This window comes from Manis javanica, chromosome 8 (assembly GCF_040802235.1).
Source record: "Manis javanica isolate MJ-LG chromosome 8, MJ_LKY, whole genome shotgun sequence".
NCBI classification, from domain to species: domain Eukaryota; kingdom Metazoa; phylum Chordata; class Mammalia; order Pholidota; family Manidae; genus Manis; species Manis javanica.
Window position 1 is genome coordinate 107,190,949 of NC_133163.1, and position 72,089 is coordinate 107,263,037.

General features: G+C 37.2%; 1 protein-coding gene and 1 long non-coding RNA gene across 2 annotated transcripts; both read left to right on the forward strand.

Moving 5' to 3' along the window:
* Positions 1 to 6,387: 6,387 nt before the first annotated feature.
* Positions 6,388 to 58,482, forward strand: LOC118972905 (E3 ubiquitin-protein ligase Arkadia-like). Its single transcript, XM_073241711.1, is given in 11 exon segments — positions 6,388 to 6,590; positions 6,593 to 6,634; positions 6,637 to 7,392; positions 28,556 to 28,691; positions 31,369 to 31,532; positions 38,755 to 38,988; positions 42,917 to 43,236; positions 46,604 to 46,859; positions 55,074 to 55,419; positions 57,200 to 57,325; positions 58,347 to 58,482. Coding segments are annotated over 11 exon segments (2,619 nt in total). The 5' UTR covers positions 6,388 to 6,487.
* A 1,640-nt stretch (positions 58,483 to 60,122) lies between these two features.
* On the forward strand, positions 60,123 to 63,216 carry LOC140843293 (uncharacterized). The gene is made up of 3 exons (XR_012120919.1): positions 60,123 to 60,214; positions 61,237 to 61,340; positions 62,992 to 63,216. It is a non-coding gene; the product is annotated as an uncharacterized lncRNA (long non-coding RNA).
* Positions 63,217 to 72,089: the final 8,873 nt, after the last annotated feature.

Here is a 72,089-nt window from a genome sequence, read left to right on the forward strand (position 1 = left end):
TGCTTGGCTTTCTGGCTTCAAGTGGCCTTTAACAGTCCAATCTGAAATTCCTTATAAAAAGTTCCAGCAAAGCACATTTAAAAGAGCCTATGTAATCAATTGCTTTTCTTGCTGCACTTATGCAAATAATCAAGCCAAGTGTTAATAATTTTCTTAATCTGGTTACTTCTAATAAAAATGAGGGTGATTTTAGAGAAAAGTATTGTTACAGTAATGCATCCTTATCTATACTGAGTCCTAATACTAGTCATTGGGACATAGACCAGATCCAGAATTCTAGTTTCCCCAAGATATCTAGCTATGATTCTCAATTAGAGTTATACTATTTCAAATCCTCATATTCAGCCATGCATTCTTTAATCTCCTTGTCAAGTCTGTTCTTCCAGAATGGAAAATCCAACTCCAGATGTTGCTACTTAACCTACACAATTTGTTCTATCTTGCCTAGAAGTAGTAAAACTGCAAATAGTAATAGAAATAGAGCCTGGAATAGAAACGCCAATCTTTTGAGGCCCTCTCAACGGACTACTGATGGAGACCTAGTTGCACCCCTCACTGCGCTCCCTCTCAGCATGAAGCAGCCAGAGTGGTCATCACCCCTTTCCCTCGCAGCAGCTAGGGTCTCTTCCAGGGAATGAGACAGGGACCATGAGTGTAGTCAGAGTAGGGTGAGGGCCTCTGGAAAAAAGCAAGGCAGGATATTTTCAGTCAGAGCAATGTAACTACATGCAAGGAAACCCCCTACTAAAACTCTGTGTTAAACATTCAGCTCTAGAGTGATTCTTCAGTGAGAGCAGTTGGTATACTCCAGACAAAGAAGAGCAGCACATGTTTATTTTATGCTAATCATTTATAATAATGTGTAAAATTCACTTTAACATGCTAAAAGGCCCAGGCCTATGTGCTGTCTTTCCTCCTTCAGATCTGATGCAGTGATTTTGCAAACTGGGCAAACTAATTTAGCCTGCAAGCCCAGCCATAACACAGGGGAAGGCAGGAAGGATTTCACCCTAAAGATAAGATTGCGCTTGATTTACTCTTCAGCAAACAATGTCTCAGCCCGCCTTGGGGGTGGAGCAGGTGGCCTTGTTTCATATGCCCCCAGACTAAGATGCTGGTATCTCAGGGAGAAATCAACAGAGCAGGAGGTTACTTGTATCAAGTTAGTTGTAAATATCCTGGGACCACTTAATAAGTCCACACCCCTAAGCTTTCTTTCATGTTCTTGAAAAATCTTTAATTGCCTATAAAACCCCCTAGAAAAGGCACCACTACAGACTCTCTTGTCTCCTCCTGGTGTAATCCAGGAGCTCTGTCCTTTCAACTAAGAATGAGCTTCTTGAAGGATAGGACCCTACCTGTATTTTATTTTTATCTCTGTCCACAGATCCAGCTTACAAAGTATTTATTCTTTAAATATTTGAGCAATTGGATGTATATCGTATCAGTCAAAAATTTTCATCCTATTTTAGCACACTGTAATTTGGTAACACCCTATTTCCAATACTGTTCCCTGCTCCTCACAAGGATGTGCTCACTGCTGCTTTGAACTTATTCCCTTGAAAGAGTCTTGTGTAAATAATTTTTATTTTTTATTTTCATTTCTCCTAATACCTTTTTTAGGATCAGATTTATTCATTAAGAAAGGGATCAAGTCATTTTAAATATTGACAAAAAAGTTAGTTCAAAATGTTCAATGTACACCTGTAAAGATTTCAGTTCTTATTTAGCAGTATGGTTTAATTCTACATATAGCTCTTATAGATTGTTAAATTTTAATAGGATATTTGGCATGTGAAAGCAGATATCTTTACACATATAAAAATGTTAATCATCTTTAAGTTGGCCTGTATCTCTTTAAAAAAAAAAGAATTCTCAATTCACTGAGTTCCAATCTCCAAGGAAACCTGGAGGCCAGTTCAGTTGAAATTCAGTTTTAAAAACTGGACATTTCAATAACTAATGTCTGAGAATAGTTTGGAAATTTGAAGCTTTGAAAGTTGGCAAATTGATTACTTGAAGAAGTATCAAGAATGAAAGATTGTGGAGGTTTGTTTTCCTTGTACATTGTTTTGTTACTTTGTATTAACACTTCTCAGTTAACCCAGCAACACTAATTACTGTATTTTAATGAAGAAAGATTTTGTGAAACGGTTGAAGAAATTTAAGTTCAGAAACAACATGCCTTCAACTCTCAAATTTGAAAAGTCCATTCAAATTTGACAACAGTCAGATGCCATTTGTCGGTTTCTTCCCTCTTCTTTCATTAAGCTGTGCAAGGCTGGTGGTCACTTTTAGTTACCAAGGAAGAATTTCATGCCTCACCAAGATGCCTGTAAAAGTCATACTAGCATACCTTTGATTTGTATAGTAATCTGTTATTAACAAAGTTGGGTCCTAGTGGAAAGATAAAGGATATTCTTTCCTCAGTTTTTATACCTTTCAGAAATTTTGTTCTTTGATTTCAAAAGTGAGTGGCAAATGATTGATTTCTAAAAAGTCAAACCATACAGAAACTTGTAACACAAAAGATGAAAGCTCTCAAACCAGTGCTGTCAGTTTCTACCCTATAATTTCAATCCCAAACTAAGGGTATGTTTTGTTTGTCCCCATCATATATGAACATAAGTTGTTTTACAAAAAAGAATCATATTATAACAGATTTATTTGCATTCTTCTTTAAAAAAATTATCTGTACTTTCTATCAGTTTGTACAGAATCTACCTCATTTTACAAGCCTGTTTAGCAGTTTTAGAATATATGGTAATTTTATCTTTGTTGTAAAAATTAAAGATTGATTACAAAAAGGAAAAAACACCTGAGTTCAAATTTTCCCTTTCACTTCTATCCTGCTCAGTTTTACATAAAACTTAGTTATTATTATTTCAAATTAAATATTCCTTATTTTGAAAGCTCCAGTGAACTAAATGATGAGAAAATAAAAGCAAACAATATGAATTTGAATTAATGTTTAGGTTTATGTATTTAGACTATCTGAAAAAATAACAGTGTTTTAAAATTTTTTTAAAGGCCTGACGTGTCCATGGTGGTGGTTTTTTTAATGTTTTATATATTTTTAATAATTACGCCTTTTAATGTGTAACAGAGCTGGTTTGGAATCTTTGCTCATCCAGGAATGAGGTGTCTTTCCACTTAGGAGGATTTTCTTTTACATCCTGTTGTACATTTTGTAGTTTGTTGCACACAGGTCTTTTTTGGTTGATTCTTTTAGGTTTTTTTGATAGTATATATTTTATGCAATTGATCATTAACAATGTCTTTATATTTTATATTTCATGTTGGGACAAATTCCACAGTGCAGGCTTCCATAGGAGAAATGTTAGACCTTTGCGTGGTGTGCCCTGTGATTTGCAGTACTGCCTTCCTAAGCAGTTGAAACTGACTGCCACGTACTCCTCAGGCTTGCCAGGGTAGACACACCCTTCATGTTGCTACTGGCCATTATGATGCCATAATCATGGTCACAGCAGCAGACTCTGTAGCGTAGTGAACTCCACCCAGTTTGTACTGATAGGAGACTTAAATAGATGTCAGTTAGATGTGTTTTTCTTTGATGACTAATACTTAGGGATTTTAGAATACTTCAAACAAGACAAACAGAATAATTAACTTCATTGAGTAATAGATGCCTATTATTTGAGAAAGATTAATTTTTTCCAAAAGTAGAATGTCTAGTACTAGAAATTAGGGAGCTGAAATATCCAGCTCCCCAAACTCCAGTCCTTCATATTAGAGAAGATTCTATAGAGTTATTTGCTTTATTTTTTTTAATGTTTTTAATACTTCCTCAACTAGCAGTCGAAGAAATGGAAATTAAGGTAACTGGATAATATTTTAATGTATTAAATTGCAATTTTTTTGAAGCATTGTTGATACACATGGCCTACATTAATTTCAAATGTGTTACCCACATTATTAAATCCTCACCCAGAAGATGTTACAGAATCATTACCTATATTCTCCATGTTGTAATACCATCCCTGTGACCAACTTACATTTTGATTGTAAATTTTTATAGAGTTATTTGCTTTCATTGTCTTTGTGCCAAAGAAAATTAGTCCTTTATTTCTGTACTTTAAGGTTCTGTAAGAACAGTTGATTTTTATGTCTTTCTTTGACTCTAAGGTAATTTCATTCATTTCTAGGCATGAGAAGGTCTTAAATATTATATGCCTAATGTATGTAACTGCTCTAGAAAAGGAAAATTCATTTATTGTTAATTCATTATGATATGTACTCTGCTATGTACTCTCATTTAATTCTTAAAGCAGTTTTACGAGGTAGGTACTACTGTTATCCCAATTTCATAGAAGAGAAACAGTCTTAAGGAGTTTAAGTATTAAGTGACTTGCTCAGGGTTATACAACTAGTCAAGGGTAGACTTTAAGACTGAGCCAAGATCTTTTTAGTACAAATGAATGACACTTAATTTTGCTTGGCTATTTACTCCTTTTTGTCAGTAATCCACTTACAAGTGGGAAATCACTTTTCCTGTTTATCACTCAATATCCTTGAATGTTTCATTTTCCATAATGTTTTCCCATAGGTGTTAGGTTTGCTCTAGTTTTTTTGGCTGTCATTGTAACTTTTTCTCGCTTTCTGGAGTATTTGAAAATATTTAAAAAGATTTCTTAGTCTTGAAATCTTCCTCTTGGTGTTTAGTCCTATGAGCCCCTATAACTGAAAATTGGGCTATGGTAGATGTTCATGAATCTTAGATATTATTATTAGATAATTTTTATGTTACTGTTACTCTTTTTCCTATCTTAGTGATTGACATCACAGTATTCTTGGTCATCCAAGCCAGAAATACAGCAGTCATTTTTTACTTTTATCCATTCATTCATTTTACTGGTTAATGCAGTGTAAAAAAAAGTACTCATTGAGTGCCATTCAACAGTTTTAGTTGCGGGAGGTCAGGCAGTGAATATGGCAGAGAAGGTTACTGCTTTTTTGGTACTTGAATTCTAGTAAAGGGACTTTATTGTCTATTGTACAATAGACAATAAATAGGCTAATGAAGTAATTTCACTTACTGGCAACTCAAGTATTTTACAAAAATAAGTGATTTGAGAGATGGTGAAAAGTTGGTCCTATAAATGGAGTGTGTGTTAGTCCAGGTCCTCTGAGAAACATGTCACAACAGTATTAAATGTGCCAAGGTTTGGTAAAATACACATAATCTGAAATACACTATTTTAACCATTCTTAAGTGTAGAGTTTGGCATTAAGTACATTCACATTGTTGTGCAACCATACCATACCATACAACTCTGCCTTTCTAAGTGTACTATTCAGAACAACCATCACGGCAGTCAGTTTTAAAACACTATCAGTTCACCAAAAATAAACTCTACACTTTTTGGCTAACACAGCTCAATCCTCCTATTAGCCCCAGTCCAAGGCAGTCACTAATCTGACATTGGCTTTAAAGGGACGTTTACAATATGTGATCTTTGTGACTGATTTCATTTACTTAGTATACTGTTTTTGAGGTTGGCATCATGTTGTAGTTTGAATCAGTACTTCATTTCTCTTAGTAAGTAATATCCTATTGGGTTTTATTTATTCATCAGTTGACAGATACTTCTTTACACTTTTTGGCTATTATGACTAAAGGTTTTATGAATATTTATGGCTACACCATTCTACATTCTCACCAGCAGTGTGTGAGGGTTCCAGTTTCTTTACATCCTTGCTAACACTTGTTATTATCTATATTTTTTATTATACACATCCTAGTGGGTCTCTCTTGAATCTTAAGTCCCATGTACCTGTGCCTTATCATTGTGACTTGTTTTCTTGGGTTTAACTGTGGTGATTCTTGTCTGCCTGGCTGGCTGCCTCTTGTCATTTGCTTATGTCAGCGCCCACATGTTCACCCAGCTTTGTGGTCCTCCTTTACTGCTGACCTTACTGAACGCCAGGCAGGCTGCAATGGCTGATCTTAGATACAGCACTGAATTCATGCTATTTCATTATTTATAGTAATCCATCTAGCATAGTAATCATCTAAATGTTCAGAAAATATTTAATATAATTACCACTTTAAAATATGATACCAGGAGAAAAACACTGTTGATGAGTAAAAGTCTTTCACATTCTAATCCTTTTATCTATTTTTACCATAGTAGGTTTTGAAGAAATTATTCGATTTTGATCAAATATGTTGCTGAAGGTAGGAAGATAATAAATAAAATAATACAGATAAAAAAAACCAGTTATTGGTTCATAGAAGTTTTCAAGTAGGCTTATGTTCTGTGATCTTTACTGTATTTGTAAAAATCGGGTATATGGGTAGAGAAAAACGTTTATAAGAACAGTAAAATGACTCATTACAGCAATTTTATATCCTGATGAGGAAAAGGTCCTTATGCCCTATTATAGGAATGTTCTCAGTGGAATCTGAGAACTCTTCAGTGAAGTAGTGTGATAAAAACACTGACAATCTTGTAAATATCCAATTATGTCTTCTAGGCCTTCCTTAAAGCTTCCCACGTCTCAACGGACTCCTGAATATAACAAACTCTATACCTTAACAGTCGATGTGAAGAGGGAGATTCCTCCTGATGCCCAAAGACACAGGAGAGCCTGAAAGGGACCCTCGTGCATCCAGGCCCACCGGGGCAGCCAGAAGGGTTCCTGCAGGAGTTGAGATGATAAATAGTAAAGTGGGGAGTGAATCCTCTCATTTGTGTGATGATTCTCAGAAACAAGAGAAGGACATGAATGGTAACCACCAAGAGCAAGAAAAAAGTGTTGCTGTGAGGAAAAAACGCAAAAGCCAGCAGGCTGGCCCTTCATACATGCAGAATTGTGTTAAAGAGAACCAGGGAATATCGGGATTCAGGCAACACGTAGAAACACCAAGTGACGAAGATAATGATTCCTCTTTCAGTGATTGTCTTTCTTCTCCTTCATCTAGTCTGCATTTTGGGGATTCTGATACTGTGACTTCAGATGAGGATAAAGAAGTCACTGTAAGACATTCCCAGGGAATACTGAATGCTCAAAGTAGAACTCACAGTGCGCCATCACAAAAGTGGCCTTGCACCGAGACCAAATCAGTTTCAGGATTGTTAATGAAAAGACCCTGTTTTCATGGCAGTTCGTTAAGGAAACTTCCCTGCAGAAAGAGGTTTGTAAAAAAGAATTCCTCACAGAGGACACGGAAACAAAAAGAGAGGATATTAATGCAGAGGAAGAAACGAGAAGTGCTAGCTCGAAGAAAATATGCATTGCTCCCTAGTTCTAGTAGTTCCAGTGAGAGTGAGCTCAGCAGGGAGTCCTCTCCCCGCCCACCACCTGCAGGAGAACATGTGTTTGTTTCTGTCGCTGAAAACCACCAGAACAATCCACCTTTTCCTTCAGGTAAAAATGTTTCTCGAATTGAGTAAAACGTGGGGGCTATTGCAGCGTGCCTGTGCTTATTTCCTTTACTTTTTAGTGATTTCATTGCATTTAGAAGGAATGACGACTTGTTACCTTTTATTTTTTAGTCATATAAATATCAACAGTAGTCCTGAACCATGACTAACCATAATTCTCAGACACAGATTTTTTAAAACTTTTAACAAGATTTAAAATTCTCTGACGAAAAAGCCAGAGTAGTTTTCTCAAGAAAAATCATTTTACCATTGTATACATACAGGATGTTTCATGAGTTTGTGATTTATGGTATTTTTTTTTCCTATAGAGCTTCTTTAGTTTGGTTATCTTTTATGAATACATTTTCAGATTGCTGTGTGATGGATTTCTTTCATATTCAACCACAGTAAGAACAATTCCAGTCTCTAAAAAAGACTGCTTAATATAATTTTTTATTTAAGTACTCGATTTTTAATGTTCTGATCTTTATAACTGAAAAATAATTCCAAGTATTTGAGCAGTAACTTTTGTTGTTTTCAAACCAGAACACAAGTTTTTAGGCCAACACTGCTCAGTAGAACATGTAATTAATCAGTTAATTTAAATTGGTAAGAGGATTAGCTTGATTGCATTACCCCCCAACAGTAGTTATATTTAACTAGAAAAAATGTATGTGCAGGCAGTCTCTGAAGTATAAGTATGTTACTTACCATTTTTACAGTTTGTTGTAATTGAAAGGACGTTGATGAAGTGAACATTGAGGAGTGAAGTCTGGACTGAGGGGAAAGATTCATTTCTTGTGGAAGTCTAAGGAAATGGGGGACAGGGAGAGCTGCTTAAAGGGCTAGTATCACGGCTTCTAACACAGACCCAGAGGTTTCCCGGTCTCTGCCTGATCGCCCGCATGTGATGGGCAGAGCCTGTTAGTCTGCTATGTCAATAGGCCATTTCTCCCTCTTTCCTCTCTCCTTTTATTCAGACCCCTTCCTTTTCCAAGACTCCCTTTTCTCTATTTCTTTTTCTATCCTAGCTGGAATCCTAAAACCAGTAACATTGTTCTTAATTTTAGTCTTGGCCATGTCAGTTCATACCTTTTAACCTACCCAAATATTTGTTTTAAAAAGAGCTCATTGAGATCCCCTACAGCTGGGGGGAAGTTAGAGCAACCTTTCCCTGAGGTCTCTTGAGAAGGAAGGAGATGAGAATAGGAATTGTCACACTTCACCCTTTTCTGAGGTGCTTAACATGTGAAGACTTTAGTTTTGGGAGAGGAATCAGCAGAGCCCACTTTGTGCTTGAAATTAGTGAGGCAGGATGCTTGGTGATGTGCAGCAGACGTTCCAAGGAGCTGATATGTGTAGGAGGCATGAGAATAGAGTAAATGCAGGTGAGTATCAGTGTCTGTTTCCAAGAACAAAAGAATTCATATTTTTAGAAGTATTCAAGATAAATTCCAAGTCTATAATATCTTTTAAAATTTTGTTTAATACTTACTGTAGCATGTTTTTTACTCTCTCTCTTTGAAGAATTACTTTATTTCCACTACATTATTTTCAGACACTCTTAAATGCTTGTCTCTTTTTTAAAATAAAAAAAGAGATAAAATAAAAAATAAAAGTTTAACTCTTTTTCTTAGGTCCCAGTGTTATTACCCAGAAATAATCAGTGAACAATTTCATATCTCCTTCAAAAAATGTGAAAATATATGTAAGGGTAAATAGATGTGGGTTAAAAAAAATATCAACATGTATAGTTTTCCCATTTGTTTTTAAACACCTGCATAGCATTCCCTTTGTATGGCTGTATAATGTATTTTGTTGGTGAATATTTGATGAATATTTTGTAGGTGAAAATCAGCTTCTCTTGATGAATATTTGCTGCATTGAGCAGCCTTGTACACACATTTTTGCACACCTCTGCAAGCATAGCTTAAGGAATAATTTCTAAAAGTATATCAAAGGATAATGCACTTAAAACTTTTGTAGCTAACACTGATGGACATTGACTGCTGGAGCATGAGGGAGGGGGTCTCAATAATATGTTTGAATGTAGTAACAATATTGCTCATGTGAAACCTTCCTAAGATTGTATATCAGTCGTACCTGAATAAAAAATTAAAATAAAAAAAAAACTGCTGGCTATTGTTACCAAAATGCCCTCAAAGGAATTTGCATCATGTTCCTTTATCACCTAAAGTGGGTGATGTCATGATGATAAAAAAAATACCTAGCATTTTTTGGGTATTTACTCTGTGCTGGTAATGTTCTAAATGTTTTATATATATTCTCATTTAATCCTTCCAACATTCTTATGAGTGTTCTGTTACCACCACCTTCATATTACAGATGAAGCATTTGGAAAACCTTTTAAGAATGATTTATATTCAGAATACTTAAACTGAAATATTGATGGGACTTAGCTCTATTATCAAGAAATCTTAGCTCTCAGAAAATAGAGTTCCTTAGATTCTTAAGAGGTTAGGTTTTCTTCTAGATATGTTTTTAATGCTGGCTGAATTATACTGAGTATGGTTTATGTTTTACTGTATGTTATGGATTAGGAGATGGTTGGAATATCTCAAATTTTAATTACATTTATATATTAATTTTAATAATATGATTTAGATGTATGGGTATTAGTTACTCTAGAGCTGTTAGGGCAACTTTTTCATACACTAATCATCAACACTTGGTAGGTGTTGCTATAGTTAACTGATGGAAAGAATGTTTTACATGTTAAATGCTTTGTTGTATCTGCAAAGCCTAAGGTACAATAGTTGGCCATAATTAACTGGTTTTACCAAATTAACTAACATTGAGTTATTTAAGTCAGTACTTTACAATGTATAACAAACATAAGTTCATCTGTGTAATGACTAGCCTTCTGGGAAATCCCTGTTTGCCTCTTGCATCATCATTATTAATCACCTGTGAAATTTATCAGGCTCCGTATTCACACCTAGAAAACCACCATGATCTGTGACCTGGGTTGTCAGACATGGACTGATTCCCAGCTGCTCAGGAGGCTGAGAATTTATACATCCTTTTTTTTCATGATAATGTTTTCTAAGAACTTCAAATATTTAAATATGTCCCAGTAGAAGCTCAGTTTGAGAGCAGATGTTTAATTTCAGTAAATAGAAGCTAAGTTTGAGAGATGTTAATTTTAGTGACATATGTCTGTGAGCTTTATGTGAACTGCTGTTAACATTTTTATTTTATAGTGCAATAGCCTTGGGTTTCCCAATTATTTGTGGATATGAGGACCTCTTCATTAACTTTAATTAGTTTAGCATTTATAGATTATTTCTCTTCCAGACTTGAAGGGAATGTAAATACCGCATATGCCACAATTAAGAGAGCCTGACGGTATCAGTCCCATTCTCCTATTGAGTAGAAAAATACATTCCGGCTACCTTGAATTATACAATTTTAGGGCTGTGAAAACAGATATATGTCTTGTAATGAAATTACTAATTTACTTACATATAAAAAGTATTGAATAAATGCTAGTTTAGGAATATTACTTATTCAGTACCCACATTTCCTGATGATAATTTTGTTCACACAGTGAGACGTCAGTGACTCAGTAATTGCTAGAACCATTTTTAAGTCAGCAAACACAGTTTTCAGGAGCATATCATCCTCATCTGCTTTGTGTGAGACATAGCACTTGCTGACTCCAAGAGTGATGCTGTCATTGGAAATTTTATCCCAAACTACAAATACCAGTTAACCTTACGTAAGACTGGGAAGTCCCAATTTCCCAGGGTTTTAAAAAAATCCAATAGCTGTATATTTTTATTTATATCTTTTAAGAAAAAGTATCCAACAGCTGTATATTCATATTTTTCAAGTGTACTGTATATTGTACAGTTTTAAGTGTTTTAAAAGTTTGCATAAGATATTCAATTCTTGGAGTTGTAAGTCTTAATAGTAGGAATTGTGTCTGAATCTGTGAATATTTCTTTTTCTCCTTTTCCAAAAATATCATTTGTAGAGTTATTTTTTAATATCTTTATGTGAAAAATTTCACAAAGAATACAGAAGTATACAATCAAATCGACATTTCATAATCGAACTTCATTTTCTGACATTTTGACATTCTTATTTCACCTCTGACTCCCCCTCTTTCTTTTCTGGAAAATTTCAGAACAGTTTCCAGGCATCATACCCTTTAGTTTGTTTTTTATACTGCATGTTTCCTGCAAACTAGTAGTTAGATGGAAAAGCTTGATTTAATTCAGCTTCAGTTTAACACTTTCTTGGTGGAGCTGTGTACTTTGTGCTGCATCACATGTTAAAATTACTAGAGGGCTCAGATGGTGACATCCTGATCCATCCATTATAAAGTTTCCCATCAGCCATTTCATGTCATATTTTTAACAGCTTTGATGATTTGCCTAGATCCATTATTTCATTAGAGTTGTAAAATGTTGAGTTTCTAATGCTATCATTCTGCTTAAATTTCTTAATTGAGGAAGAGTTCTTTCATAAACTAATTGGTTACTCTGAAATTCAGTCTGTGTGAGAAATGCAGGATGAATAGTTAATTCTTTACCTTCACTTACCATTTTTGACAATGAATTGGTACTCTAGAACTATCTAAAGAGGTTTTTCACTTTCAAGTATCATTATGAACTCACAGGTTTTAGCCTAGCTGGTATGTCGCAATCTTTTCATTCTTTCTGATGCTCAGGTAGTTTCATCTTTGGCCAATGGGATCATGTCAAGTTGTGTCCGTGTCCTTCTCCCACCCCAGTAGTTTCTGATCACTTCCTCACTCTCTGATCAACAAGACAGTCCAGATTCATCCTTTACATTTCCTGCCCCAAACCTGCAAACAACCATCTCTTTAAGTACTCCTGATTTCTTTTTATTGAGAAATGATATTTAGATGCTGTTGACTGAGAATTAAATGAATGTAAATGAAATGTTTGCAGTTTTTATTAACAGTAATTTTAGTGAATATAACACAGGATTTTTGTGTGGTTCCTTTTGCCCTTGGCCAGTTTTCTGTGTGGTTACACCACCAATTAAATAAAGGTTCGTTTGTTTTTGTGTTTGTTTCAAGGTTGGGTTTTTTTTAAGGGATCTGTTAAAATTTTTAATTTTGCTTTTTAATTAGGTAAAACATTTACCTGGTTCCAAAGTAAAAGCTCTTAAACAAGATATATTCAGTGAGGTCTAGTTTCCAACTCTACCCCCTCTTCCTATCTTTATTTTCCCCATAGAGAACCATTGTCATTTTTTAAGAATTTTGGTTTGTTTTCCATTTATTTCTCTTCAAAAATAAAAGCATATTTGGATATATATACTCTCATTCTCCCCTATTCAAAAAGTGTCTCTTGCTCTTTCTCATTTAACAATATATAGAAGGATATTATAGGGGACTAAATGTAGACATGAGGTACAAAGGCTATATTATATATGGTTAGTTCCTCTAGTCTTTCCTTTTCGTCCCTCTTGTTTAACAGCTTTGTAGTACTCCATAGTGTAGTTACATCATAGTTTGTTCAGCCAGTCTCCTATTGATGAACAGTTCGCAGACTTTCGCTATTATGAATAGCACTGCAGTAAATAGCTTTTTGTATGTGTCATTTAATATTTTTGCCACTGTGTCTTTAGGATAGAATTTTAAGAGTGGATTGTTGAGTCAAAGATAAATCCATATTTTAAAAAATAAGAAAAGATAAATTCATATGTTACTTTTGAAATTTGGGCACATTTCTATCAGGATTGTAACCATGTGGATGCCCACCAGCAGTGTGTGGAGTGCCTGTTTTCCCAGAGCCTTTCCAACAGAATTTGTTGTCAAATTTTAGTTTCCTTGATCCATCTGATAAGTAGGGGATAGTGTATTTTTAAATTGTATTTCTTTTTTATGAGTAATGTTGCATGTCTTTTCATGCTTAAAGGTCATTTGCATTTCTTGCAACTAACCTGTTGATCTCTTTTGCCTGTTTTCCTACCAAGACACTGGTCTTCATTCTTCCATCCATTTTTAGAAGCTGTTTATATATTACAGAAGTAAATTATATATACTGACACATTTCCCTCAAATTCTTTATTGTCTTTTGACTTTGTTAGACTTTTTTTTTTTTTTACTGTGCCAGAATTTTTTTTGGTTAGTCATTTTTATCAAACTTGATCATTACTATTTCCGGGTGTTAAATCATAATTAGGGATGTTTTCTCACTCCAGACTTATAAAGGAACTAACCCATTTCCCCCTACCCCTTGTACTGTTAATTTTTTTATATTTAAAGCACTGATCTACTTGGTGTTTATTCTAATGTACATTATGAAGACGGATGGATCCATTTTTTTTTCATGTGGCTATCCAGTTGTCCCAAAACAGATCATTCCCTTTTCCTGTTAACTTGAGATGCCACTTTTGTCATATGTTAAATTTCCATAGACATTTGGGTCTGTTTATGGAGCTTTCATTCTTTCCTATTGGTCTCTATATCTGTGTACTAGAAGCACACAACTTTTATTTTAGACTCTTTAAACTTCATTGGTTATTCTTGCCTGCTTATTTTTCCAGGTGAATGTAAGGTAATTGTGTTTATCTGAGGGTGCTGGTAGTGCAGAAACACGATGGTATTTTTACTAGGATTGTATTTGTAGGCTAAATTAGGGTGAACTGACATCTTTGGGATTTTGAATATTTCTTTTCCAGAATATGGCATGTCTTTTAATTTGTTAAAGTCTAGCTTTGTATCTTAAAGGGGATGTTTTATTTTTTTTTTAAGTTTTATTGAGATAAAATTCATCCATTTTAAGTATACAATTCAGTGATATTTAGTAAATGCAGAATTGTGCAACCATCACTACAATACAGTTTTAGAATATTTCCGTTAATCCCCAAATATCCATCCTGTTTCTTTGCAGTTCATCCCTGTCTTACCCTCAGTCTCACACAACCTGTAATCGATTGCTGTCTCTATATTGAACTTGCTTTTTCTGAACATTTCGTATAAATGGAATCAGAAAATATGTCATCTTTTGTGTCTGGCTTCTTTCACATAGCATAATGTCAGAATAAAGTTAGAGGTTCATCCATGTTGTAGCAGATTGTAATTGTCTCAGTAAATTGTTTCCATATATTGTATTATTTGGTTCCTTTATAGTATTCTGTTATATGTGTAGACCATATTTTGTTTACCCATATATCAGACGTTGGACATTGGATTGTGTCCAGTATTTGGCTATTGTGAATAATGAACATTGGGTACAGATCTTTGTGTATGTACATTTTCATTCCTGTTGAATAAATACCAAACAGAGGAGACTGAAAGAAGAGTCAAAGCTGCTAGAACTTCAAACAGCAGCTGTAGCAAAAAGAACATGATTTTGATAACTAGCGCTGACGCGTTTAGTTATGGTACTGATGGAGCTTAGTAAAGAGCTATGAGCTTTGGAAATAGGTCTAAGTTTCAGTTTCTTGATAGAGCTACACCTGCAGAATATTACACGTGGCAGAAAGTATGTGCTTACAAATTGGAAGCTATTCTGACTATTAAAATCTGCCAGACTTAAGGCACAGAGGGACCAGGGTAATCAGTGATGACAATGACTAACACTGCTGCAAAGAGAATCTGTGATTCCTTATCAGGGAATAGAAATGGACATTGGTTCATAAAGGCATCTGTAAGAGAAGCCATAGCCATTATTTTTGTTACCATTCTCATACTACCCACATTTCTTTCCAGGCTATTATATGTACTTTTCTCATGGTGTTTTAAAAGGTACAAACAACATGTAAAATATGAAAAGAAATAGTTAAAAGAAAATCATCTATGGTCACTCATTCTAATGTCTTAGATGTACTCAAGTTCCTTATCTTTTAATGTTTCTAATGTAAAAGGCAACATGAAAATAAAATCAGCCCAATAAGAAGGGACCTATTCTCCTGATTTTTTTAAAGCTGTATTAAGATTAACTTAATGATTTCAGGAATGCTTACTTTAATTTTTGTTTTGCATAAGTGTTATTCTAAATAAAACTAGATGGTAGATAGTAGAATCTTTATTTTGAATTATTATCTAGTTATATAATTTTCATGTATTATGCTCAAGTTATGCTTGTCCTTTTAAAGAGCCTAGTGCAATAGAGTTGTTTAATCAATAGAACAAGAGAGCCTGAGTGACTGATTTAACCTTTAGTTATACAATCTCTGTGTTCATAAAGTTAAATCAGTTTAATTCTAATCTATTAGCAAAGCAAGCTTTATATGATTTATCATTGGAACTTTAAGATGTTACATGAGATGAAAAGAAAATATGTATTATAATGGTGTCAGGGCTTTATTAGTGTTGCTTAATGCCAACCCAGTCTAAATCTCAAGAATTTTCCTATCCTCTTGATTTTATAATCCTGAGGAATAATTAGGTAAACCTGAATCTACTAGGTATCAAAATAGAATTATTCACAATGGCAGTGAGACAATTAATTGTAGATCCATGTACAAAAGAGACGAATTTCGACCTTTCATGTTATGTCAGACACAAAAATTAAGAAAATACATCATAGACCTAAATGTAAGCACTTAAACTATACAACTTATAAGGAAATAAAAGAAAAATGATCATTGCCCTTTGGTTAGGCAGGGATTTCTTAAATATGTCACTAAAAGCATGATCTACAGAAGAAGTGTATTTGACTTCATCAAAATTAAAGACTTTGTGGTTCAAAAGACACCATTAAGAAAATGAAAAGACATGCTACTGTCTGGGAGAAAATACTTAAAAGTAACATGTATGATAAGAGACGTGTAGAAATAAAATACTTGGAGAATATATTTACAAGTAACATATATGATAAAAGACTTGTATTCCAAATATATAAAGACCCCTATGTTTTATACTGTGTACTACAGTATAAAAAATAGTAAGTCATTTGCAGAAAATAGACTCAAAAGAAAAAAAAACCTCTTACAATTCAACAATAGGACTGAAGTCCTAGTTAAACATGGACAAAAGATCTGACTAGATGGTCCATCAGTGTGACTAAAAAGCATTTTGAAAAAATCCTCATCATTAGTTATATGTAGAAATGAAATCAGTGAGGTACCATTATATAACCATCAGACCAGCCATAACAAAAAGACAGTAACAATTATTGAAAAGGAAATGTGGAAACTGGAGCCCTCATTTTCCTGATAGGAATGTAAAATTGTACAGACACTTAGGAAAACAATTTGGCAATTCCTTAAAAAGTTAAATATGAATTGATCATATTAGCCAGAAATTACATTCCTAAGTATTTACTCAAGAGAAATGAAAGTATGTGTATATATGAAGACTTAGAGATGAATGTTCATAGCAGCTTTATATTTATTAGTCAAAAGTGGAAAAAAATCCAGATGTCCATCAGCAGAAGAATGGACAAATTGTGGTATATTCCTGGGATATTACTCATCAATTAAAAAGAATGAACTTTTGATACACACAGCATGAGTAAATCTCAAAATAATTACACTGAGTGAAAGAAGCCAGAAGCCATAGACTGATTATGTATGACTCCATTTATGTAGAACTCTTGAAAACACAAGCTAATCCATAATGACAGAATGATCAGTTGCAGGGGTGTAGGGATGGACATGGATTATGATTGACTGAAATAGGGTATTTGAGATTTTTTTTTTTTTGAGAGGGCATCTCTCATATTTATTGATCAAATGGTTGTTAACAACAATAAAATTCAGTATAGGGGGGTCAACGCTCAATGTACAATCATTAATCCATCTCAAGCCTAATTCTCGTCAGTCTCCAATCTTCTGAAGCATAACGAACAAGTTCTTACATGGTGAACGAATTCTTACATAGTGAATAAATTCTTACATGGTGAACAGTACAAGGGCAGTCATCACAGAAACTTTCGGTTTTGATCATGCAATATGACCTATAAACAATCAGGTCAAATATGAATATTCGTTTGATTTTTGTACTTGATCTATATGTTGATCCCCCATTTCTCCTACTATTATTATTATTTTTATTTTTAATAAAATGCTGAAGTGGTAGGTAGATGCAAGATAAAGGTAGAAAACATAGTTTAGTGCTGTAAGAAGGCAAATGTAGATGATCAGATGATCAGGTGTGTGCCTATGGACTAAGTATTAATCCAGGCTAGACAAGGGCATCAAGACATCCACGGATGCAGAAGATTTCTCTCAAAGCAGGGGGGGTGAGGTTCTGAGCCTCACCTCTGTTGATCCCCAAATTCTCACCTGATGGCCCCCCTGCGACTGTGCCTGTCTTAGGTTGTTCCTCCCTTGAGGAATCTTACCCGTCTCTGGCTAACCAGTCATCTTCCGGGGCCATACAGGGAAATGTAAAGTTGGTAAGTGAGAGAGAAGCCATATTGTTTGCAAAGGTTAGCTTTTTACTTCTTTGCAGATTTATGCCCTGTGGCTTCTATGCCCAGCACTTGTCTCAAGGTATCTTTACCACCTGGAGGAATTATGATACTCGGTAAATTCGTCATGAGGCACGAATTCTATTTAAGGGTTGTAATTAGGAAGGAAGAAGAAAAGCTATAGATGTAGCATACGAAGGAAACTTGGGAGGATTGATTATTTCTTTGACATATCTTCTTGTATAGTACCTTAAGTATGTATAGGTTTTAAACTACTAACTAATTTGCACACATATATTAACATAATAGGAATACGGTGACATAAACAAAGCAAATCTATAATTACCATCCATCTCCAGTGAAGCCAAGAAAACCATTTAGGCACCCTAGGCATTTGTGAAAATTTATCTATGATATGATGGATATTGTCCAACTGTACTTGAACCATCAGACAAATTAAAGCAGCCCATTTCTGGGATCTGTTCACATCCCATATGTTCTTTTAACCATAGATAGTCTATAGTCATGAGATTTTGGAGTGCTACAACTTGCACCCCTCCCAACTCCTGGTTGAGTTCCAACAGTACAGATCCGGTCAAATTCGTTGTCTCACTGTATGCACATGCCAGCCTAGACATCTCCCTCCTCATTCTTATGGCAAGTCCAGGAGATGGTGGGCTGGATGCAGCCACAACCGCAGCATCGTCCAAATCCCTGTGGAGGCTTTTTGATGATCATCCCCCGGCACGAGTCCTCCAGAGAGTGCTGATGCCGGAAGCTCCTCCTCATATCGTATCTTAGTTCATTTTCTGGGTATCCAAGCTAGGCCTTGATCTCCTGCATAGAAACAAACAGACCCTTTGCCCACACTTTGACATGCCCTCTATACCACTGTGCAGAACTCATTGGAGGTCAGCACACAGTAACTGCTTTTTTTTTTTTTTTTTTTTAAATTAAGAGAAAGGAATATTATCAGAAAAGAGTACCTCCATAGCTGATCATCTGACACCCTTTAAGTGATCAACATTAAGGATATTTAAAGCATGCGTTGATCTTTGATTTACCAATAGTTTTATCCTGTTAAGGAGTAATCCCCTTCTTTCTTTCTTTCTTTCTTTTTTTTTTTTTTTTTTAATTTTTAATCTACACTTACATGAAGAATACTATGTTTACTATGCTCTCCCCTATATCAGGTCCCCCCTAACAACCACATTACGGTTACTGTCCATCAGCTTAGCAAAATGTTGTAGAGTCACTACTTGTCCTCTCTGTGTTGTGCAGCCCACCCTCCCCTTGCTCCCTCCCCCCCATGCATGCTAATCTTAATAACCCCCTTTTTCTTCCCCCCCCTTATCCCTCCCTGCCCACCCATCCTCCCCAGTTCCTTTCCCTTTGGTACCTGTTAGTCCATTTTTGGGTTCTGTAACTTCACTGCTGTTTTGTTCCTTCAGTTTTTCCTTTGTTCCTATACTCCTCAGATGAGTGACATCATTTGGTATTTCTCTTTCTCCGCTTGGCTTATTTCACTGAGCATAATACTCTCCAGCTCCATCCATGTTGCTGCAAATGGTTGGATTTTTCCACTTCTTATGGCTGAGTAGTATTCCATTGTGTATATGTACCACATCTTCTTTATCCATTCATCTACCGATGGACATTTAGGTTGCTTCCAATTCTTGGCTATTGTAAATAGTGCTGCGATAAACATAGGGGTGCATCTGTCTTTCTCAAACTTGATTGCTGCGTTCTTAGGGTAAATTCCTAGGAGTGGGATTCCTGGGTCAAAAGGTAGGTCTGTTTTGAGCATTTTGATGAACCTCCAAACTGCTTTCCACAATGGTTGAACTAATTTACATTCCCACCAGCAGTGTAGGAGGGTTCCCCTTTCTCCACAGCCTCGCCAACATTTGTTGTTGTTTGTCTTTTGGATGGCAGCTATCCTTACTGGTGTGAGGTGATACCTCATTGTAGTTTTAATTTGCATTTCTCTGATAATTAGCGATGTGGAGCATCTTTTCATGTGTCTCTTGGCCATCTGTATTTCTTTTTTGGAGAACTGTCTGTTCAGTTCCTCTGCCCATTTTTTAATTGGGTTATTTGTTTTTTGTTTGTTGAGGCGTGTGAGCTCTTTATATATTCTGGACGTCAAGCCTTTATCGGATCTGTCATTTTCAAATATATTCTCCCATACTGTAGGGTTCCTTTTTGTTCTATTGATGGTGTCTTTCGCTGTACAGAAGCTTTTCAGCTTAATGTAGTCCCACTTGCTCATTTTTGCTGTTGTTTTCCTTGCCCGGGGAGATATGTTCAAGAAGAGATCACTCATGTTTATGTCTAAGAGGTTTTTGCCTATGTTTTTTTCCAAGAGTTTAATGGTTTCATGCCTTACATTCAGGTCTTTGATCCATTTTGAGTTTACCTTTGTATATGGGGTTAGACAATGGTCCAGTTTCATTCTCCTACATGTAGCTGTCCAGTTTTGCCAGCACCATCTGTTGAAGAGACTGTCATTTTGCCATTGTATGTCCATGGCTCCTTTATCAAATATTAATTGACCATATATGTTTGGGTTAATTTCTGGGGTCTCTAATCTGTTCCACTGGTCTGTGGCTCTGTTCTTGTGCCAGTACCAAATTGTCTTGATTACTATGGCTTTGTAGTAGAGCTTGAAGTTGGGGAGTGAGATCCCCCCTACTTTATTCTTCTTTTTCAGGATTGCTTTGGCTATTCGGGGTCTTTGGTGTTTCCATATGAATTTTTGAATTATTTGTTCCAATTCATTGAAGAATGTTGCTGGTAATTTGAGAGGGATTGCATCAAATCTGTATATTGCTTTGGGCAGGATGGCCATTTTGACGATATTAATTCTTCCTAGCCATGAGCATGGGATGAGTTTCCATTTATTAGTGTCCCCTTTAATTTCTCTTAAGAGTGACTTGTAGTTTTCAGAGTATAAGTCTTTCACTTCCTTGGTTAGGTTTATTCCTAGGTATTTTATTCTTTTTGATGCAATGGTGAATGGAATTGTTTTCCTGATTTCTCTTTCTATTGATTCGTTGTTAGTGTATAGGAAAGCTACAGATTTCTGTGTGTTGATTTTGTATCCTGCAACTTTGCTGTATTCCGATATCAGTTCTAGTAGTTTTGGAGTGGAGTCTTTAGGATTTTTTATGTACAGTATCATATCATCTGCAAATAGTGACAGTTTAACTTCTTCTTTACCAATCTGGATTCCTTGTATTTCTTTGTTTTGTCTGATTGCCGTGGCTAGGACCTCCAGTACTATGTTAAATAACAGTGGGGAGAGTGGGCATCCCTGTCTGGTTCCCGATCTCAGTGGAAATGCTTTCAGCTTCTCGCTGTTCAGTATAATGCTGGCTGTGGGTTTATCATATATGGCCTTTATTATGTTGAGGTACTTGCCCTCTATTCCCATTTTGCTGAGAGTTTTTATCATGAATGGATGTTGAATTTTGTCAAATGCTTTTTCAGCATCTATGGAGATGATCATGTGGTTTTTGTCTTTCTTTTTGTTGATGTGGTGGATGATGTTGATGGATTTTCGAATGTTGTACCATCCTTGCATCCCTGGGATGAACCCCACTTGGTCATGGTGTATGATCCTTTTGATATACTGTTGAATTCTGTTTGCTAATATTTTATTGAGTATTTTTGCATCTACATTCATCAGGGATATTGGTCTGTAATTTTCTTTTTTGGTGGGGTCTTTTCCTGGTTTTGGTATTAGGGTGATGTTGGCTTCATAGAATGAGTTTGGGAGTATTCCCTCTTCTTCTATTTTGTGGAACACTTTAAGGAGAATGGGTATTATGTCTTCTCTGTGTGTCTGATAAAATTCCGAGGTAAATCCGTCCGGCCCCAGGGTTTTGTTCTTGGGTAGTTTTTTGATTACTGTTTCAATTTCTTTGCTTGTAATTGGTTTGTTTAACTTTTGTGTTTCTTCCTTGGTCAGTCTTGGGAGGTTGTATTTTTCTAGGAAGTTGTCCATTTCTTCTAGGTTTTCCAGCTTGTTGGCATATAGGTTTTCATAGTAGTCTTTAATAATTCTTTGTATTTCTGTGGAGTCTGTCGTGATTTTTCCATTCTCATTTCTGATTATGTTGATTTGTGTTGACTCTCTTTTTCTCTTAATAAGTTGGGCTAGAGGCTTATCTATTTTGTTTATTTTCTCAAAGAACCAGCTCTTGGTTTCGTTGATTTTTGCTATTGTTTTATTCTTCTCAATTTTGTTTATTTCTTCTCTGATCTTTATTATGTCCCTCCTTCTGCTGACTTTAGGCCTCATTTGTTCTTCTTTTTCCAGTTTTAATAATTGTGATGTTAGACTATTCATTTGGGATTGTTCTTCCTTCTTCAAGTGTGCCTGGATCGCTATATACTTTCCTCTTAAGACTGCTTTTGCTGCATCCCACAGAAGTTGGGGCTTAGTGTTGTTGTTGTCATTTGTTTCTATATATTCCTTGATCTCTATTTTGATTTGTTCATTGATCCATTGATTATTTAGTAGCATGTTGTTAAGCCTCCATGTGTTTGTGAGCCTTTTTGTTTTCTTTGTAGAATTTATTTCTACTTTCATACCTTTGTGGTCTGAAAAATTGGTTGGTAGAATTTCAATATTGTGGAATTTACTGAGGCTCTTTTTGTGAGCTAGTATGTGGTCTATTCTGGAGAATGTTCCATGTGCACTTGAGAAGAATGTATATCCTGTTGCTTTTGGATGTAAAGTTCTATAGATGTCTATTAGGTCCATCTGTTCTAGTGTGTTGTTCAGTGCCTGTGTGTCTTTACTTATTTTCTGCCCGGTGGATCTATCCTTTGGGGTGAGTGGTGTGTTGAAGTCTCCTACAATGAATGCATTGCAGTCTATTTCCCTCTTTAGTTCTGTTAGTATTTGCTTCACATATGCTGGTGCTCCTGTATTGGGTGCATATATATTTAGAATGGTTATATCCTCTTGTTGGACTGAGCCCTTTATCATTATGTAGTGGCCTTCTTTATCTCTTGTTACTTTCTTTGTTTTGAAGTCTATTTTGTCTGATATTAGTACTGCAACCCCTGCTTTCTTCTCACTGTTGTTTGCCTGAAATATGTTTTTCCATCCCTTGACTTTTAGTCTATGCTTATCTTTGGGTTTAAGGTGAGTTTCTTGTAAGCAGCATATAGATGGGTCTTGCTTTTTTATCCATTCTATTACTCTATGTCTTTTGATTGGTGCATTGAGTCCATTTACATTTAGGGTGACTATTGAAAGATATGTACTTATTGCCATTTCAGGCTTTAGATTCGTGGTTACCAGAGGTTCAAGGTTAGCTTCTTTAGTATCTTACTGCCTAACTTAGCTCGCTTATTGAGCTTTTATATACACTGTCTGGAGATTCTTTTCTTCTCTCCCTTCTTATTCCTCCTCCTCCATTCTTCATATGTTGTGTGTTTTGTTCTGTGCTCTTTTTAGGGGTGCTCCCATCTAGAGCAGTCCCTGTAGGATGCCCTGTAGAGGTGGTTTGTGGGAAGCAAATTCCCTCAGCTTTTGCTTGTCTGGGAATTGTTTGATCCCACCATCATATTTAAATGATAGTCGTGCTGGATATAGTATCCTTGGTTCAAGGCCCTTCTGTTTCATTGCATTAAGTATATCATGCCATTCTCTTCTGGCCTGTAGGGTTTCTGTTGAGAAGTCTGATGTTAGCCTGATTGGTTTTCCTTTATAGGTGACCTTTTTCTCTCTAGCTGCCTTTAAAACTCTTTCCTTGTCCTTGATCCTTGCCATTTTAATTATTATGTGTCTTGGTGTTGTCCTCCTTGGATCCTTTCTGTTGGGGGTTCTGTATAATTCCATGGTCTGTTCGATTATTTCCTCCCCCAGTTTGGGGAAGTTTTCAGCAATTATTTCTTCAAAGACACTTTCTATCCCTTTTCCTCTTTCTTCCTCTTCTGGTATCCCTATAATACGAATGTTTTTCCTTTTGTATTGGTCACATATTTCTCTTAGTGTTGTTTCATTCCTGGAGATCCTTTTATCTCTCTCTATGTCAGCTTCTATACGTTCCTGTTCTCTGGCTTCTATTCCTTCAATGGCCTCTTGCATCTTATCCATTCTGCTTATAAATCCTTCCAGGGATTGTTTCACTTCTGTGATCTCTTTCCTGACATCTGTGATCTCCTTCCGGACTTCATCCCACTGCTCTTGCATTTTTCTCTGCATCTCATCCCATTGCTCTTGCATTTTTTTCTGCATCTCTGTCAGCATGTTCATGATTTTTATTTTGAATTCTTTTTCAGGAGGACTAGTTAGGTCTGTCTCCTTCTCAGGTGTTGTCTCTGTGATCTTTGTCTGCCTGTAGTTTTGCCTTTTCATGGTGATAGAGATAGTTTGCAGAGCTGGTACAAGTGACCGCTGGAAGAGCTTCCCTTCTTGTTGGTTTGTAGCCTTTTCCTGGGAGAATAGCGACCTCTAGTGGCTTGTGCTGGGCAGCTGTGCGCAGACAGGGCTTCTGCTTCCTGCCCAGTTGCTTTGGGGTTTATCTCCGCTGTTGCTGTGGGCTTGGCCTGGCTGGGGCTGTTCCTCCAAAATGGTGGAGCCCCGTTGGAGGGGGAGCAGCCAGGAGACTATTTATCTCCGTAAGGGGCCTCTGTGCTCCCTGCTGCCCAGGGGGTTAGAGTGCCCAGAGATCCCCAGATTCCCTGCCTCTGGTCTAAGTGACCTGTCCTGCCCCTTTAAGACTTCCAAAAAGCACTCTCCAAACCAAAACCACAACAGCAACAAAAAGGAAAAAACAAGCGATTTTTTTTTTTTTTTTTTTTTTGTCCTCAGGTGCTGGTCCCAGGCACCCGCTCACTGGTCCTGCTGCCCTGTCTCCCTAGCACCAGGGTCCCTGTCCTTTCAAGGCTTCCAAAAAGCACCCACCCACCGGTCCCGCAGGGAAGGAACGCTCGATATTCTTTGTCCTCAGGCACTGGTCCCAGGCACCCGCTCACCAGTCCCGCCGCCCTGCCTCCCTAGCACCGGGGTCCCTGTCCCTTCAAGGCTTCCAAAAAGCACTCGCCAAAAAGAGAGAAAAAAAGGGGAAAAACGCGCGATTTCTTCCGTCCTCAGGTGCCGGTCTCAGGCACCCACCCACCGGTCCCACAGGGAAAAACGCAGGATTTTCTTTGTCCTCAGGTGCCGGTCCCAGGCACCCGCTCACCAGTCCCACCGCCCTGCCTCCCTAGCACCGGGGTCCCTGTCCCTTTTAGGCTTCCAAAAAGCACTCGCAGAAAAGAGAAAAAAAAAGGGGAAAAATGCGCGATTTCCTCTGTCCTCAAGTGCCGGTCTCAGGCACCCGCCCACCGGTCCCGCAGGGAAAAACGTGGGATATTCTTTGTCCTCAGGCGCCGGTCCCAGGCACCCGCTCACCAGTCCCGCCACCCTGCCTCCCTAGCACTGGGGTCCCCGTCCCTTCAAGGCTTCCAAAAAGCGTTCGCCAAAAAGAGAAAAAAAAAAAAAAAAAAAAAAAGGGGAAAAACGCGCGACCTCCTCCGTCCTCAGGCACCGGTCTCAGGCACCCGCCCGCCGGTCCCGCAGGGAGAAACGCGGGGTGTTCTTTGTCCTCCAGCGCTGTTCCCAGGCACCTGCTCACCGGTCCCGCCACCCTACCTCCCCAGCAACGGGGGCCCGCCCCTCTAAGGCTTCCAAAAAGCGCTCGCCAAAAAAAAAAAAAACCGCTCCGGTTTCTCTCCACCCGCCAGGAGCCGGGGGGAGGGGCGCTCGGGTCCCGCCGGGCCGGGGCTTGTGTCTTACCCCCTTCGCAAGGCGCTGGTTCCTTGCAGGTGTGGATGTGGTCTGGATGTTGTCCTGTGTCCTGTGGTCTCTATTTTAGGAAGATTTTTCTTTGTTATATTTTCATAGCTCTATGTGTTTTTGGGAGGAGATTTCCACTGGTCTACTCACACCGCCATCCTGGCTCCTTGAGATATTTTTTAGGGTGTTGGAAATGTGCTAAAACTGGATTGAGGTGGTGGTTACACTCTATAAATTTACTAAAATTAGTGAAATGTACACTTAAAATGGGTGAAAATTTCAGCTATCAATATTTGTATAGGAAAATTCTTATCACAAACATGATTTGTCAACTGTTGACTTACCTTTACATTGGCAGGTGATAGAGACTGGAATGCTTATAAAGAAAAAAAAAATCACCACTACTTTGTGAAAAATACAGCAAAATAAATGGGCACAAATTTTTTCTTTTTTTTACCAGCTTAATAATTTTTTCCCTTTTTAAAAAATTTTCTTATCATTAATCTACAATTACATGAAGAACATTATGTTTACTAGGATCCCCTCTTCACCAAGTCCCCCCCACAAATCCCATTACAGTCACTGTCCATCAGTGTAGTAAGATGTTATAGAATCACTACTTATCTTCTCTGTGTTGCACAGCCCTCCCCATCCCCCCTCCACATTATACATGCTAATTGTAATGCCCCCTTTCTTCTTCCCCTCACTTATCCCTCCCTTCTCACCCACCCTCCCAAGTCCCTTTCCCTTTGGTAACTGTTAGTCCATTCTTGGGTTCTATGATTCTGCTGCTGTTTTGTTCCTTCAGTGTTTCTTTGTTCTTATACTCCACATATGAGTGAAATCATTTGGTATTTGTCTTTCTCTACTTGGCTTATTTCACTGAGCATAATACCCTCTAGCTCTATCCATGTTGTTGCAAATGGTAGGATTTTTTTTCTTCTTATGGCTGAATAATATTCCACTGTGTATATGTACCACATCTTCTTTATCCATTCATCCAGCTTAACAATTTTTAAGTGTGCAGTTCAGTAGTGTTGAGTACATTCACATGTTGGTGAAACAGATCTCCAGGACTCTGTCATCTTGCAGTCTGAAACTCTGAACCTGTTAAACGACCCTTCCCTCCAACCCCAGCCTTGACCATTTTACTTTCTCTGTGTATTTGACTACTGTAGTACAGTCAAATTTATGTGATTTTTTTTGTGTGACTACTTCACGTAAGTCCCATAGTGGAATCATACAGTATATGTGTGTGCCTCTACTATTTCACTTAGGATAATGGCCTTGAGGTTTCTTCATGTTTTAGCATGAGATAGGATTTCCTTACTTTTTAAAGCTGAGTAGTGTTCCATTGTGTGTATATACCACAATTTTATTTTTTATTTTAATTTTTTTTTACTGAATTTTTTTCTAAGCTATCATTGATATGCATTCTTATGAAGGTTTCACAAGAAAAACAATGTGGCTACTATATTCACCCTTATTATTGAATCAACCCCATACCCTATTGCAATCACTGTACATCAGTGTAGTAAGATGCCACAGAGTCCCTACTTGTCTTCTCTATGCTACACTGTCTTCCTTCCCCATGACCCCACACACACCATGTGCACTAATCACGATTCCCTAAAATCCCCTTCTCCCTCCCTCCCAACCCACGTTCTCCCACCCCTCCCCATTGTTAACCGCTAGTCCCTTCTTGGAGTCTGTGAGTGTGCTACTATTTTGTTCCTTCAGTTTTGCTTCTTTGTTATACTCCAGAAATGAGGGAAATCTTTGCTATTTGTCTTTCTCTGCCCGACTTATTTCACTGAGCATACCACCTTCTAGCTCCATCCATGTTGTTCCAAATGGTAGGATTGATTTGTTTCTTATGACTGAGTAGTATTCCATTGTATAAATGTACCACATCTTCTGTGTCCATTCATCTACTGATGGACACTTAGGTTGTTTCCATATCTTGGCTATTGCAAATAGTGCTGCAATAAACATAGGGGTGCATATGTCTTTTTGAATCTGAGTTGTTTTCTTTGGGTAAATTCCATTGTGTGCATTTACCACATTTTAAGAAATCATTTATCCATTGATGGGCATTTGGGTTGCTTTGATCTCTTGGCCAAGAGCATGGATGTACAAATATCTCTTTAAGACAAAAATGTGAAATTTAAAGTAGAAAGTTATACCTCAGAAAAGCTATGTAAAAAAAAGAATCACCCTGAGACATTCTATATCAAAGGAGATGAATAGATGGCTTCAAAATGTAATCCAAAACATTTAAGAATATTTAAGCGAGGTACCAAAACCTAAAGAGGGAAAAGAAAGGGTTTTTCAGTAAGTGGTTTGGTAATAGCCAGTTAGCCACGGAGGGACAAGGCTGGATTCTATTTATAATCTTATCTGATACCATAAACAAAAATTAGTTCTAGATGAAGTAAATAATTAAGGAAACATTACTGAACCAAACAATATGCATCCATTGTTCAAATAAGGAAGCACTTTCCAAACTTAAAATAATTTAGAAAAGAACACATATCCCAGATATTACAGATTTCATAGTATAAAACTGAAAAGCTGTTGTGTATTTCATAGAATTACATATCATTTTGTTAAAAATAACTTTGAAAAAAATACACAACAAATTAATATCTTTATTTTAGAACTGAAAGATTAATATCTTAAAGAATATGAATATATAAAATCTTAATACCTTTAGAAATTGCAGGATTGATATCACTATATAGGATCATACAAATTCTTATGGAAACCATTAAGTTTATAAACAAAAATCATAAAAGAGGAATATGTGAAGATGTACAGATTAAGAGAGTAAGTATTGCTTTCACTATGTGCGTTCAGCTCTGTTTTTTAGAAATTTTCATTTAGACAGATAGGATTTTTATGTTTGTAACGAATTTCATAGTCTTCAAAGTGAGTAAACCATTTTGTCTACCAATTAGTTGACAAACAGATGCTCTTTAAAAGTTTTTTCCTTTTGTTTCCAGGACCTATCAATGAAATCGAGGAAGATGTGGTGGTTTCAGAAGCTTCCTCCGTTCCCCGGGTCACTGCCTATGCAGAAATTGATGTGACCTTGACTGACAGTGAAATGGAGACTGTGATAGTTGGAGAAAGTGATCAGTAAGATTGAAAGAATTTAACATTTGAAGTTTTAAAAGTAAACTTAAACATCTTTATGCTGCAGATATTTCCATTCTTTTATTTTTCTGAGATCTAGTTTGTGTATGTATATACCAGATAAGCAGTTTTAGTGGTTTTCAAACCAGGTTACTGTAGACTCCCCTGGAAAGATTATAAAATAAAGATACATTGTTGCCTGGATTGTATCCCACACCAGTTGTGCCGGAATCTTAGGGGGCACTATTTTTTAAAATAGTGTACAGTGAGAGTTAAGAGTCTTTGCTCTAGATAAATGGTAATTTTACTTAGTGTTTTACAAAATTGAGTTTGCTTTATGATTAAGAGAATTCATGAGCTCCTTTGAAGTTTAGATGTTCATAATGCATAAATATTGGGTATGGACTAAAATTAAAAGTGAAGAAAAATATAAAGGAGTATTGATGCTGAAGTATTACTTTTTGTTCTAACTTGTTTCATCCCAAGATCACAGTGCTACCAGTGAAGTTTGTGCTGTTATGTTAGGGCAGCGTAGCGTAAAACATTTTTTTGCCCTTCACTCAGAATTTCATCTAACCCCTGTGCCAAAAAATGAATGAAAACCCTCATTTGTTTTGATAAATAATGGAAAATGACATTGTCCTTTGGGAATCATTTTGACACTCCCTTCAAAAACCAAACTAAACTAAACCCTAACACTGCATTCATCTTGTGCTTTAGATGATTACAGATATTGGTAAGAGTCCCTCTGTTCCATTTGTCCCTCTGTTCCATTTGATTCATCAAACTAAGCTCTAGATTAATCTCAATTTTTGTGTTGGAATGAATTTAGAAATGCATTTGCTGATGATGTTTTGATTTGTGTGGTTATAGATTGAAAAAACAGACATTCTTACTTTGGAATATGTCAAAACACACCTAAAGTGTGTGCTTCTCCACTTGCCACTTTCCCACTGAAGTGCTGCTTCTCATGGCCTGGAAGAGAGCACTCTAGAATATATCCCTGGTTTAAGTTGTAAAGGATTTTCACAGACTGAGAAAAACTGATACTCCCCCGTTTGTGCCCTATTATCCTGTGACTTTGCATAGTGCTTGGTACAACAGTGACTCAGTTTTTATGAGCTACAAGAATTGCTGAAATTAAGGATCTTTTCTTTGTGGAACTGGATATGTTTCTTGTCATGCAGCTGCTTAATATTTAAGCAGATACATTTACCATAGTAATAAATAGTGCTCTTGTCCCATACTTTTCCTTATTGTTACTGGGGGTATTAAATTTGTCACCATTTTGTTGGCCCCTAGAGAGACTACATCTGCATTTCAGATTCTTAGATGTCAGGTCTTGACAGATGTCACTAAATTGGAGTTAGGACATCCTATGAAGCTTTCACCAAAGTACTACAAAATGGACCTGGAACTTTTGGTAGCTATTAATACCTTTTCATAAATGACAGACTTCTCATCACAGACTCTTGGTTCCTCAAGGATTTTACATGGTGATCTCTGTCCTCATTCACAGCCATTGTTACCCTGAGACATTTGTTTACTCTCACGGCTCAGGCTGTACTGTTCTTCCTGGGATCAGCTGTTCTTTTTTACTCTCTCAGGAATTAATCTTTTTTACTCCTGATACTGGAGAATCTCATTTTAGAGCTTGAACTTCTTTATAAACTCTTCGGCTTTACACTCGCTGAGGCCGTTTATAGCCCAGTTTGAACTTCGGAGCTCTTTCCTGAGTGGTCAAGCTTGTGCCCCTCATGACTGCATGTGAATGGGTCTGGCTCACCCTTTCCACACATGCTGACAATAAACTTACAGTCAGTTTCACATTCAGTTTGGATAAGAGAGAAAAAGACATTTTTATAAGCCCCACCTTTCTAAAACATTCATTTTTCTCTAGGACCTTTAGGACTGTGTATTCTACATATGATTCCTCTGTACCCTCAGTCTAGATCTTTACAGTGAATCCATTAAAATTAAAACAGAATGAAACGTACAGTAAGTAACAATACAAAACAATGCCATATACATCATAAAAATATGATAAAAATGTTCAGCGCAAACAAGTGATGGTTTGTTATGTCTCCCAAACTGATCAACTAGCTGCAGCTTTCCTTGCCTCTGCTGATCCCAGGAAATTTCTCTGTGCCTTGAATCTCTTTTAGGGCAGCACCAGAAGCTTAGCTTGGTTAAGGACTCCCAAGGCTGTGTTTCACAAATCCAGGCTGGACTAAACATACAAGATCATGAGATGTTATTAAATGTTTAGGGTGTTGATACTTTTGCTACTTAACATGTGGTGCATAATTTTAGGTACTAACACAAAATGTGAACATTTGATTATAACCCCAGATGTATATTCAAAATAACCATTGAAAAGAGAGCACCATTCTTGAACCAGAATTCCTGTATTTTACACCAGGGATTGGTCTGGCATATCATTTCTCATTTCCTTAGGTCAGTTGATGGGAGAACATTTGCTGAACATTTCATTCAGCATGTTTATTGAGTGCTGGGCATTGTGCTAGTTATAATTTTGAATTCTGTTACATTATTTCTATGGAGATACCTTGCATGAAGGACTTTACAGTGTATTTTGTAAGAAAGGCTTATGATTTCATGGGTAACTAAATTTTTTTTGTTTTTTATATTTACTAATTTAATATTGATGTCATTTAAGGTCTCATTCAACCCTTGGACACTCCAGATCTCCCCGGAGCCAAAATTCAAGCCCTCATACAAGTCGGCCACGGGAGCCAAGGAACCACAGCAGGATTTCTACTGTGATGCAGCCTTTGAGGCAGAATGCAGCAGCAGTTGTGGACCTTACAGTTGATGAAGATGGTAAGCTGGAGTAGTAGCAGTGTACAGCTATGAGGAGAATTTGATAAAATGAAATATCTTAATATGTTAGAAACATTGTATGTGAGCAAAGTCATCTCTGTTATTAAACTAAGATTTCATATTTGAGGTGCTGCATGTTATCAAAAGTATCATAGCACAACTAAAAGAGACTGGGGGCTTTCACCAAAAATATGAGCAACAACAAAAGAAAACACAGGTAAATTGGACCTCACCAAAATCTAAAACTTTTGTACATCAAAGGACATTACTGAAAAAATGAGCAGACAGACTACAGAATGAGAGAAAATTATGTGAAAATCATTTATTTGATAAGGGTCTAGTATCCAGAATATATAAAGAACTTGCACAACTCAACAGTAAAAAGAGAAACAACTCAGTTTAAAAATGGGCAAAGAATTTGCATAGATATTTTTCCAAAGAAGGTATGCAAATAACTGGGAAGCACATGAAAACAATATCATTAATTATGAGGGAAATACAAATCAAAACCACTTTCTACCCATCATAATTAGACACAAAACAAAACCAAAAAAAACAGGAAATAGAAAATGACCAGTGTTGACAAGAATGTGGAGAATCTGGAACGCTTATGAATATTTGGTGAGAATGTAAATCGCTGTGGCTGCTGTGGAAACCACTTCGGTGGTTCCCCAAGAAGCTAAGTCACCATGTGACTCACAATCCCAGGCCTGGGTTAATATATCCAAAAGAACTGAAAGCCGTGATGGAAGTTTTAAAAGGCTCGATGAGGTCCCATTTTCTTAATTTTTGTTGTTGTTTGTTCTTTTGGTGTCATACGTAAGAAATCATTACCTAACCCAGGGTCACAGAGATTCACTCCTATATTTTCTTTTAAAGAGTTTTATAGTTTTAACTCTTACTTCAGATTAATCTTGTGTTTCCATCACCAGTGATATCTCCTGTCTTAACAAAGCCTTAAACTAGCCTCCTTTCTCTTCTGGACACTGGCCCTGAGATGGGGACTTGCTGTTTACTAACAGGGGTACCATAGACCTGTGGCTTGTAGATTGACCAATATTACCATTAATAATGAAATCAGCTTATATTTTCTGTCATTTTTTTGTCTTTAATAGTATCTCATTTAAGTCTTATAGTAGCCCTCTAACTTAACATTGAACAGATTGGAAAACTGCTTATGGCTGGATTGGTCTCCTCTCCTTGGAGAATTGATGGTAGAATCTAGAATTCAAGGAAATTTCACAGGGGTGTGTTTTAAGAACCAAATTCTTTGAAAAAAATGTAGGCAGAAATGGAATGGGCTTTTATTTCATTTATTTGAGTCTACACTCTTTCCCCAGGACTGAGTATCTTGTATGCTATTTTATATATTACTATTTAACCTTTAAACATTTTCTTTATGTTGATATTACTCTTCCCATTTCAGAAAAAAGAAATCTGGAGGTTACATACTTTGAAGGTCAATAGTAATTTCTGAGGCCAACACCTGAACACTTCTTTCACTCCTCGCCCCTGGCAGCCTTATGTCCTCTGACTCTCAGCTAGTTCATGGGACACTGTCCCAACTTCATTTCAAGGCAGTCTCAAAGCTTTTATTTACTTATTTATTTGATAAGACCCTTGGTCAGTCAGGATTCACATTTAATGTCTTAGGTAGCAACTTTACTACTTGAACAGCCTTTTCATGGCGTGACTTTAACTATATTGATGATGACCTTTGGGACAGACAGACTTGCTTATGTTGTATTTCCCTAGACTAGGAGAACACTATTCTAAGCCAAATTGGTCCTTTATGTAATCAACCTGATAGAACCATTTATAGATATCCAGAATGCATTAGGAACACACAGTTCTGATGGATTCATTTCTTTTTTTTTTTTTTTGGTATCACTAATCTACAATTACATGAGGAATACATTATGTTTACTAGACTCCCCCCATCATAAGTCCCTGCCACAAACCCCATTACAGTCACTGTCCATCAGCATAGTAAGATGCTGTAGAATCACTATTTGTCTTCTCTGTGTTGCACAGCCCTCCCCGAGCCCCCCACAGACATTATACATGCTAATCATAATGCCCCCTTTCTCACCCCCAACCCACTTATCCTTCCCTTCCCACCCATCCTCCCCAGTCACCTTCCCTTTTGTAACTGTGAGTCCATTCTTGGATTCTGTGAGTCTGCTGCTGTTTTCTTCCTTCAGTTTTATCTTTGTTCTTATACTCCACATATGAGTGAAATCATTTGGTACTTGTCTTTCTCCACCTGGCTTATTTCACTGAGCATAATACCCTCTAGCTCCATCCATGTCATTGCAAATGGTAAGATTTGTTTTCTTCTTATGGCTAAATAATATTCCATTATGTGTATGTACCACATCATCTTTATCCATTCATCTACTGATGGACACTTAGGTTGCTTCTATTTCTTGGCTATTGTAAAGAGTTCTGCGATAAACATGGGGGTGCATATGTCTTTTTAAAACGGGGCTGCTGCATTCTTAGGGTAAATTCCTAAAATGGCATTTCTATTTTGAGCTTTTTGAGGAACCTCAATACTGCTTTCCACAATGGTTGAACTAGTTTACATTCCCACCAGCAGTGTAGGAGGGTTCCCCTTTCTCCACAACCTCCTCAACATTTTTTGTTGTTTGTCTTTTGGATGGTGGGGATCCTTACTATTGTGAGGCGATATCTCATTGTGGTTTTAATTTGCATTTCTCTGATGACTAGTGATGTGGAGCATCTTTTCTTGTGTCTTTTGGCCATCTGAATTTCTTCTTTGGAGAATTGTCTGTTTAGCTCCATTTTTTAATTGGGTTATTTGCTTTTTGTTTGTTGAGGTGTGTGAGCTCTTTATATATTTTGGATGTCATTTATGAGTATATTCTCTTATATTGTAGGATGCCTTTTTGTTCTATTAGTGGTGTCCTTTGCTGTACAGAAGCTTTTCAGCTTGACATAGTCCCACTTGTTCATTTTTGCTTTTGTTTCCCTTGCCCAGGGAGATATGTTCATGAAGAAGTCTCTCATGTTTATGTCCAGGAGATTTTTGCCTATGTTTTTTTCTAAGAGTTTTATGATTCCATGACTTACATTCAGGTCTTTGATCCATTTTGAATTTACTTTTGTGTATGGGGTTAGACAGTGATCCAGTTTCATTCTCTTACATGTAGCTGTCCAGTTTTGCCAACACCAGCTGTTGAAGAGGCTGTCATTTCCCCATTGTATGTCCATGGCTCCTTTATCATATATTAATTGACCGTATATGTTTGGGTTAATATCTGGCCTCTCTATTCTGTTCCACTGGTCTGTTGCTCTGTTCTTGTGCCAGTACCAAATTGTCTTGATTACTGTGGCTTTGTAGTAGAGCTTGAAGTTGGGAAGCAAGATGCCCTCTGCTTTATTCTTCCTTCTCAGGATTGCTTTGGTTCTTTGGGGTCTTTGGTGGTTCCTTATGAATTTTTAAACTATTTGTTCCAGTTTGTTGAAGAATGTTGTTGGTATTTTGATAGGCAATGCACTGAATCTGTAGATTGCTTTAGGCAGGATGGCCATTTCTTCTTAGCCAAGAGCATGGATGAGTTTCCATTGTTAGTGTCCTCTTTAATTTCTCTTAAGAGTATCTTGTAGTTTTCAGCATATAGGTCTTTCACTTCCTTGGTTAGGTTTCTTCCTAGGTATTTTATTCTTTTTGATTCAATTGCGAATGGAATTGTTTTCCTGATTTCTCTTTCTGTTAGTTCACCGTTAGTGTATAGGAAGGCAACAGATTTCTGTGTAATAATTTTGTATCCTGCAACTTTGCTGAATTCAGATATTAGTTCTAATAGTTTTTGAGTGGAGTCTTTAGGGTTTTTTATGTACGATATCATGTCATCTGCAAATAGTGACAGTTTGACTTCTTCTTTACCAATCTGGATGACTTGTATTTCTTTGTTTTGCCTGATTGCCGTGGCTAGGACCTCCAGTACTGTGTTAAATAACAGTGGCCAGAGTGGACATTCTTGTCTTGTTCCCAATCTTAGAGGAAAAGCTTTCAGCTTCTCACTGTTAAGTATGATGTTGGCTGTGGGTTTGTCATATATGGCCTTTATTATGTTGAGGTACTTGCCCTGTATACGTATTTTGCTTAGAGTTTTTGTCATGAATGGATGTTGTATTTTGTTGAATGCTTTTTCAGTGTCTATGGAAATGATCATGTGATTTCTGTCCTTCTTTTTGTTGATGTGGTAGATGATGTTGATGGATTTTCGAATGTTGTACCATCCTTTCATCCCTGAGATGAATCCGACTTGATCATGGTGTATGATCCTCTTGATGTATTTTTGAATTGGGTTTGCTAATTTTTTGTTGAGTATTTTTGCATCTATGTTCATCAGGGATATTTGTCTGTAATTTTTTTTTGGTGGGGGGTAGTTTTTTGATTACTGATTCAATTTCTTTGCTGGTAATTGGTCTGTTTAGATTTTCTGTTTCTTCCTTGGTCAGTCTTGGAAGGTTGTATTTTTCTAGGAAGTTGTCCAGTTTTTCTAGGTTTTCCAGCTTGCTAGCATATAGATTTTCATACTATTCTCTAATAATTTTTTGTATTTCTGTGGGGTCTGTCGTGGTTTTTTCTTTCTCATTTCTGATTCTGTTGATATGTGTAGATTCTCTTTTTCTCTTAATAAGTCTTGCCAGGGGCTTATCTATTTTGTTTATTTTCTCAAAGAACCAGCTCTTGGTTTCATTGATTTTTTCTATTTTAGTCTTCTCAATTTTATTTATTTCTTCTCTGATCTTTATTATGTCCCTGTTTCTGCTGACTTTGGGCCTCATTTGTTCTTCTTTTTCCAGTTTCAAAAGTTGTGACTTTAGACTATTCATTTGGGATTGTTCTTCCTTCTTTAAATAGGCCTGGATTGCTATATACTTTCCTCTTAGAACTGCCTTTGCTGCATCCCACAAAAGTTGGGGCTTTATGCTGTTGGTGTCATTTGTCTCCATATATTGCTCGATCTCTTTTAATTTGGTCATTCATCCATTGATTATTTAGGAGCATGTTGTTAAGCGTCCATGTGTTTGTGAGCCTTTTTGTTTTCTTTGTACAATTTATTTCTAGTTTTATGCCTTTATGGTCTGAGAATTTGTTTGGTAGAATTTCAATCTTTTTGAATTTACTGAGGCTCTCTCTGTGGCCTAGTATGTGGTCTATTCTGGAAAATGTTCCATGTGCATTTGAAAAGAATGTGTATCCTGCTGCTTTTGTGTGTAGGGTTCTGTAGATGTCTTTTAGGTCCATTTGTTCTAGTGTGTTGTTCAGTGCCTCTGTGTCTTCACTTATTTTCTGTCTGGTGGATCTGTCCTTTGAAATGAATGGTGTGTTGAAGTCTCCTAGAATGAATGCATTGCATTTTATTTCCTCCTTTAATTCTGTTAGTATTTGTTTCACATATGTTCGTGCTCCTGTATTGGGTGTATATATATTTATAATGGTTATATACTCTTGTTGGATTGACCTCTTTATCATTATATAATGTCCTTCTTTATCTCTTGTTACTTTCTTTGTTTTGAAGTCTATTTTGTCTGATACTAGTACTGCAACACCTGCTTTTTTCTCCCTATTGTTTGCATGAAATATCTTTTTCCATCCCTTCACTTTTAGTCTGTGTATGTCTTTGGGTTTGAGGTGAGTCTCTTGTAAGCAGCATATAGATGGGTCTTGCTTTTTTATCTATTCTATTACTCTGTGTCTTTTGATTGATGCATTCAGTCCATTTACATTTAGGGTGATTATTGAAACATATGTACTTACTGCATTGCAGGCTTTAAATTTGTGGTTACCAAAGGTTCAAGGGTAGCTTCTTTACTATCTAGCCGTCTAACTTAACTCTCTTTTAAGCTATTATAAACACAGACTGATGATTCTTTGTTTCTCTCTCTTCTTATTTCTCCTCCTCCATTCTTTATATGTTAAGTGTTTTATTCTGTACTCTTTTGTCTTTCCTTTGACTGCTTTTGTGGGTAGTTGATTTTATTTTTTGCCTTTAGTTAGTATTTGGTTGGTCTGCTTTCTTTGGAGTGATTTTATTTTGTCTGTTGACACTTATTTAGCCTTAGGAGTGCTCCCATCTAGAGCAGTCCCTTTAAAATATCCTGTAAAGGTGGTTTGTGGGGGGAAATTCCCTCAACTTTTGTTTGTCTGGGAATTGTTTAATCCACCCTTCATATTTAAATGATAATCATGCTGGATACAGTATCCTTGGTTCAAGGCCCTTCTGTTTCATTGCATTAAGTATATCATGCCATTCTCTTCTGGCCTGTAAGGTTTCTGTTGAGAACGCCTGATGGGTTTTCCTTTGAAGGTGACCTTTTTTCTCTCTCTGGCTGCCTTTAATACTCTGTCCTTGTCTTTGATCTTTGCCATTTTAATTATTATATGTCTTAGTGTTGTCCTTCTTGGGTCCCTTGTGTTGAGAGTTCTGTGGGCCTCCATGGTCTGAGAGACCATTTCCTCCCCGAGTTTGGGGTAGTTTTCAGCAATTTTTTCTTCAAAGACACTTTCTATCCCTTTTTCTCTCTCTTTTTCTTCTGGTACCCCTATAATGTGGATATTGTTCCGTTTGGATTGGTCACACAGTTCTCTTAATATTCTTTCATTCCTGGAGATCCTTTTGTCTCTCTCTGCCTCAGCTTGTCTGTATTCCTGTTCTCTGATTTCTATTCCATTTACTGTCTCTTGCACCTCATCCGGTCTGCTCTTAAATTCTTCCAGAGATTTTTTTATTTCTGTAGTCTCCCTCCATACTTGGTCCTTTAGCTCTTGCATATTTCTCTCCAGGTCCATCAGCATGGTTAAGAACTTTATTTTGAATCCTTTTTCAGGAAGATTGGTTAAATCTCCCCTCCCTCTCTTGGGGGTTGTCTGGGTAATTCTGGACTGGACCAATTTCTTCTGCCTTTTCATGGTGATTGAGGTAGCTGTAGGCAGGTAGCGCCTGTGTCAGCTGGGAGAACAAAGTCCTTTCCTGTTTGCTGATCACCTTGCCCTTCTCTGCTGCCTGTGTCAGTTACCCACACTCCTGGAGCAGCCTCTGGATTAATCCCCTAAGCTGCCATGGGCAGGGTTGCCGTCAGGGTAGCCCAGAGCCCTGCAGGGAGTGGCAGGCACGCCGCATGTGCTGTCCTGCAAGAGCGGTGCACCTTCATGCCTTGCTCCGGTTTATTCTGCCTGCTCCAGGCAGCTGCGTGCCAGCAGCAGCCTTTGGGTTTGGCCCGAGCAACTGCATGCCAGGAGGAGATTCTGGGTGGCTGCTGGAGGTGTGGCCACTCCTGGGCCTCTCTGCTGCTGCCGCAGGCATGCACCACACTCCTGGGCCACTTGGCCACCACTGGCTCATGCGCCTGCTTCAGGGCCATGCTCCCGCTCTCCGGCCGCTGGGCTGCTGCCGCTGTCAGGCTACTGGGCCACTGTGTCAGGGGCCCTGCTGGCCTGGGGAACAACTGGCAGGCTGCTTATCACTGTGAGGGGCTTCAGAGCTGTGCTGCTGCCCAGGGGGTTAGGGTGCCTGGAGTTCCCCGGGATTACCAGCTGCTGGGCTGAATGTGCCGGTACGATTCTGTCTAACTGTGAGGTCCCTGTCCCTTTAAGACTTTTAAAAAGCACTTGCTTTTCTTTTGTCCAAGGGGAGCCAGTTGTGGGGACCCGCTCTCAGATTTTGCTTTTCCATTTCATTAATATCCAGCACACCATGCACTGTATGTCTGCCCTCTTGGTGCGGATTACTAGAGCTGGTTGTTTAGCAGTTCTGGGCTTTCACTCCCTCCGCACTCCGACTCCTTTCCTTCTACCGGGGAGCAGGAATAGGGGGAGCTCTCAGGTCCCACCAGGCTGCAGCTTGTAACTTACCCCCTTCATGAGATGCTGAGTTCTCGCAGATGTAGATGTAGCCTGGCTGTTGTACTGTATCCACTGGTCTCTCTTTTAGGAGTAGTTGTATTGTTGTATTTTCAACAACAAGTGTTTCTTCTATTGATCTCTGCTTTGTAGGGTATGTATCAGCATGCTTGGCCTCTGTCCTCTGAATTCAAGCATCAGCACTTCCCCTCCAGTGTGACAACCAAAAATGTCCCCAGGTGTTGCCACATGTCCCTCGGGGGTAACATTGCTTTATATTATACTAGAACCCACTGCTTCTGTTATAATACTGGTTGATTAATATTTTGAATCCTCTCTATAGTTAATGATGAGCTCCTCAAGGACCAAAGATCCTTAGCACTTAACTGCATGTGTGCATGCCTCTTTTCCCTTGGGGAGTTAACTTAAATTTCAAAGTATTTATTGAGCCACCTACATTGTGCAGGAATGTTGCTAGTTGAGATAAGACAATAAAGGCAGACCACATCATAAGTTATTTCAAAGGTCAAGACTTTTATTTTTCACTGTTGCATTTTCCAGTGCCTTTTTTAGATCCTTTACCATGCCATTACATTTGTAAGACTTGCCAAATGAATGAATAAATGCATTGGTCCAGCTCAATAATCCTCCTAAAGAATCGAATGAAAGTACTTTAACCAGCTTCATGTCACTGAGCTGTAAAGTTAATTTCTCTGGTGCAGGTTTGTTATTGTCTCATTTTTAGTGGACACTGGGGGCTAAATATTAATTCAAAGGAAGTGTTTTATTTACTTTATCAGATATCTTTGTGTTTCACCTCTAATTTATGGCAGTTTTCTTTTGTCAGTAACTCTTGAACAACAGGTGATTCAGCTGTCTTTGGGTTGCTACCCTGTTTGAGCAACAGAGACATTCTGGACTATAGGAAAATAGGCTTAATGTAATTGGAAGTGAAAACTGTACCCTAACTAGATCTCTAAATCCAGTCTTCTTTTTGAGATCATGAGTGATCTCACCATCAATGATCTGACCCCTTAAATATGTGTTTGGCCTTATATATATTTATAGTCACTGTGCTTCCTATTCTCTCACTCTTAGTTTTGTATTTGAGATATTTGAAGACAATGAAGCAAGTTCTTTCTGAGCAGATAAGCTCACTTTTGTCATGGCCGCAGCAGTCCGCAGAGCTTTTGCTGTACTTACAAATTCATCTCCTGAGTCTTAGGGTTGCACAGAATCCTCAAATAACTGAATCTGTAAAATTAAAGCCTCAGAGTTGGAAGCAACCATGAAGATCCTTTAGTCCACCCACTGACTGGATTTAATCCCAAAGGGTTTCACTCTTTTTTCTGAAGTAATTTCACCCTAAATGACATACACTTGTACAACATGTTGTCATGGGGGCTGAGATAAAGTCCTGAAAATGTTGCAGGAAATAAAGCTTCTGTAGTAATGAATTATTGCTACATATATTACAGCATATAGAAAATAGTTACTTACAGGCTGTTGATGATGGTCATTTCCTTATATGCTAGTTGTAACTTTGTTCAAGTTATTAAAAAATTTGGAATGCAAGTGAATGAAATGATACAGTTATATACTGAGTTATAGAATTATAACTGACTTTGAATACACTATAATTTATGTTTTAAAAGTAAACAACTTGTTTTCCTTGTTTTTTGTTTCAAATCACTTGTAATATTTAACCTCTCAACTGATGCTAACAAGGTGGTACAAATGCCAGGAGGTAATTAGAGATGAGAAAAAATTTGTAATTTCTTTTTATCCAAGCCCACAGACTTGAAATAAAAAGAAGTTCATGAAATTAGCACAAATTGGCCAGACCTAGAAGCTTGGAGAAAACCAATATACAGGGATTTAGAGTAGAGACACTCTGTAGCAGAATTTAGATCACAGACCTTCCCCCAGGAGAGAATCAGCAAAGACAAGAGAGGACGTGTATGGGAAGGCAGCCCAGGAGAATTACAGGGAGGCTTACTGCCTGCCATTAGACCTCTCAACCAGAGCCCAAAGTACCTCCACCCGGATTCTTTTTTGTGACCGCATCAATTCCCTTCATTGTTTTAACCAGTTTTGGTTGGATTTTTCCATTATTTGTAACGAGAAGATTCCTGATTGGTACCTTGGCCCAGAAGAGATGAGGTAGGTCCTATGAGCCAAATAGGGGCAGGTTAACTCTGGTATTGGTTAGTCTAGAGATCAGACTGGAGCGGTGGTGCTCCAGAATCCTGAGGGCTCTGCGGGGAGGCCTCAGGAGGCACACTGAGGGTGGGAAGGGGAGGACTTTGGGAGCTCCACTCCTCCTATGTGGGAAGGAAAGGACTTTGGGTGCTTCACTCCTCCTATGTTTATTTTTTAAGTAAAACATTTTATCTACATTTTTACCTGGTTTCCGCACAATAATGATTTGAGAAAAGGATGCTGTCTTTTAGATGAGTTTAAAACACTGTGCTAGGCCTTCTGGGAGCACTTTTGCATGTCTTCTGGCATGGAAGAGCATACCTTCAAAATAACTATGGGCATGGGGCAGAGAGCATGCTCAGAACTCATGAATTTCAACCTAGCATATTATCATCTTCTCTAACAACAGCCATGCAGGGCAGTTACTGCTCCATTTAATAGGTGAGAAAGGTTAAATGACTTTCCTAAGGTCACATTGCTCAGGATTAGATAGGCTCACGATTCACACTCAGGCCCATCTCACTCCATGCTTTTTTCCCACTGTTCAGCACTAATTCACTAGTTCAGATATATTGTATATAATAAATAAGTTATTTATCTTACTGCCCTTGCAAAGATGGTCTAATTTTGTGGCCTGTGATTTTTTTAAATTAATTCTCTAGGATTTTCTGAAAGTTCTAAATTATTACTGATTGAGGGGATTTGGGAAATGAGAAATCAGGTTATTATGACACCATTAATTCTACACACATTAGAATTTTATTTCTTACATTCTGTCGTGTCTGAGTTTAGAGACCAGAGGAAGGGAAGAGACGTTGGAGGTTAGTGAGGCAGCCAAATGGGCTCTGGCTTGGTGGTTCTGTCTTCAGAAGATAAGATTTTTAAGATAGTCAGTCTGCATTATGTAGGAATGATTTGTGGTATTAGGGGTTCCTGGAGTTCAGGGAAATTTTGCTTTATTGCATACAATAGAAGGACTCATTTGATATTTAAAAAAGATTTTTAATGCAATTAAAAACAAATCATTTGTTATGGCCCAGGAGGAGATAATCTACTGCCATATTTAAACGTCATGGTAAATATGAGCCTCATACAGAATTTAGGCTTTCAGGAAAATCTCAATGAAGACTGCTGCCTGAAATTATATGATATATATGTTAAGAATATGGCACTATCACATTCTTATTTACAGATATTTGAATTTACTAAACATGTCTTAATTCTTTATTTACTTATTTACACAAACCTATTTTTTACACAGTAATGTGGTCATTTGATTGTTCTTTGCATTTTTGGTTTCAAGATGACTCAAGGAGAACTGCATCTAGTGCTGTAACAGAAATGGGTCCTCCTGCAATGCTAAGGTCCCCTTCCTGCCGCCCCCAGCACTTGCCCTGTGGAGGGTCAGCACAGAACCACCATGCATTAGGACACCCCCACAAACGATGCTCTCCGGAGCAGGGCCACAATTTCCACCATCATCCCCACCCCCATCACACTCCCACCCCTGCTGCTCCCGCCTCTCCCCCCTTTAGTCACCCTCCCCACCCTGTGGAAAGGCCTCCACAGGCACAGCCACCTTGGGGAGCAAACAGCAGTCCTGGTACCAGCTACCACGACCAGGTATGTGGAATTTCATGAGCTTTTCTTTATTTTTAAAAATTGTGGTTCCTTTAGGAGGAAAGAAAAAGCAACCCCATGAGAAATTGTGTATAATTATTTTTCTTGCTCTTCTTGCAAAGATGGCCTAATTTAGTGCCCTGTGATTTTTTAAAAATTAAGTCTCTACAATTTTGTGAAAGTTCTAAATTATTACTGATTGAGGGAGCCAGGGATTTGGGGAATCAGAAATTATCACTATTTTTAATATTAGAATTTTAATACTGCTTTTTTTGTTTTTAGTTAAATACAGGTGAATTGATCCCTGAGATATTATTTCAAATAAAGTATTGAAATTTCAGTGTTAACCTGATTAATAAGAAATTGGGAAAGTTCCCTGTTTTCTTCCCCCTCTTCCACCTGTTCTGGAGCTCCCTGTAATCTACACTCACCTAGAAATAAGTAGCCTTCTCAGATGCAAACCTGTGACATAGTTTCTTGGGAGCAGATAAGGTTTTTAGTTTACAGGGAATTGAAATGCCAGCAAAAAATTATAATTAATCAGTGCATATTATTAGTGAGTGCTGGAAAGGTCAGATAATATTGAATTAGTATGGGGTCAATGAAGTCATATATGCTATTTCAACTGTTGCTGTGTTATGTCTGGGTATAATTGTGATAAAACCTGGATGGTGTATACTTTAAAAAATGAAACGTAATTTCAAGGTAAAGTTGTAATTGACATACGTGCTAGAAGAAAGTCAAAATGAAACTTCAGAGCAGCTGCTTTTTTCTTACCTCATGACCTTGCCTAATGTACTTTCTTCATCTCTTAAATTTTGCTGGTTCTGTCTTCTGGATTTAACAAATTAAAAATAACAATGAATGGTGTTCCCTTAAAAAAAACTAGTTGCTTTATAAGAAATTTAGAAGAGTTTTGTAGGAAATATGATTTAAAGAGATTTTTAGTTGATGCTTTGATTCTGGTAACAGTTCTAAGTATTAGCATCCACTGATCCTCTAGACCTGTTCTACCTCTTAGGAATGAGGAATCAGCAAGACAAATTGTTCAGTCTGAATTAAAGGACTTGCTTAAAAGCAAAAGTTTTTTACTGGAAATTTAGTCCTAAAGGAGGGTTTATAAGTAGAGTGGGAAAATGGTAAAGAATTGGACCTACCAACTCTCGCACATTCATTTAAGAGCTGCCAAAAGGTGCTCCTTTTGTTCACAGAATATCGTTGTTGCTGAAATTACGAAATACACAGCTAGTTTGAGAGATCATTTGTGTATGCAGCATTTTCTATCTGAGTTTATTGCAGGTAGAATATCTTTGATGGTTCTTATTATGAAATTAATGTAACCTATTCACCTGACATTAAGTAGAGGTATGCATTTGGATCGCACACTAAACTTGAGGAGAGTCATCAGTATCGATAATGGGTATAAAGGTGAACAGAGAGTGATGTTTTGAAGGTAAGAACAGTTTGAGACCCATACGTTTGGCAGACTCTGAAATTAGCCACATGCTCATGAGATAATTTCAGACAGTCTCCAGGGGAGACGTCTGCGAGCCCAGGAGGAGGCTGAGGAGTGGGGAAAGGAAACTGTTCTGAGGATCTGTGATCATGTACGTAATTTACGATTAAGTGCCAGATTGTAGATAGGCAGAGAAAGATTGGGGAGGATTAGGCTTCAGAACAGAGAAATCACACCGGTCACCTGACTCTCAATAGCCCTTCCTTCTCCTTCGGAGGTAGTTTTCTCTTTTGAGCAAATAGTTCAGTTAGGGTCGTGCATTGCTTATCGTTTATGTAAAGTAGTATTTGTCATTCCTGTACCTACTTCGCTTATCCTCTTTTCCTTCGAGAATACGAATTGAATGAATTGTAGGAATTGAAAAGAAGAGGGTTCTCTTTGTGGTTTTTTCCCCTTTAATTTTTATTATTTGCGTTTTCTTTTATCCTCCCTTCGTCCAGGACCCTCACCTGACTGTCCTCCCGCTCTGGCGGTGCTCTCACTCCCTGCAGAAGCGATAGGAAATTTGCTCACCACCACAGTCTGTTGATGCTCTAATTCATTTCCCGAATTTTAGCCACAGTAGGAAAATAGGGAAAGAATTATGAACCATACACGTAAATTCACAACCTCACAATCTTATTTTTAAACTCTATTCCCTGAATTAAGGTCATATGTTGTATTTGCCAACTCAAAAGTAAAAGGCCCCATGTTTACTTAATTGATTATGGACGATTCTTCCATACTATATTAGAAAAAAGGAGCTCTTTCTTTTCACCCCCACAGCTTCTCCTGTACCGTCATCCCCCTTCCCTTTGCACCCAGAGCTCCTCTTGTGTCTGTGTCCCCTGAGGAGTGTGGGGCCCATTAGAAATACAAAGGCCCCTGGGGCTCCTCTGAGGACCGCTAGGTGGCCTGGGCCTCTGGGAAATGCATCCGTCTAGCTGTCTCTGTCTCCAGCCCCTCAGCTTCCAGTATTGAACAATTCCTAAATATAATTTCATATAGAACATCAAATCTTTATTTTCTTTAATCACATTTTACAAATCAGCCATACTAGGCGCTGAACAAAAGGCTTGTATTTAAATTACTTAAGAATACAAAGAAGCAATTCTGTTTCTCTAATGTGTGCCAGAGTAGAAGATATAAACTGTAGTTTTTTAAGACTTTTCAAGATGTTGTTGGGGAGAAAGTTGACTGATGAGTAGATAGAATCTAGGCTCTGGTTTATTTTCTAACTTAGTAAATGGGTCTTCCCTGAGATCATATTCCCAACGAAAGGAATCAATGGTTTGATTATTTTTTCAAGTGTAAAAGGTGATGAGACAAAACGAATTTGTGGTTACTCTTGAATAATCTTATGTCCTTTGTTATCTTTGAACTATTAGAGTTTCCATTGAATGATTGTTATGTACAGTTTAGAGATAGGACAGACACGTTTTTACCTAGAACCTTAATTTTTCAGTCATGTTGCTATATTTTCCCAAAGAATTCCTTGGTTACTACTCAGAATTTTGAGGTAAAGGAGACTATGGAAGTGTGATTTTAAAGTTGTTTTTTAAAATGTAGGTAATAGAAGAGATATAGACCTTAAAATAATATATTAATTAACTTTTGTTTGTCTAGTAACATGCGATTATGCTTGATTTTTAAAAGTTGATTATGGATTTTAAGTATATGGTCACTACAATTATTGCAATCCAAGATATGCATAGTATTTTCTGGTGCTTAGGTCTTCACATAGAAAATTTTGCCAATTTCAAAATCTTAAAGATTCTATTTTTCTAGATTACATTAGGAGTACTTTTATACTATAACATGGAACAATGTTTTGACCAAACTTTAGAAAGATAAAAACAGTTCCTCTTTATACAGCAGGCATTGCCAGTAGACCTGAGCAACAGTGGCATCAGAAGTCATGGAAGTGGTGGTTTCCATGGAGCATCTGCATTTGACCCCTGCTGCCCTGTTTCTTCTTCCCGAGCTGCAATTTTCAGCCGTCAGGCTGCTGCTGCCCCAAGTCAGCCATTCCCGATAGATGGTTATGGATCAAGCAGGGTTGTGCAGCCTCAGCCCCAGCCCCCACCACAAGCCTCACTCTCATCAGGTCAACATTATAGGCCACATCCTGGTAAGTATAAATTTAACAGGCAAAGAACTTGAAGCATTGTACATCGCTTCATGAAATAGCCTTTCAGTAATCCTACTTCATAAATTTGTAATATTTTCTTGGCCTAAGACTGGGGTGTATTTTCCCATTTCATCATTCCTTCTCCTTGTGTCCCCAAAACACTCTTCTAAGATAAAAAGGGGGCAGAAGTTGTTTAAAAGGGTCAGGAAAATAAAAAATAAATAACATTTTGTTTATCTTACATTCTAATATTTACATTTTAATATCTATGAAGTTGAAGTACATTGAATGGCACCTCAGATTCTTATTAAAGGAAGTTCTAAGGAATATAGGTTTATCCTTTAGGAATAACAGGAAATTTGAGAGTTCAGCTGTTTCTAGGCACATGAAAGTAAATTTTGACTAAATTCTGAAGCTCAACTAAGGTGTAAGAGATTCCCTGACAGAAAGCTTTGCCAGTTGCAAAAAGGTTTCTATACTCATTTAATGCAAGCAGTTAAAATAGAGTCAGATGTGGCTTTTCAAAAGAAGTTGAAATCTATGAGAAATCTTAAGAAATGAGAAATACCTTTAGACCATGTAACATATTTACTACTTTGTGAAATCATAGGCTAAATAATCAAGTAGAACCTTAATACTTTGTTAAAAAAAACATTGAAAAATCAGGAGTAATCCAAGACGTTATCAAAGAAATTTGCTTTTTTTCTGATTCTGTACAAGGAATAATTTTCAGTTATCTGTCTCCTTAGATTTGTAATTTCACTCCTGTAATTTTTAGAATCTGGGTTCTGCAAAAACAGTTGGAATCAACCCAGAATTTGTCCAGTGAAACCTAGTGAAACATCATTAACCTTTCAATAATGCCACTTAAAATTTTAAATGTAAGTTAAAACATTAGAAAATGAAACAATTCATTTTGCAGATCGTTGATCAATGGGCAAATTCAGTGTATGAGCCCTTGTGTGATGTACAGGCTAGTGTGTAACACTCGTTGATATTCATCTGTATATGTGATTATTTTTAAGTAGGAACTCAACATGTATGGTTTTTCTGCCCCTCCCTTTTAAAAATATTGTACTGAAGCAGTTTATAAGTAAATCCATTCCTTTTTCAATGTCCAAATAAAGAAATAAATGTTTTAGATTTAACTTGTTTTACTGTTATCATAAAACTAATTTGTGTGCATCCTAAGAAGTTCAACTGCAGAATGATGTGAGGTGAGAGGTTAAAGCCCTTCTCCCCATGGTGCATGAATCTTAATGCCTCAGAGGGAGCCCCTGTTTATAGCTTATTATAAAGCCTTTCAGAAATTACTTTTGTACGTACATATGTATCGCCTTTTAAAAAAAAGGGACTGTACCAAACATATTATTTGCCTTCTTTTGATTTTTTGACTGTTTTTAGTCATACGTTTTTGATTTTTTTCTACGTTAGTACATAATAATCTAGATTATTGTTTTATTACCCTCAATATTCCATTGTATATTAAATCAGTCTTCTGTTGATGGACATTTAAATTGCTTGTAGTTTTTGAGTCTGTAAGATAAATTCCTAGGAGTGAAATTGCTAAGTCAAGTGGCATGTTGAACTTTAAGGAAGCAATATCAAAAACTTTTATTTTACTGGCAAAAATGCATAATATAGGGAAGGAATACGTCACCATTCTGCAGTGGTTAGCAATCTCTTTTGTTTAGATAAACAATGAATTACAATGATAGGTGAAGTTTTCACCTCGCACAAAAGAACGGTAACTATGGGAGGTAATGGGTGTGTTAATTAAACTGTGGTAGTCATTTCACAAAGTATATATATGTCAAACCATTTGTACACTTCAAATATTTACAATTGTATTTGTTCATTATTCCTCAATAAAGCTGAAAAAAACTGAAATGATTGTTGAAGAGTTAAATAATTGATTCATCCTGAAGCAAAACTTTAAAATTTTATGATACTTATGAATATTATTTCTTGCATTTTGATTATAGAAATAGAAAATTTTCAAGTGAAACTGGAAAAAATGCTGCGAATTTGAGGAAGGATAGTTAACTGTGGTAAAACAGAGACACTTCCTCTTTTGTGACCATTTTTATTACCAAGAAATACAGAGCTTTGTGACATCTTGGAGTAAAGCATTGATTTGAAAACATAACTTTTAGAAAATAAGTTTAAAACTTTTCTCACAAATTATTGAGCTTAGTGAAGGTTTCCTTTAAGATACTTGCTACCAAGGTTTCATTTGAAAATATGGCTGAATGTTTTCATGGTTACCCACCTTTTACCCCAGCTGAATGAATCAAAAGCATTTAAAACTGAAGGAAATCCTTCTATAATGAAACTAGAGAATGCCCATAACCTATACAAGACTACCAAGAAATTCTTCCAAATAAAATGAAATTCACACTGAAATCTATAAACATATTTTTTACCTCAAATAGATGCATATTCCTCAGAAGGATCTTTCAACAGTTACTTTGAAATGTAAAGATTTAGAATGATGGAAGGGACTAAAGATGGCGGCATGAGAGGTTAGACAGAGGCTTCTTCCTAAAACCACATAGAATATGAAAATATAATTAATACGACAAATCCTGAAAGAGGAACAGGAAAGAGGGCTGTGCCAAACTGCATACACCTGGAGAAAAGAATAAACCTCATGGAATGGTAATGTACCAAAGCTGTGGCCCAGCAGGACTCAAGCCCCTCCCCCACCCCAGCTCAACAGCAGGAGGAAGAGAAATGGAGTCAGGAGGGAGTGGAGGCCTGGGTCTGCTGAATACCTAACTCCGGAGATCTGCTCTGGGAGCACAAACCTACATTTCATGGTGCTTGCGTGGTACTTTCACGATTAGGGGGTTGGAAAGCTAAGACAGGCAGAATTCCTGGAGAGACTGAGGCTCCAGCTGCTTGTGGAAAGCAGGAATCTATATCCAGCTGCCCTGGGACAAAAGAAAGGTGGGCAGTCTGAGAGACTTCCTAACAGCAAGAAGGCTGCTAAAGGGGCAAGGATTGCACAGAGCGTACTGCTCAGGAGAAAGGACAGGTAGACAAAATTATCTGGGTGCACTCTGCCCAGCAGGTTGGGAACTTTCATGATCTTCAGGTGCTCCAGCTCCCTGGGTGGCTATACAGCTCCAAGGACCCCCTCCATGATAGGCAGCCTACTGTGCCTTTCTCCCAGCCAACCCCACCTGGCTCACAAATGGCAAACCCTACCCAGGTGTTAGGCCAGCCAGAGGGAATCCCTGTCTTCAGCAATTACAAACACAAAGCATAGAGGCTTATACCTGTGTGCTAGGCCCACTGGTTCTGGCAGTGGAGGCAGACATAGCAGCAGGGAAGCAGGAAACATCTCTTCCCTACCCCCAGGCACCAATACTGCTCCACTGTGACCCCCAACATTGCTTCAGGGGCTGAGCAGCTCCAGAGAGGTGAGCTTCTGGACACTAGAGGGTGCCATATACAAATATAAATGCCAAAGGAACCTGGTTCAAAGTAAAATTATGAATACAATAGCTGAAAAAGATTCAAATGAAATCGACCTCATGAGTCTTCCTGAAAGCGATTTCAAAATAAAAATCATTAACATGCTCAAAGAGGTACAGAAAAATATTCAGGAACTCGGGAATGAATTCCAGTTGAAGATCCAATTGTTAAAGAGCACAACAGAGGGTGGGTAGTAAAAGCAGATTAGACATGGTGGAGGAGACAATAAATGAAATAGAAACTACAGAACACAAACACAAAGAAGCTGAGGCACTGAGAGAAAAAAGAATCTCTAAGAATGAAAGAATACTGAGAGAACTGTGTGACCAATCCAAATGGAACAATATTCGCATTATAGGGGTACCAGAAGAAGAAGAAGAGGGAGAAAGGGATAGAAAGTGTCTTTGAGGAGGTAGTTGCTGAAAACTTCCACAGTCTGGGGAAGGAGATAGTCTCTCAGGCCATGGAGGTGCACAAATCTCCCAACACAAGGGACCTAAGGAAGACAACACCAAGACATATAGTAATTAATATGGGAAAGATCAAGGATAAGGACAGATTATTAAAAGCAGCCAGAGAGAGAAATAAAATCACATACAAAGGAAGCCCATCAGGCTATCATCAGACTTCTCAGCAGAAACCTTACAGGTCAGGAGGGAGTGGCATGATATATTTAATGCAATGAAGCAGAAGGGCCTCGAACCAAGAATACTTTATCCATCAAGATTATCACTTAAATTTGAAGGAGGGATTAAACAATTTTGAGATAAGCAAAAGCCAAGAGAATTTACCTCCCACAAACTGTTTCTATGGTGTATTTTGGAGGGACTGCTATAGATGGAAGTGTTCCTAAGTTTTAATAGCTGTCACCAGAGGTAATAAAATCATACAGTAAAGAAAGTAGAACAGTTAATTACTAAGCAAATGTAAAATTAAATCAACTATCCCCAAAGTCAATAAAGGGAAAGGCAAAGAGTACAGAATATTATACCTAATATATAAAGAATGGAAGAGGAAGAAAAAGGAGAAAAAAAGAACTTTTAGATTTTGTTTCTTATACCAAAATCAGGCAAAGACACCACAAAAAAAATTATAGACGAATATCCTTGATGAACACAGATGCAAAAATACTCAACAAAATATTAGCAAACTGAATTCAAAAATACATCAAAAAGATCATCCATCATGATCAAGTAGGACTTATTCCAGGGATGCAAGGATGGTTCAACATTTGAAAATCCATCAACATCATCCACCACAGCAACAAAAAGAAGGACAAAAACCACATGATCATTCAACAAAAAATTCAACAAAAAGCATTCAACAAAATTCAACATCCATTCATGATAAAACTCTCAACAAAATGGGTATACAGGGCAAGTACCTCAACATAATAAAGGCCATATATGACAAACCCACAGCCAACATTATACTTAACAGCTAGAAGCTGAAAGCCTTTTCATAAGGATCAGGAACAAGACAAGGATGCCTACTCTCCCCACTTCTATTCAACATAGTACTAGAGGTCCTAGCCACGGCAATCAGACAACACAAAGAAAATAAAAGGCATCCAGGTGGGCGAGGAAGAAGTCAAACTGTCACTGTTTGCAGATGACACGATATTGTACGTAACAAACCCTAAAGAATCCACTCCAAAACTGCTAGATCTAATAGCTGAATTCAGCAAAGTTGCGGGATACAAAATTAATATACAGAAATCTGTTGCATTCCTATACACTAATGATGAAGTGACAGAAAGAGAAATTGGGAAAACAGTTCCATTCACAGTTGCATCAAAAAGAATAAAATATCCAGGAATAAACCTAACCAAGGAAGTGAAAGACCTATACTCTGAAAACTACAAGTCACTCATGAGAGAAATTAAAGAAGATACCAATAAATGGAAACATATCCTGTACTCATGGATAGGAAGAATTAATATTGTCAAAGTGGCCATCCTGCCTGAAGCATCTATAGATTCAGTGCAATTCTTAACAAAATACCAACAGCATTCTTCAATGAACTAGAGCAAATTGTTCTTAATGTCATATGGAACCACAAAAGACCCTGAATAGTCAAAGCAATCTTGAGAAGGAAGAGTAAAGCTGGGGGAATTACACTCCCCAACTTCAAGCTTTACTACAAAGCCACAGTAATCAAGACAATTTGGTACTGGCACAAGAACAGAGCCATAGACCAATGGAACAGACTAGAGAGCCCTGATATAAACCAAACCATATATGATCAATTAATATATGATAAAGGGGCCATGGACATACAATGGGGAAATGACAGCTTCTTCAACAACCGGTGTTGGCAAAACTGGACAGCTACATGCAAGAGAATGAAACTGGATTATTGTTGAACCCCATGCACAAAAGTAAACTTGAAATGGATCAATGACCTCAATGTAAGGCATGAAAACATAAAACTCTTAGAAAAAAACATAGGCAAAAATCTCTTGAATATAAGCATGAGCAACTTTTTCCTGAACACATCTCCTCCAGCAAGGGAAACAAAAGCAAAAATGAGCACATGGGACTATATCAAACTAAAAAATTTCTATACAGTGAAGGACACCATCAACAGAACAAAGGGGCATCCTACAGTATAGGAGAATATATTTGTAAATGACATATCCGACAAGGGGTTAACATCCAAAATATATAAGAACTCACATGCCTCAACACCCAAAATGCAAATAACCTGATTAAAAGCTGGGCAGAGGATATGGAGAGACAATTCTCCAAAGAAGAAATTCAGATGGCCAACAGACACATGAAAAGGTGCTCCACATCACTCATCATCAGGGAAATGCAAATTAAAACCACAATGAGATATCACTTTACACCAGTAAGGATGGCCAACATCAAAAAGCCTAAGAAGAACAAATGCTGGTGAGGATGTGGAGAAACAGGAACCCTCCTACACTGCTGGTGGGAATGTAAGCTAGTTCAACCATTGTGGAAAGCAATATGGAGGTTCCTGAAAACACTAAAAATAGAAATACCATTTGACCCGGGAATCTCACTCCTTGGAATTTACCCAAAGAATACAACTTCTCAGATTCAAAAAGTCATATGCACCCCTATGTTTATTGCAGCACTATTTACAATAGCCAAGATATGGAAGCAATCTAAGTGTCCATCAGTAGATGAATGGATAAAAAAGATGTGGTACATATACACAATGGAATATTATTCAGTCATGAGAAAGAAACAACTCCTACCATTTGCAACAACATGGATGGAGCTGGAGGATATTATGCTCAGTGAAATAAACCAGGTGGAGAAAGACAAGTGCCAAATGATTTCCCTCATTTGTGGAGTATAACAACAAAGCAAAACGGAAGGAACAAAATAGCAGCAGGCTCAAAGACTCCAAGAAGGGACTAGTCATTTCCAAAGGGAAGGGGTGTGGGAGGGCAGGTCTGGAGGGACGGAAATGGGGATTGAGGGGTATTATGTTTAGTACACATGATGTGGGGGGTCACGGGGAAAACAGTGTAGCACAGAGAAGGCAAATAGTGAATCTGTGGCATCTTACTACACTGATGGACAGTGACTGCATTGGGGTATGGGTGGGGACTTGATAATATGGGTAAATGTAGTAACCACATTGTTTTTTCACATGAAACCTTCATAACAGTGTATATCAATAATACCTTAATAAAACATTTAAAAAATAATTGAGAATGAAGAAATGGGGGAAGCCATGTTTGTTAAGGGCTGATTTCCTTGGCCGGCTCCTGGCAGATATGCTTCTGTCATCATGTTAATGAAGTGTGGGGGAAATGGCCTGGGGCGGAGGGGAGAGAGAAGCAAGAAAAGGACATATCCACAGTCTTGCCCAGAAGGACTACAAGTCCCTTTCTTCTCTAAACTGCTCTATTAACCAGGAAATTATAAAGGAAAACAAGGTTTATATGTTTATAAATGTGTAATTAATGCAGTTGACTACACAAAAGGCAACAAACCTGTGTATGGCAAAATAAAATTAACAAAAGACAGTTTGGAAAAATGTTTACAGCTTATTATGACAAAAGCTTCCCATTGTATATAAATCAGCAAGATTTATATACTTGTAAATCAGCAAGAAAAAGGTGAACAAATAGGCTAAGAAGATGAATAGATAATTCTGGGAAAAAATGTAAGTGGCTAATAAATACAAGATTTTTCTCAGATTGGCATGTGAGGACTGAGTGATAGTAGGGGGTCTTCAGGGACCCCTGTGTAGTGGTGATAGGTGTATTGATTACGGTAACCTTTTGGGCAGGGTCTTTTGTCAACTGGTATCTGAGTTTATATTTTGAGACTCAGAACTACTTATAGGAAATTTATTCTACAAAAACTGTCCATGAATGATGTGTGCATGTGTGCATTCATGTATGTACATGTACAAAAGAAGATCAGCACAAGAGGGATCATACAGATATTTATTCCAGCATTTGGGCTGTTTTCAATTTTTATCAGTGGCAATATCTTTGATAAATTTTGGTACCTTCCTATAGTAGAATGCTGCAAAGCTGAGAATGAAGTAAAACTGTATATTGACATGAGAAGATATCTAAGATTATTCAAAGAAGAAAATGGGTTGCAAAATAGAACTGAGCAGACTCAAGCATTGATAAAGTATTCATAAAAAATTAAAAATACACTAATATGCTTCTAAAATAGAAATATATAATAGCAATTTACACTGAACTGCATGGTGCCTATATTTTCCTTACAGATGCTTCCTTGACAAGACCACTTCATCATCAAGCCTCTGCCTGCCCACACTCTCATGGAAACCCCCCTGCTCAGACTCAGCCTCCACCTCAAGTGGATTATGTTATTCTTCCTGTACATGCTTTCCATTCTCAAATACCTTCTCATGCAACATCTCACCCCGTGGCAGCCCCGCCCCCAACTCATTTAGCCAGTACAGCCGCACCAATCCCTCAGCATCTTTCTCCCACACACCAGCCAATTGCACATCATATTCCAGCCACTGCACCTCCAGCACAGAGACTTCATCCTCACGAAGTGATGCAGAGGATGGAAGTTCAAAGAAGGAGGATGATGCAGCATCCAACGTATGTTTCATGTTTTTAAAAAGATAATCACACATTATTCCTTTTCCTTCTATTCCCATTGGTTTTTAAAACTATAAAATCATTAGAAGCAATGTAATTATACTAAACCACCAGTTCACCAGGTTATTCCTTACTAGCCAAAATCTTCGTCTGTCTTACCCTGAGTTGTAGGTGTTGACAAAAATTTATGTCAGATTAGTTAATGAAACCAAACCATTTTCAGGATACAACAAAGGGTCTTTTTTTTTTAAAACCAGTCTCTGGTTTGTTTCTTTTTTCAGTTTCCATAGTAAATATTAATGTTAAAATTGACGAGGAACAAGATACAGTTCTCAAATATTTAGTTTGATTTATTATGTGTTACCAGTCAGAGGGAAAAAGAGTATTAGCATTTTTCAGCTGACAGTGAAATGTCTTTTTCCAATGTCTTTAATTTAGTTTGCTTATAAATTTAAATATTATTGTATTACCTAAACATGGGAACACTGTAACTGAACATTTTGCTTTCTTCTGAAAATTAAGAATCTGATTTTCTACCTCAGTGCAGCAAATACTGTTGTTCATATTCTGCCTGCTTGTTTTTGTAAATACAATTTTACAGGAAAACAGCTACCCTTGTTCATTTATGTATTGTCTGTGGCTTCTTGACACACTTGACTAACATGAGTAGTTACAAAGACTTAGTAACTACTTAGTACTGCAAAGACTAAGTTGAGTATGGCCTATAGAGCCATCATACTTAAGTATTTGGCCCTTACAGAAATGCTTGCAAGTCACTTAAACTAATTAATGCTCTACCACTTGTGTGACTTCTTCCTTTAGTTGTAGAATTTATGATTATATCCAGACTCTCTGATGGTTGTTGCCATTGTAATATAGTAACCCTTTATATAGAAAGTTGCCAATGTAACATTAATATTTTCCAGTATCTAGAAGATTACTTGTTCTAAATTGTTAAGATTAAACATTAAGTAGTAACCACAATGTTGCTCATGCGAAACCTGAGCATAAGATTGTCTATTGAAGATACCTTAATAGAAATAAAAAAAAAGATTAAACATACAAAATCTGAAAACGTGTTAGAAGCTAATAGAAAATAAGAATGAGACTATAAAAATGAATCACTGGAACTTTTATTTAAAGTACTCTTTGTTTAGAACTCTGCTTATATTTGTAAATTTGACTGACTTTAGAAAGAGAAAATATATTAAGCTGGAAGACAGAATAAAGAGTGTGAATGGAGCTAATATCAGTTTCCAGATGTGGAACCTCTTCTTGCATGTGTTTGAAATAAATGCACAAGGTTAAAATTTTTTTCTCTTAAAAGATTTATCTTTTAAAATGGCTGAATATTACTACAATATAAAAGTAAAGCAAAATAAAATACTTCGATTTTCCTGCCTTATGTGTTTATAGAAATGTCTTGTTCCTATAGCATTTGCTGAGGTGTTTAATTTTTAAAATTTTATTTCCATTCAAATTCCTATTATTTAAAGTATCTACCATAAAGTAGGTATATCAGAAAACATTCAAATTGCCTTTTTCCTTGTATAAATTTGAATTGGAGGTATTGTAAGAAATGAGAAGTTTGTGCGGTTATAATTTCTTGATTTTATTAATCATTAAATCTATGTTACATTTTTATAATTTGTTATCAGAGAATGAATTTCATGACTGATCTATAGATGTTTGTAATATTAATACTAGGTTATATTTTCTATATTAAGAAATAACCAATTACTCTTATTTCCGGTGGTCTTTCTGTGTTCTGTGTTTCCAGGTGGGCACATGAGCAACCCCCACCTCACCCGCACAGGATGCACCCAAACTATGGCCGTGGCCGTCATATTCATGGGCCTCAGACTATGTCCTCACATCCTCTACAGGCTCCAGAGAGATCTGCCTGGTCAGTATCTTGTCTGTTTCAGCGATATGCCCAGTAACTTGTGGTCAAACTGCCAGAGTCAATGCTTTATAGTGGAATGCCATCCAGGACGGTGCTGTGGAGAAACTGAATTCAGCTTAGGTGTGAGGCACTGCCTCTGGGCAAGTTACAGAGACCTGGGGAGGAAATAGTAGGAACTTGAGTTCTGGGGCAGGGGCCATGTCACACAGGAGTACAGTGTTCTGTTGTCCTTCAGGGGTGTCTACCATTAAAGCCAGCTCACTAAATAGATCCTACTTTTCACAACTTCTTTATACACCCTCCCCGTTCTTAGTACTCAGATTGACTTCCTGCCTCTAACCCTGGCCACTGACAAGGGAAAACCAGCTTGGGCTTCCTAGTCTGACGGTCTTTACTAGAGAAATGGAAGCAGATGTGCATTAAGGTTCTACAAAATTCATTTTCATTAGGCAGTCATTGAGATCTTGGTCCACCGTAGCTTCTGAGGCAGAACATAAAATGAGAATAAATAAATGGAGATTTGACATTTACCAGGTTTACTCTTTATAAAATTTTGTTTACCCTTGTCTTGTAAGGCACAGATGTGTTTGTTGTTGTAATTATCTTTGAAGCCAGCAACCCAGAGACACTATTCAACAAAGAAAAGTCTTGGGAGCATCTGTAACATTCACATAAACAAACAAACAGAAAAACCTTCTAATTTGTGTTCTCCTCAAGTAGAATCAGACTTTTAGATGGGAAGGAACCTGTTCATTTTGTTTCCTTTGTAAGATGTGAATGAAACTCAGTACAGTTGCTTTGCTCCTTGTAATTACAAAATTGAATTTTCATGTTTTAATTTCTGAATTGAACTTGAGATTTTTTAGTTAAATCTTAGGGCCTAAATTATCTTTGTCTCAGCTGTGTAAATTAAGAAGCTTTAGATAACTTTAAAAAATGTAAACATGCTCCCCCATTTCTATTGATTATCATAAGACACTGCAGAGATGGTTAAAAGCTAAGCGTTCTCCTCCTTTGTCAGGGACCTGGGAATTGAAGCCGGAGTGACTGCAGCTGCTTATACACCTGGAGCTTTGCATCCCCACTTGGCCCATTACCATGCACCACCTCGACTTCATCACTTACTATTACTAGCTCTTCCTTTAATGGTAAAATAAAAACTTTTCAAAATGCTGAAATATTATTCTTAAGAGTATTCTTTTTCTAAATTATTTTATTGAAAATATTCTCAATGTATTAGTTATAGGTGTTTTAATAGAATTTGAGAATTAGTAAATGGAAATTGTAGTATAAAAAAGGTATTAGATATATTAAAATCTGTATTTCTATTTGCATTATAAAATGTACTGTATTTTTCTCTCTTTATAAAAGTTTTTTCTTTTGTACCAAGACACCAGTCTTGACCAACTGTCAGTGGGACATGAGCTTGATTTTCTCACAAGTGGTAATGGGTCTGTTTCTATGCATTTCTACTTTACTGATGTGCCACAGGACTATACTCATTCTCTGTATCTTATTTGAACAGATTCACATTTGGTAGATACCAATTTAAGGTGTAAATGTATTGAGTTTGTTATTCATAATACGTATTAGTTATAAAAGTAGTACAGAGAAGGGAGTGGCTTAGTCTTGTGGAGGTAGAGGTACTGTAGGAAAGGCTTCCAAGATGCTTTATTATGCATGTGACTTCTCAGCAGGCTTTGGAATTGAGAATGATGCTCTTGCAGTGATTACAGCATGTTAAGAGCTCTCAGATAACATAAACACAAGAAACTGCAAATGGGTTGTTATTTCTGGATCTTAGGAATGGGGATCACTCAGCAATAAGAAATAAATCTGCCCTGCCAAGAAACTGGGACTCAGGAACCATTGAAAGCAAAATGACTTGGTCTTATTTATGCTTCTGGAGTGATTTAATGAGATTGTAGTTAGAAAGACCACCTCCTCACTTGTTTGGAAAAATAGATTTCAGGGTGAGAGGCTGGAAACTAGTTCAGACATAGGAGAAGTTGATGAACGCCCTCACAAGGACAATGGCAGTTGGTGTAATAATGATGAGACACATTTGAATGGTATTTAGGATGATTCCTAGATTTCTAGCTTGGTGCCTTTCACCGAGTTGTGGAGTATTAGATTATGTTTTAGGGAAGAGGTTAGGTGAGTTAGGTTTTAGACATGCTGAATCTGTGATAAGTGGGTATCAAGGTGAAATGTCCAGTAGGGATTTAAGTTTATAGTCTGCACCTCGAAACTATAAACTGATACCTGAGTTAAAGATATGTTGTGATTTCTCAATATATATGAACCACATACTGTCATAAAATACAAATCTATGGAAGAGGATTAGATTGCCAGAAAAAAATGTATAGACTGACAAATTAAAAAAACCCTGGAGAGTTATGTTAAAAATGTGGGAACAGTGAATATAAACTGCTTGCTTTATAGGCCTGGCTATGAAAGGAAAGCAGGAAATAGGGCTGCAGTCATTCCAGGATTAAGGAGATAACAGTTTTGGGTAAACTTGAAGCTATGTTTAGGCTTAAGACAGAACATTAGGAGAGCATGCAGAAGCGAGAGGTGGGTAGTCGTAGGTAATAAAGAATGTAAGGGTAACTGTCATACCACGTCAGTGGGCTGAGAAAAGAATTATAAACAACCATTTGCTTAACATATTGCAAGCACTGTACTTATACTGCAGGTTATAAATATGGAGTTTTATTGCGTTTAGTCTTGACAGTGCTGTACAAGGAATAGTCATCCTGGCTTTTAATATTAGATATTCTTCACCTTCAGGAACTGATACATTTGGAAGAAAGATTAGGAAATGTCAATCGTGGAGCATCCCAGGAGACAATTGAAAGATGTACATATCCACATAAATACCAAAAGGTAAGAATTTAGTCTGTGTAATGTCTACATTATTGAAATGCATAATATTGAGTATTATGGACCTTCTTTGAACTTATGGAGCCTAGCCAACTACATTATTACTAAAGTAACACATGCCTATGATTTTTAAATAAGTGTAAAAATATATATTCTGAAGTTTCTTACCCTGATGACCCAAGTTTTTCTTCCCAGAAGAAAAATCACAGTTAAGGATTTCTTAGGTAATCTACATATTTTTATGCATTAATAATTGTACATATGTACATATTTTCCCTTCCATTTTTCAAAATAACACAAAGAGGATGATAAGTGCACAATTTTTGCACAGTATGTTTTCATTCTGTATCAGCATCCACATGCCACCCATATTCTTTTTAATAACTTATACTGTAATTTAACTGGCCACTTATTTTGACATCTAGTTGACCTACATTTCTTACATTGTACCCTCAATTCATTATACAGTATTATTTATAGAAGTTGTGCAATAGACATGTTAAATAGATTTCTTTCAACAAACAACTATGCTATGCAGAGACTAACAATAATAATAAAGTTTGAAAAATCACTGTATTTTTCATCTGTTTTCTATGAGTATTAAAGACGTATTATCACTGAATTTAAGTACTTTCAGTAGTCTAAGCTAAAGACTATGTCATCAGATTAATTTATTTCGATGTTATTTGAAAATTCCTTAGTAAAAGCTGTGTTCATGATGGGACAAAAATAGAGTTTATATGTATATCATCCTAATTATGTCATAAAAACAGTTGATTTCCAAGTAGTAAATTGGTTACATTTAATTTTCCTTTTGATGCTGCTTATTTAAGTCTTAAAATAACTCTTATTTGAAATTAGTCGCTTAACTCATCCATTAACTCATCACAGTTATACCTGGGAGATAAGTTGTTGGTGAATGTGTAGTTTTGTTTTGTATTGTTTGTCAAATAAACACAGACTTTACTCAGTTGTTCAATAATGTCATCCCTACTAACAAGGTAACAACCGATTGGTTCTCACAGGGGGAACTGCACTGCCAACAAGATGGCGAAGAAGCGAGTAAGAAAGACCCAGAGGAGAAATGTACTGTCTGTTTGTGTATTTTAGAGGAAGGTGAAGATGTGAGGTAACTAGACATTAATTATCTAAAATCCATTGCCAAAACTGTAAATGAGATTTTATGTGAAAGTAGACTAGAAGCCACATAAAGATCACTCCTGGCATATCCTGTTACCAATCTCTGATGTGTAGAGAATTGCCTTCCTATAGTGAGTGAAAGAAAAAGATTGAAGTCTCTGTATTGCTAACAGTGGGTTGGGATGGGAAATATACTTGGGCAGGGAAATTTTGTGATCAAATTGCCTTCTCTAAATCTTGCAGAAACGAGAACTTGACAGGCTTTGGTGGCTGGTACTGTTAAATTAATGTATTCTCCAAAGCTTAAAGAGGGGGATCCGGATTAACTCCATGCAGTATTTTATACCATCTTTTCATAAATTGATTTGTTCTAAAATTTCCTCTCACTTCTTGGGATTATTCAGTTCTTACAACTTTACAATTTAGAAAATGTTATGGTAACCCAATATTAATTTTAGGTATTTTCTTTTTATAATCTCTTAAGTGTTTTGCACATGTTCTGCTTTTATCTAAAGGAACATAATCCCATTTGAAACAGGTTCTAAAACATATGTAACAGAACCGTATGCTAATTTTGTTGCCCTAATTTATAAGGGTAACTTTATCATGTGTGTTCAGTTGGCTGAGAGAGAAATGAAATTATAAATGTTTGTCTGCCATATCACATATATGTTATTTGAAAACTGTGTTGCCAGTGAAGTTTATAAATATGGAAGCTAACTTTTCTTACAGTAGTGGCAATACTGTTCAAAGAGTAATTGGAGCATCTCTTTTTAGCCATAACTAGGAAGTCTAAAAATGTGTGACAGCTCTTGGCAGTGGAATAGAAATGGATACTCCTATCCCACTCCTGACTTAGATTGACCCTGTATTGCCTGGATGCTTTCTTTATTTCTCAATTGCTAAGTGATGACTTAGTGTAGTATACCAAAGTAAACATCTCCTTTTAACCTGCTTTCTTTCCCATTGATTACTTTTTATTGAGATATAATTTGTACATATTAGTTTCAAGTGTACATGATTCAATATGGAAAATATATTACAAAATGGATTAAACCATAGTACTAAGTGGCTATAACAATTACCCATAAAAGCCTTATTATAAACCTTCAATCAATCTGTACTTTATAAAGATCCTCTAGATAGAAAATAATATTACACATAAGATTTCTTAATTAGTATGACTAGAACTCATGCTAGAATAATATGAGTTCTAATATTTTTGAGACAGAATTAGATATATATATTTTTTAAGTGTTTCACAAATGCATTTGATAGTACAAAAATATATCTTTGCAATTTTATGTAACAGGAACATAACTGCCAACTCAGCAGATTGGCAGCTCATGTATAGAAAAAAAACTGGAATAATTGCCAATGTAGCTTTTAAAATCCTTGAAGTTTTACATGATTTGGTTCCATAGCTGAAACAGTTAATCATCTTGGGTATTTATACCTTGATTTGCCCAGTGTTGATTTAATATAGGTGTAACTGTCATTAGAGAGGGAGGTTGTTTAATGTTTTTATAGAAAAAAGAGATGTCTGGTAACTTTGAAACACTCCTGAATTATTACAGTTATACCACGTGCAGTTGTTGTAAGATTAATATTTTGCTTTTTGTTGGATTTGCCTATAATAGACGTCTTCCTTGTATGCATCTTTTCCACCAAGTATGTGTTGATCAATGGCTGATTACTAATAAGAAGTGCCCCATATGCAGAGTGGACATTGAAGCCCAGCTGCCAAGTGAAAGTTGACACCGTGTTTCAGAACTGTTGCCCTCCCTCTCATTCCCACCCCCCAGGTACTGCAGTCAACCAAAATGGCATGACTTACCTGCGCAGATTTGAAGGCTTGAACTTAGAGGGCTGGCTCTGCTATATGGTACAACTAATGCTAGACCTACAGTTTATGTATACAGTTGATTTTGGTGTATTTATTAAAGCTTCTTTTTTCTAGATTTGACATTTTTCTTGTGTGATTTATTGTATTTTTGTGTGGTTCCTCGTATTGCATTTCTTTGCACATATAATGGGCTTGTGACCCTAAACTTGCATGCAAGATTAGCTGCTCTAGCTAATCTTGTAGAAATTTGTGGTCTTTTTTTTTTTGAGAGGGCATCTCTCATATTTATTGATCAAATGGTTGTTAACAACAATAAAATTCTGTATAGGGGAGTCAATGCTCAATGTACAATCATTAATCCACCCCCAGCCTAATTCTCGTCAGTCTCCAATCTTCTGAAGCATAACGAACAAGTTCTTACATAGTGAATAAGTTCTTACATGGTGAACAGTACAAGGGCAGTCAAAAACTTTTGGTTTTGATCACTCATTATGAACTATAAACAATCAGGTCAATTATGAATATTCGTTTGATTTTCATACTTGATTTATATGTGAATCCCACATTTCTCCCTTTATTATTATTATTATTATAATTTTTAAATAAAATGCTGAAGTGGTAGGTAGATGCAAGATAAAGGTAGAAAACATAGTTTAGTGTTCTAAGAGAGCAAATGTAGATGATCAGGTGTGTGCCTGTAGACTATGTGTTAATCCAAGCTAGACAAGGGCAATAAAACATCCACGGATGCAGAAGATTTGTCTCAAAATAGGGGGGGGGTGAGGTTCTAAGCCTCACCTCTGTTGATCCCCAATTTCTCACCTGATGGCCCCCCTGCGACTGAGCCTGTCTTAGGTTGTTCCTCCCTTGAGGAATCTTACCCGTCTCTGGCTAACCAGTCATCTTCCGGGGCCATACAGGGAGATGTAAAGTTGGTAAGTGAGAGAGAAGCCATATTGTTTGAGAAGGTTAGCTTTTTACTTCTTTGCAGATTTATGCCCTGTGGCTTCTATGCCCAGCATTTGTCTTGAGGTATCTTTACCACTTGGAGGAATTATGATACTTGGTGAATTTGATTTGAGGCACAAATTCTATTTAAGGGTTGTAATTAGGAAGGAAGAGGAAAGCTATAGAGGTAGCAGACGGAAGATAACATGGGAAGATTATTTCTTTGACATATCTTCTTGTAGAGTAACTTAAGCATGTATAGGTTTTAAACTACTAATTAAATTGCGCACACACATTAACATAATAGGAATACAGTTACATAACCAAAGCAGATCTATAATTACCAGCCATCTCCAGTGAAGTCAAGAAAACCAGTTAGGCACCCTAGGCATTTGTGAAAATTTGTCTGTGATATAATGGATATTGTCCAACTGTACTTGAGCAGTCAGACAAATTAAAACAACCCATTCCTGGGAACTGTTCACATCCCATATGTTCTTTTAACAGTAGATAGTCTGTAGTTGTAAGATTTTGGAGCGCTACAACTTGCACTTTTCCTAATTCTTGGTTGAGTTCCAACAGGATAGATCCAGTCAAATTTGTTGTTTTACTGTATGCACAGGCCAGCTTAGATATCTCCTTCTTCATTTTAATGGCAAGTCCAGGAACCGGTGGGATGAATGCAGCTACAACTGCAGCATCGCCTGGATCTTTGTTGAGGTTTTTTTTTTTATTACATTAGTTTCAGGTGTACAACACAGTGATTCAACATTTATATACATGATAATTCTAGGTACCAGCTATCACCATACCAACTTGTTACAATATTTTGACTATACTCCTTATGCTATACATTACATCCCGGTTACTTATTTATTTTACAATTGGAAGTGTGTGTGTGTATATATATATTTTTGTGAGAGCATCTCTCATATTTATTGATTAAATGGTTGTTAAGAACAATAAAATTATGTATAGGGGGGTCAATGCTCAATGCACAATCATTAATCCATCCCAATCCTAATTTTCATCAGTTTCCATTCTTCTGAAGGATAATGAACAAGTTCTTACATGGAGAACAAATTCTTACATAGTGAATAAGTCACATGGTGAACATTACAAGGGCAGTCATCACAGAAGCTTTTGATTTTGCTCATGCATTATGAACTATAAACAGTTCAAATATGAATACTCATTTGATTTTTATACTTGATTTATATGTGGATACCACATTTCTCTATTATTATAATTTTTAATAAAATGCTGAAGTGGTAGGTAGATACAAGAATAAGGTAGAAAACATAGTTTAGTGTTCTAAGAGAGCAAATGTAGATGATCAGGTGTGTGCCTGTAGACTATGTGTTAATCCAAGCTAGACAAGGGCAATAAAACATCCACGAATGCAGAAGATTTCTCTCAGAACAGGGGTGGGGGAGGTTCTAAGCCTCACCTCTGTTGATCCCCATTTTCTCACCTGATGGCCCCCCTGCGACTGTGCCTGTCTTAGGTTGTTCCTCCCTTGAGGAATCTTACCCGTCTCTGGCTAACCAGTCATCTTCCGGGGCCATACAGGGAAATGTAAAGTTGGTAAGTGAGAGAGAAGCCTTATTGTTTGAAAAGGTTAGCTTTTTACTTCTTTGCATGTTTATGCCCTGTGGCTTCTATGCCCAGCATTTGTCTTGAGGTGTCGTTACCACTAGGAAGAATTATGATACTCGGTAAATTCGATATGAGGCACGAATTCTATTTAAGGGTTGTAATTAGGAAGGAAGAAGAAAAGCTATAGAAGTAGCAGGCGGAAGAAAACATAGGAAGATTGATTATTTCTTTGACATATCTTCTTGTAGAGTAACTTCAGCATGTACAGGTTTTAAACTACTAATTAAATTGTGCACACACATTAACATAATAGGAGTACAGTTATGTAACCAAAGCATACCTGTAATTACCAGCCATCTCCAGTGAAACCAAGAAAACCAGTTAGGCACCTTAGGCATTTGTGAAAACTTATCTATGATATGGTGGATATTGTCCAACTGAACTTGAACAGTCTGAGAGAAATCAGACAAATTAAAACAACCCAAGCCTGGGAACTGTTCACATCCCATATGTTCTTTTAACAGTAAATAGTCTGTAGCTGCAAGATTTTGGAGCGCTACAATTTGCACTTCTCCTAATTCTTGGTTGACTTCCAACAGTATAGATCCAGTCAAATTTGTTTTTTTACTGTATGCACAGGTCAGCTTAGATATCTCCTTCTTCATTCCCATGGCAAGTCCAGGAACTGGTGGGATGGGTGCATCTACACCTGTAGCAGTGCGTGGATCTTTGTTGGGGTTTTTTGATGATCATCTTCTGGTATGACTCTTCCAAAGAGTGCTGATGTTGGAAGTTCTTCTTCATATCATATCTTAGTTCATTTTCTGGGTAGCCAAATTAGGCTTTGATCCTCTGTATAAACACAAACAGACCCTTTGCCCACACTTTGATATGCCCTTTATACCATTATGTAGAACTAATTGGAGGTCACCACACAGGAACTGCTTTTTTTTTTTTTTAAGAGAAAGGAATATTATCAGAAAAGTGTACCTCCATAGCCGATCATCTGACACCCTTAAAGTGAACAAAATTAAGGATATTTAAAGCATGCATTAATCGTTGATTTACAGTTAGTTTTATCCTATCAGGGAGTAATCCCCCTTCTCATTCATTTTTTTTGTTGTTACATTTAATCTACACTTACATGAAAAATATTATGTTTACTAGGCTCTCCCCTATACCAGGTCCCCCCCATATACCCCCCTACAGTCACTGTCCATCAGCACAGCAAAATGCCATAGAATCACTACTTGTCTTCTCTGTCTTGTACAGCCCTCCTGTTTCTCTCACCCCCCTATGCATGCTAATCTTAATACCCCTCTTCTTCCCTCCCCCTTATCCCTCCCTACCCACCCATCCTCCCCAGTCCCTTTCCCTTTGGTACCTGTTAGTCCATTCTTGGGTTCTGTGATTCTGCTGCTGTTTTGTTCCTTCACTATTTCCTTTGTCTTATACTCCACAGATGAGTGAAATCATTTGGTATTTCTCTTTCTCCACTTGGCTTATTTCACTGAGCATAATACTCTCCAGGTCCATCCATGTTGCTGCAAATGGTAAGATTTGCCCTCTTCTTATGGCTGAGTAGTATTCCATTGTGTATATGTACCACATCTTCTTTATCCATTCATCTACCAATGGACATTTAGGTTGCTTCCAATTCTTGGCTATTGTAAATAGTGCTGCGATAAACATAGGGGTGCATCTGTCTTTCTCAAACTTGATTGCTGCATTCTTAGGGTAAATTCCTAGGAGTGGAATTCCTGGGTCAAATGGTAAGTTTGTTTTGAGCATTTTGATGAACCTCCATACTGCTTTCCACAATGGTTGAACTAATTTACATTCCCACCAGCAGTATAGGAGGGTTCGCTTTCTCTGCAGCCTCGCCAACATTTGTTGTTGTTTGTCTTTTGGATGGCAGCCATCCTTACTGGTGTGAGGTGATACCTCATTGTAGTTTTAATTTGCATTTCTCTGATAATTAGCAATGTGGAGCATCTTTTCATGTGTCTGTTGGCCATCTGTATTTCTTTTTCGGAGAACTGTCTGTTCAGTTCCTCTGCCCATTTTTTAATTGGATTATTTGATTTTTGTTTGTTGAGGTGTGTGAGCTCTTTATATGTTTTGGATGTCAAGCCTTTATCGGATCTGTCATTTACAAATATATTCTCCCATACTGTAGGGTTCCTTTTTGTTCTATTGATGGTGTTTTTTGCTGTACAGAACCTTTACAGCTTAATATAGTCCCACTTTTTCATTTTTGCTGTTGTTTTCCTTGCCCGGGGAGACATGTTCAAGAAGAGGTCACTCATGTTTATGTCTAAGAGGTTTTTGCCTATGTTTTTTCCCACGAGTTTAATGGTTTCATGACTTACATTCAGGTCTTTGATGCATTTTGAATTTATTTTTGTATATGGGACTAGACAATGGTCCAGTGTCATTCTCCTACATGTAGCTGTCCAGTTTTGCCAGCACCATCTGTTGAAGAGACTGTCATTTCTCCATTGTATGTCCATGGCTCCTTTATCAAATATTAATTGACCATATATGTTTGGGTTAATGTCTGGAGTCTCTAGTCTGTTCCACTGGTCTGTGGCTCTGTTCTTGTGCCAGTACCAAATTGTCTTGATTACTATGGCTTTATAGTAGAGCTTGAAGTTGGGGAATGAGATTCCCCCTACTTTATTCTTCTTTCTCAGGCTTGCTTTGGCTATTCGGGGTCTTTGGTGTTTCCATATGAATTTTTGAATTATTTGTTTCAGTTCATTGAAGAATGTTGCTGGTAATTTGATAGGGATTGCATCAAATCTGTATATTGCTTTGGGCAGGATGGCCATTTTGATGATATTGATTCTTCCTAGCGACGAGCATGGGATGAGTTTCCATTTGTTAGTGTCCTCTTTAATTTCTCTTAAGAGTGACTTGTAGTTTTCAGACTATAGGTCATTCACTTCTTTGGTTAGATTTATTCCTAGGTATTTTATTCTTTTTGATGCAATTGTGAATGGAATTGTTTTCCTGATTTCTCTTTCTATTGGTTCATTGTTAGTGTATAGGAAAGCTACAGATTTCTGTGTGTTAATTTTGTATCCTGCAACTTTGCTGTATTCCAATATCAGTACTAGTAGTTTTGGGGTGGAGTCTTTAGGAATTTTTTTGTACAATATCATGTCATCTGCAAATAGTGACAGTTTAATTTCTTCTTTACCAATCTGGATTCCTTGTATTTCTTTGTTTTGTCTGATTGCCGTGGCTAGGACCTCCAGTACTATGTTAAATAACAGTGGGGAGAGTGGGCATCCCTGTCTAGTTCCTGATCTCAGAGGAAAAGCTTTCAGCGTCTCACTGTTCAGTATAATATTGGCTGTGGGTTTATGATATGTTGCCTTTATTATGTTGAGGTATTTGCCCTCTATTCCCATTTTGCTGAGAGTTTTTATCATGAATGGACGTTGAATTTTGTCAAATGCTTTTTCAGCATCTATGGAGATAATCATGTGGTTTTTGTCTTTCTTTTTGTTGATGTGGTGGATGATGTTGATGGATTTTCGAATGTTGTACCATCCTTGCATCCCTGGGATGAATCCCACTTGGTCATGGCGTATGGTCCTTTTGATATACTTTTGAATTCGGTTTGCTAATATTTTATTAAGTATTTTTGTATCTACATTCATCAGGGATATTGGTCTGTAATTTTCTTTTTTGGTGGGGTCTTTCCCTGGTTTTGGTATTAGGGTGATGTTGGCTTCATAGAATGAGTTTGGGAGTATTCCCTCCTCTTCTATTTTTTGGAACACTTTAAGGAGAATGGGTATTATGTCTTCTCTGTGTGTCTGATAAAATTCCGAGGTAAATCTGTCCGGCCCGGGTGCTTTGTTCTTGGGTAGTTTTTTGATTACCTTTTCAATTTCTTTGCTCGTAATTGGTTTGTTTAACTTTTGTGTTTCTTTCTTGGTCAGTCTTGGGAGGTTGTATTTTTCTAGGAAGTTGTCCATTTCTTCAAGGTTTTCCAGCTTGTTGGCATATAGGTTTTCATAGTAGTCTTTAATAATTATTTGTATTTCTGTGGAGTCTGTCGTGATTTTTCTGTTCTCATTTCTGATGCTGTTGATTTGTGTTGATTCTCTTTTACTCTTAATAAGTTTGGGTAGAGGCTTATCTATTTTGTTTATTTTCTCAAACAACCAGCTCTTGGTTTCGTTGATTTTTGCTATTGTTTCATTCTTCTCAATTTTGTTTATTTCTTCTTTGATCTTTATTATGTCCCTCCTTCTGCTGACCTTAGGCCTCATTTGTTCTTCTTTTTCCAATTTTGATAATTGTGATGTTAGACTATTCATTTGGGATTGTTCTTCCTTCTTCAAGTGTGCCTGGATTGCTATATACTTTCCTCTTAGGACTGCTTTCACTACGTCCCACAGAAGTTGGGGCTTTGTGTTGTTGTTGTCATTTGTTCCTTGATATATTTTTGTTCCTTGAACAAATTCCTTTTGTTCCTTGAAATATTCCTTGATGTCTATTTTAATTTGTTCATTGATCCATTGATTATTTAGTAGCATATTGTTAAGCCTCCATGTGTTTGTGAGCCTTTTTGTTTTCTTTGTAGAATTTATTTCTAGTTTTATACCTTTGTGGTCTGAAAAATTGGTTGGTAGAATTTCAATATTTTCGATTTTGCTGAGGCTCTTTTTATGGGCTAGTATGTGGTCTATTCTGGAGAATGTCCCATGTGCACTTGAGAAGAATGTAAATCCTGCTGCTTTTGGATGTAGAGTTCTATAGATGTCTCTTAGGTTCATCTGCTCTACTGTGTTGTTCAGTGCTTCCATGTCCTTACTTATTTCCTGCCTGGTGGATCTATCCTTTGGGGTGAGTGGTGTGTTGAAGTCTCCTAAAATGAATGCATTGCAGTCTATTTCCCCCTTTAGTTCTGTTAGTATTTGATTCACATATGCTGGTGCTCCTGTGTTGGGTTCATATATATTTAGAATGCTTACATCCTCTTGTTGGACTGAGCCCTTTATCATTATGTAGTGTCCTTCTTTGTCTCTTTTTACTTTCTTTGTTTTGAAGTCTATTTTGTCTGATATTAGTACTGCAACCCCTGCTTTCTTCTCGCTGTTGTTTGCCTAAAATATGTTTTTCCATCCCTTGACTTTTAATCTGTACATGTCTTTGGGTTTGAGGTGATTTTCTTGCAAGCAGCATATAGATGGGTCTTGCTTTTTTATCCATTCTATTACTCTGTCTTTTGATTGGTGCATTCAGTCTATTTACATTTAGGGTGACTATTGAAAAATATGTACTTATTGCTATTGCAGGCTTCAAATTCGTGGTTACCAAAGGTTCAAGGTTAGCCTCTTTAGTATCTTACCACCTAACTTAGCTCACTTATTGAGCTGTTATATACACTGTCTGAAGATTGTTTTCTTCTCTCCCTTCTTATTCCTCCTCCTCCATTCTTCATATGTTGTGTGTTTTGTTCTGTGCTCTTTCTAGGAGTGCTCCCATCTAGAGCAGGCCCTGTAAGATGCTCTGTAGAGGTGGTTTGTGGGAAGCAAATTCCCTCAGCTTTTGCTTGTCTTGGAATTGTTTAATCCCGCCATCATATTTAAATTATAGTCGTGCTGGATACAGTATCCTTGGTTCAAGGCCCTTCTGTTTCATTGCATTAAATATACTATGCCATTCTCTTCTGGCCTGTAGGGTTTCTGTCGAGAAGTCTGATGTTAGCCTGATGGGTTTTCCTTTATAGGTGACCTTTTTCTCTCTAGCTGCCTTTAAAATTCTTTCCTTGTCCTTGATCTTTGCCATTTTAATTATTATGTGTCTTGGTGTTGTCCTCCTTGGATCCTTTCTGTTGGAGGTTCTGTGTATTTCTGTGGTCTGTTCGATTATTTCCTCCCCCAGTTTGGGGAAGTTTTCAGCAATTATTTCTTCCAAGATACTTTCCGTCCCTTTTCCTCTGTCTTCTTCTTCTGGTACCCCTATAATACGGATATTGTTCCTTTTGGATTGTCACACAGTTGTCTTAATATTGTTTTATTCCTGGAGATCCTTTTATCTCTCTCTATGTCAGCCTCTATGCATTCCTGTTCTCTGGTTTCAATTCCATCAATGGCCTCTTGCATCTTATCCATTCTGCTTATAAATCCTTCCAAAGTTTGTTTCATTTCTGTGATCTCCTTTCTGGCATCTGTGATCTCCCTCCGGACTTCATCCCATTTCTTTTGCGTATTTCTCTGCATCTCCGTCAGCATGTTTATGATTTTTATTTTGAATTCTTTTTCAGGAAGACTGGTTAGGTCTGTCTCCTTCTCTGGTGTCTCTGTGATCTTCGTTTGCCTG